This window comes from Capricornis sumatraensis, chromosome 17, assembly GCF_032405125.1.
Source record: "Capricornis sumatraensis isolate serow.1 chromosome 17, serow.2, whole genome shotgun sequence".
Lineage (NCBI taxonomy): Eukaryota > Metazoa > Chordata > Mammalia > Artiodactyla > Bovidae > Capricornis > Capricornis sumatraensis.
This window is the reverse complement of record NC_091085.1, coordinates 59157555-59229643: the sequence shown is the minus strand read 5'-3', so window position 1 is coordinate 59229643 and position 72089 is coordinate 59157555. Positions and strand designations below refer to the sequence as shown.

At 41.4% G+C, this 72089-nt stretch overlaps 2 protein-coding genes across 2 annotated transcripts in view; one reads left to right on the top strand and one right to left on the bottom strand.

Moving 5' to 3' along the window:
- Positions 1-13679: 13679 nt before the first annotated feature.
- On the bottom strand, positions 13680-66109 carry MPHOSPH9 (M-phase phosphoprotein 9). Its single transcript, XM_068990072.1, has 23 exons — positions 66003-66109; positions 63811-63964; positions 57560-57649; positions 56332-56855; positions 53230-53353; positions 49289-49379; positions 47545-47651; positions 44190-44315; positions 43567-44027; positions 43103-43258; positions 39192-39279; positions 37351-37566; positions 33784-33831; positions 32513-32577; positions 31013-31114; positions 24849-24974; positions 23561-23733; positions 22313-22459; positions 21394-21514; positions 20488-20591; positions 19569-19816; positions 19191-19259; positions 13680-14033 (listed from the first exon to the last, which is right to left on the bottom strand). Exons 1-23 carry the CDS (start codon positions 66107-66109, stop codon positions 13932-13934), a joined length of 3549 nt encoding a protein of 1182 aa, XP_068846173.1. The 3' UTR covers positions 13680-13931.
- Positions 66110-69410: 3301 nt separating this feature from the next.
- MTRFR (mitochondrial translation release factor in rescue) overlaps positions 69411-72089 on the top strand; it is a 12499-nt gene continuing 9820 nt past the window's right edge. Inside the window, exon 1 of the mRNA XM_068990208.1 lies at positions 69411-69490. The gene's annotated coding sequence lies outside the window, so the exon portion shown is untranslated. The remainder of the gene's footprint in view (positions 69491-72089) is intronic.

Here is a 72089-nt window from a genome sequence, read left to right as displayed (position 1 = left end):
GGATTTTCTTTTTTCCAACACTCCTTCCACTCTCCTATTCTCTTAAGATGCTGAATTCCTCTTTTCCCCCGCTGCTGCAAAGTCAGACAGCACATTCCTCAGGAAAGCAGACAGTCAGCCAGGAAAAATAACGAGGTAAAAAGAGACAGCAATGGGTGTGATCAGCGCTGTAAACCTTGGTACCTAAGGAGTGAAGGGCAGGCTGTGCTGGTCAGCTCTCATCACCACGAGCTCATGAAGCTCGGTGAGTCATCGAGGCTAAGACCCGAAATAAAACCAGTGGCTCGGGAGCTCAGCTGAATACTGATGGAGGGATATGTTCCCTGCCTCCCCTGGCTACTCCTGGTGGCAAAAGCTCAGGCTGCATGGCCCCCAAGTATAAAAATTAATGAGCTCCTTTGCATACTGGGTTAATGCAAATCGTGCTCTGGATCAATTAAATCGGCCACTTCAGAACTTTGCTTGGCTGTGCTGGGAAATGTCACAGGCGTGGGGGGAAAAAATGAGGTCTTAAGTTATGCATGTCCATCTGACGGCTCAACAAGGGGGAGTGCTTTCAGAACTCTGGAAGCTTTTGTTATTAATGGTGTTTTAGTGTTGGGTTCTTAAACACATCAAACAAATTTCCTTCAAACTGGTAGTTACTGACTGCCACGGGGAAGGCTGCAGGCCTCCCACCTCCCAGATGGCTCAACCACAATGAACGCGTGGCCTGTCAGATGCACAACACTGACGAACTAATTGAAATATGCTGCAGGAAGCCAACCCCAAATAAATGTGAAATAGCGGCTTCCTTACGCCAGAGCCCGCCTGCCGAACGCCCTCCCTGGCTGGCCATCCGTACCGACTGAGCGGTCCCCTGGCTCCGAGAGCACTGCTTCTGTGTGGTTTTCAATGGACTTAAATGTCTTTTATTTTTTTTTCCCATTGTGATTACCCGAGAGGGAAAAATTCTAATTGCAGAAAAGTTTGGTTTTCCTCCCTCTTATGGGAATAAAAAAAAAAAGTGCAAGTGGAAAGTCAACTCTCACGAAGTGCCCAGGAAAACAATTATTGGGCCCTCAGGCAGGACGGAGGGAAGAAATGGACCCATGGGCAATAAACAGGCCTTGACCGGCCTCTGGGCAGCCCTGTGTGGATGGACGTTGGTCCCTGTTGGAACTGGGAATGGCCACCCCAATGTCTGCCCCTGGCCCTTCAAGGTGGGTTTTCAAGGGGCTGTAAAGAGACAGCAGATGGACAGCCCATCTTCCACCTGCTTCATGCAGGGCACTGGCGCCTGGTGGGCTCTCCGTGGGGCCTGACTCCTCCATGGACCACAGCCAGCTGAGGCCAGGAGGCCACAGGGCCTGACTCGGTCTGGCAGGGCTACAGCGGGAGATAGCTCTTGCCCTGCCTCACAGCACAGCAGATGAGTCAGCCAGGCCCTACGGAGACCTGGGCGGTAGTGCCCAGCTGCTAAAGAGAAAATGCCATCCTTCAAGGGGAACCATCTCCTAAAAGGGAAAGAAAGAGCCTCGGAGAGAAGAAACAGCAATAACTCCTATGACCTGCGTACCAACTCTTCAAGGGGCGCAAGCAACAGAATGTTTTTGTAAAGGTGCCCAGCAGTAAGAAAGCCAGGACTGGAGGCGTGGGGCCCCAGGAAGCCCCATGCTGGCCCGAAATGCCTCCCTAGGAGCATCATTCCTTTGGGTGACAGGCTGCCCTCAGCTCCTCCCAGCAAAGACCAGTTCTGTTAGATGTGAGGTTGTCCGCATCTTCTGATGTACGAGAACACAGGATCTCCTGTTCGCAGGCTGTGGAAAGGGGAAATGGGCACCCTTCTGGAAGGGGTACAGGAGGGCGAGGGGGGAAACCTACACCCAGATATTTCTCCTTCTTCTGGCACCCAGGATGGAGCAAACACAAGAAGCTTCGGTCCCAGCCTTTACTCGCCAGGAATTACTGAGCGTTGACGAGGAGTCCAGGTGGCACTAGTGGTATAGAATCCACCCGCCAAAGCAGGAAACTCAGCTTCGATCCCTGGGTCGGGAAGATCCCCTGGAGGGGGCAATGGCAGCCCACGCCAGTATTCTTGCCTGGAAAATCCCAGGGACAGAGGAGCCTGGAGGGCTACAGTCCTTGCGGTGGCAAAGAATGAACTCAGCTGAGCACACGTGAGGAGCCCTGTTCTGGATGCTGCAGACACAACGACAAAGGCAGCAGATGAGGTCTGTGCATGGGAGTGGGAGCACTGTGGCCACGAAGAGGAAAGGCTCTCACAACAAATGCGATAGGAGTGGAGGGGAAAGAACCACACTTGGGATCAGCCAGGGGTGGGTGCAAGTGTTGGCCGGGCCGCAGCTACTCACACAAGCTGCATCAGGTCCTTCACCTCTCTGAGCCTGTTTCCTTTCTGTTAAATGTGGCAACAGTCCCTCCTTATCGCTCAGGAGTGTTGTGTTGTGGAACTACTTTGCATAAACAGTCGGTACCCATTATTCACGGATTCCGTAGTATTTACGGCCCCTCCTGTCTGGCTACAGTTTTACCTGTAACTCAGAAACTGAGGAGCGCGGTGCTTACTCGGTCTCTTGCAGACGTGCACAGAGCAGGGAAAAACTGAGTCACCCTGCCTGCCTGAGCCCTGCAGAGGTCAAACAAGGCGGCCCCCTGCCTTTCAGTTCAAACTGTCAACAAGTATCCTCTCCGTGGTCTGTTTAGTGCCATGGTTTTCACACTTCTGTGCTTTTTGTTCGCGATTTAACATGGCCCCGAGCATGAGGCTGAAGCGCTGTCTAGTGCTCAGAGCCGGGGAAAACCGTGATGCACCTTATGGAGAAAACATGCGTGTTAGCTGATCTTCGCTCAGGCACTGAGTGGCAGTGCTGTTGGCTGAGTTCAGTTTAATCAATCAACTGTTGTTGTTTAGTCACTAAGTCATGTTTCTTTTGCGATCCCTTGAACGATAGCCCACCAGGCTCCTCTGTCCATGGGATTTCCCAGGCAAGAATACTGAGTGCGTTGTCATTTCCTCCTCCAGGGGATCTTCCCGACCCAGGGATTGAACCTGCATCTCCTGAATTGGCTGGTAGGCGGATTCTTTTCCACTTAGCCACCAGGGAAGCCCAGTGAATCAGTAACACATATTAAGAAACACACATAAAAAGAGTTTTCTATTGGTCAGGGGACAAATGCTGTGCCCAGAGGCTGGCAGGAACCTAACTGAAATTCCCCAAAGAGCAGAACTGCCAGAACTGGACCTGGACTGTGTGCACACGTGACCTGGGATGTATTATATTACACTTGAAGACCTTCTGCCCTGATGGGCCACCGCCCCACACAGCTGAAGGCTGACATGTCCACACCCATCCGGTCAGCATTACCATGGGATGGGAATCAGCCTTGGGATCCCCAAGCCCTCGGGCTTCTTTTAATAACTCTCTGTCTTTCCCCTGCACCACCAACTCCCCACACCATCCCACAAAAGGGAAATGGAACTGTGGGTTTAGGGCTCTCGGAGGAAAAGCTTTGAGAAAGATGCCGGATTTCAGCAAAAAGAGGGTGTGAAACTGCTTTCTCTCTTTAAAAAAAAAAATCATTTTTTTTTACAATGAGGGTTTTTAAAAAAAACAAAAAACTTATTTGGCTGGGCCTGCGGCATGTGCAGCTGTGGCAGGCAGGATCTAGTTCCCTGACCAGGGATCGAACCCTGGCCCCCTGCATCGGGAGCTTGGAGTCTTAAGCCCTGGACCACCAGGGAAGTCTTGAAACTGCTTTCTCGATGCTCTTCCCCAAGGCGGCTTGCTTGGGTTTGATTTGTCTGCTGCCGGAACCCTGCCTGTTGGTTAATCTGGTTTCCCTCCTCTGGCAAGGGCAGTTGTTAATATGAGTAACTGAAGAAAATGCCAGCCCTCCTCTCCAACACAGCTCTTTCTGCCTTTGGTCATGACAATTTCGCAGGACTTTCTCTTGGTGTTCGCCAGCCTGGGAGTGAGGAAAGCAGTACCCCTGTACCCACTTTACAGGAACAAAGGACCGATGTTCAGGGCTGCTGCCCGTCGTCAACCCCCGCCAGTAACAAGAGCCCACACCGAGCTGGGAATTAGGGACCTGGGTTCCAGGTTTCGGGGCAGGCCTTGGGCAAGTCGCTTCTCTTCTCCGGGATCACTCATCCTTGATGGGGCACAGTCCTCAAGGCTCCAGTGTTCCCAGAGCATCCTGCAAGGCTGGAGGAGACCTGAAAAGGCACCACCAGCCTTGCCATTTTCTCTCCTTTTCCACAGGAACCTTTTCTGGAAGGGCCCTGGTGATAACCATAGATTTGAAATTCTAAATTCTACACACCTTTCCAGGTGCTGTGACTATCAAAACTCCGCCCATTCTTCAAGGCCTCCTTCAAATCCCACCTCTTCCAGGAAGTCAACTCTGACCGCCTTACCCAGAAAGGGCGTCTCCTCCTCTGAACCCTGCCTGCTGTTTAAGCCACAGCATGCCCCGTGTTATCCGTGGGGTGAATCTCCCTAACCACACCGTGAGTCAAAGTTTTACATTCAATGTTACTTATCGTATTCAACTCTTTGTATGTCCAGTTTTCCAGAAACCCTTTGTGATGATTTATAAAGGCAGATTTAAACATATGTATATATGTTTAAATATACTTAATATACGCACATAGACAGTAAAGTAGAAATAGTATGCTGACTACGAGGGTGAGTGAACATAGTCTCTATATGAATATGTCGGGTTGTCCGTCCAGCATCCTGGAAGCCAGGGAAGAGGAGGCGACCTGAATCAGTCAGAAATACAGTGCAGGTGCAACGAGCAGAGTCCAGCAGAATTGGGTAGAAACCCACAGAGCCTCTGGGCAAGTGGGTTGACCTCTCTGTGTCTCAGCGTCTTTCTCTGGGAGAAAGGAGGGCGAACACCACCTCACTTGCAGGGTGCACGGGCAGCCTTGGGCACGCTGTACATGCAGTACACAACCCAAACATGTTTCCTTCCCCATCTTCCTTCCCATGATCAGAGGAAGCAAACTGCTTTCCCTGCACACAGGGGAGGCAAGGCTTCTAAATTCTAAAATCAATTTTTCATACACCTTCTAAGAAGACTTGAGCAGGGAGGGAGCAATGCCCTTTGCTCATTACCCCGGGTTTTAGAGCAGAGCGGACAAGGATTTGCCGTGGCTGCCGGGGCACTACTTGGTAACATCCTGGGTACCTAGTGAAAGCCTAATGAACACTGATGGAAGGACGCAGAGAGAAGTCATTTGAAGACCACTTAGTGAGGGTTCCCTGGTGGTCTAGTGGTTAAGAATCTGCCTGCCGGTGCAGGGGACACGGGTTCAATCCCTGGTCCAGGAGGATCCCACATGCCTTGGAGCAACTAAGCCCGTGTGCCAAAACTACTGAGCCTACGTGCAGCAACTACTGAAGTGTGAAAGCCCTAGAGCCTGTGCTCGGCAACAAGAGAAACCACTGCCACAGACAGCAACTAGAGAGCAGCCCCCACTCACCACAACTAGAAAGAAGTCCACGCAGCAACGAAGACCCAGGACAGCCAAAAATAAAATAAATAATTTTTTAAACCTTCATTATTAAAAATAAATACCACTTAGCTACATCGGTGTCCATTGGCAGGGGGTCCTGGTGGGCAGGTTTCGGGAGGGCTGTCCACAAGGCTGAGAAGGGGTGGGGAAGGGGCCTGGAAGCATGTGACTGCTCACTCAGGATGGCTCACCTTTCCTGCCCATGGCTGAGGACACAGGCCTGAGATCACTGGCCTTCCGCAACAGAGCGTACACACCCCCACCCTCTACTCCACTGTCTTTTCCAAAAGCAGCCAGGCAGAGATCTCGAAGCACCAGAAGTTTCCGCTTCTAATCTCTACAGATGAACGGCACCGTTCTCCATGGCTGGCTCTTCTCAGAGACCAAGCTAGAAAGCCTGAACGGGATGGGATGGTGAGGAGAACATCTGCCTGCTTTCATTTCATGTATGTATTTTTTTCTTTGGCTGCACCTCACGGCTTGCAGAACATCCCCAAGCAGGGATCGAACCCAAGCCCCCTGCTATGGAAACACAGAGTCTTGAGCACTGGACTGCCAGGGAGGTCCCCATGTGCCTGGTTTTAAAACAGGCCTCTAGATAGGAAGGAAGGCAAAATTGGGTCCCTGTGAGAGAGAATGTACAGTCAACTGGAACAAGGGCTCTTAGCTTTCCACCTTTATCCCATAGACCTTTTCCCTAGAGCCTCCCATGTGCCAGGCACGGGAGAGGCAGAGAAATGAGATTTAGGGCCAACCCCTGCTCCCCTAGGAGCTCAGTCTAGCAGGGAGTCACAGGATAACATTCAACTGCCATTCAACTGCCATTCTTCCTGGTAAGTTGAATTAACATGGGGCACAAAGGTGGAGGTGATGGACTCCACCTGGGAAGGCCAGTGAAGACAAGCCTGGATTTCCGTAATGAACAGTCAAAAAGGCAGAGGATGCAGGGCCCAGATCCTGTAGGGCCTCATAGAAGCAGAGGAATTTTCTTTCAGATTCCATAAGGAAGGACCAACCAAGATCAAGAGAAACCTGGTAACTTAGTTACAGACGTTATGGGAGGGCCAGGCCTGGAACCTTGAATCCCAGTCTGGTTCTCTACTGCCTCCCATGCCCGACGAATGCAGAAGGCCAAAGAGAGAAGTCCATTCCACACCCAGGGCCCAGAGAGCCCACAGTCTGTGCCTGGACATCCTCATAGCAGAGCATGTATTGTCCTAGTCATTTGGCAAGTCACTCTCTACAAGAAAAACAGCCCTTCCTAACTCATGGTGTTTCTCTCTGCAAAGGAAGAGGGCTGGGAGTCTCTTCTAATCGCCAGTGTAGAATTTAACAGGGACAGTCCAGGAGTCAGATAAGCTAGGGTCCCAGAGCTAAAGCTAAAGGTAGAGTCCCCCGGGGTGGGGACTTCTACTCCATCCAGACACTAATGCTGACAGTGCCCAGGATGCAGGACCAGGGATGAATAAAACCCCAGCTCCATCCTCCAGGAGCTGACAATCCAGCAGGGGAGATAAGCCAGACACAAAAGTAACTATAAAATAAGGCAGGTGGTGATAAGAGTCACACAAGAGACCCAGATAAGGTGCAATGGGAGTTCAGAGCAGAGATGAGTCACACTGGGGGCTTGGCCATGGGGAAGACTCAAATGAAGGGGAGCATTGCCTTCAGAAAGGAGGGAGGGGTCTGGCCGGCCACCCCAACGGCTCCCCTATGGGAACTGGGGAGAGAGCTAGCAGTGGTTGGAGAAAGATGCTCAAAGGAGGTCCCCTCTGAAGAACTCTGATTCTAGAGGGGAGGAGGTGGGCAGGCCTGAGGCTTTCTGCCCTACCCCATATTTAAGAGGTAGGGACAGGAATGTAGGATGAGGAATCTAGCATTTATGTAGAGGGCAGCAAATGGGTTGAAAGGGGATAGAGCCAGAAGATTTGCCTTGAAATGACATTTGCCTAGCAAACACACTCTATTTACTCAGAACGTCCATCGGAGGTTTCCCTAAGAGAGAATTAGCTGCACGTTATGGGGGAGGGGGGACTCAAGAGTTTTGCCCTCCCCGAGTCACCCAGCGGCCCTGCACGCCCCCGGCCCCCTACCCCATAAGAAAAGCTGAGAGGGATAGGAAGACAGATGGCTGCTCAGACACAGAGCTGGCACCGCAGGTTTTACAACAGGAAAGGGCGACTCACAGGGTGGAGATTGGCTAGATTTTTCCTCCAGCGAGGGGGACACCCGGGAGCACTTCTTCCAAGTCCTGGCCCCCTCTCTCTGAGGGCCACACCCCACGCTTAGGCCCCGGGTACCCACCCAGGCAGGCCAGGGCTGGAGGAGGAGAGAAGCACAGAGGGCTGGCCCGGAGGGCTGTGGCCACCACTTCCTCGACCCCTCGGTCAGGAGCGCGGGCCGGCCGGGGCAGGCCCAGCACCGCACACACACCTGCCCCTGGGCCGCCGTGACACTTGTCACTGGGGGAGGGGAGCCCTCCGCGCCCCAGCCGGAACCGACGGAAATTCGGAAATAGCATTGGGCCCCTCACCCCCCGAATCCGGAGGGCCCTTGCTTGGGGTAGGGGGGTCGGGGGCGGATTTCCTCAGCCCCGGTCCCGGCGCGCCACACCCTCCTCCCAGCGCGGGGCTGGGGGCCCGGGCCTCCCACTTTTCCGCGCACCGACCAGGAGGGCGGGCCGGGGCCTCCGGGAGCCGCGCCTGCCCGGCCGGTGCGGGGGGGGGGTCCCCGCCCCGAGCCCGCCCCCCCTGGGGTTCGCTGCGGCCCTGAGGAGGGGGCCCAGCCGCGCCGCCTTCCGGCCGGGCAGCCGAGACACTCACCCCGCTCTGCACGGCGCTGCTCCGTCCTCTTCGGCCGCGCTGGGCCGCCGCCGCCTCACGCGGCCCGGGAGACTCCGGCCCGGTGGCCCCGGCCCGGCCGGCTGCGCCCCGCGGCTCCACGCGCCGCCGCCGCCGCCAGCTGGCCCCGGGCGAGCGGCCGGGCTCCCGCGGGCATGCTCCCCGACCGTCGGCGGGCGGGCGGCGAGCGGGCGCACGTGCGGGCCGCCTCGGGTCTGGGCGCTCGGAGCGGGGGCCGCGGGCGGGGATGGAGGCAGCGGCCGGCGGGGCGCGGGGCCGGGCGCGCCCGCGGACCGGCCTGACAGCTCTACACGGCGGCGCCGCCGTGCCCCGCGCGCCCCAGCGGCCGCTGCTGCCCGTGCGCGCCGGGCCCGCCTCGCATTCCCTCACTCGGCGGTGGGCCTGCGCCTCCGTCAGGCCACGCGCGGAGCCGCCCGCCGCCTCCGCCCGCCCGCCGCGAGGGCCAGCCTCCGCCGGGAGAAACCCCGACAAACTTGGCCCGGCCCGGGCGTCAGGTCTGCGCTCGCCCGGGCGACCCCCGCAAAGGCCTGGAGGTCACTTCCATGAGGGGAGGCCCCGGCCCACGACCTCTTGGCCCTTTTAATACTGTGAGCCTCACTTGCCAGGAAACACTCCCCCCCCCACCTCGCCCCCAACACTACCAGGGGAAAGGAATGAGCAGATTTACAGAAAAGGAAAAAAAAAAAAAAAGGAAAAATCGAGTCCTTTGGGAGAAGATAAAATCAAGGGGAACGAGCAGCGGAAAACTAAGGAAGGCATTTGCAGCGGAAAACTAAGGAAGGCATTTGGATTGTGTGGGCAAACCAAAGGTAGTCAATGGAAGTCCAGAACTTGACACCTGGTGCTTTTATCCGTTACCAACCCGATTTGCAGAAATAGAGGCAACCAGGAGTTTTCTCCTCAGGACACCAAATATGGTCTGGACCGAAAAATGAAAACGCTCTTTGGCAATCAGAAGGCGTGGCAGTAATAGTAGCCAGAGGGTAAGTTCTAGCCCCTGACCTCAAGAAGGAACTGGCAGAGGATCAGAAATAGCTTCATCCTGATATTCCGACCAGACTGGACACTCCAGTTGGACCAAGAGGGTACTGAGTGCTATTTAAATCATGAAGTATATATTTAGATTAAGCAAGGATGGCTTTATCAAGATTTGAAGTAACTGAATTAAACAGGGCACACCCCAAACCTAGGAGTAATTTACTTATCACTAAGTATCACTTTCTCAGGTTGAAAGGAGGCAGGGAGCCTTCCCCTTGGGAGGGCAAGTGTAAGGTGAAGTTAAAAGCAGCCCAAGATGAGTTCAGATCAAGTCAGAGAGGAACAACCCAGAGCAAAGGCTGTCCAATCTCCTTGGACACGGAATGGGCCAACTCCTTCCCTCCACCAAGAGGCACCCTAAGACCCAGTAAAGGTTTCCAGCCCCAGCTGCTGTTCTGAGTCGGCCAGGGATTGAGTCATCATCTGTCTCCTGCACAGGTGTCCTCCTTGCCTGAGGATCTGTGGAAGCCAAACTGGGCGACAGGTCCTTTCACTGCTACTTCTGCCTTGACCTTTACTTTTTTGATAAAGGTAAAAAAAAGAAGTTTTCAGAGCATATAGATTTCTGGAGTGAGGCTCTCTGCCTGTAGGCCAGTCAGAACAGAGGCGCTGGACGGCTGCCCTTGTAACCCTGCAGTACCTGCCCCCAAACCAGTAACTCAGAGGACTTAACACCATTAAAAACCAGAGGCCACAACTGGCCAGCAGGAATAAACACACTGATAGCACAGATGTTTGTATCCACAAATATTTATTCAGTGCCTGTATGTAAAGAGATGGTCCCTGCTCTTGCAGAGCTTACAATTTCATCACTCTAGCATCTGACTTGATTTAAAAACTGCAACAAGGACTGGTCTTTAATGTCAGCAGCACTACAGGAAGCAGATTTCTTACTGTATTGGTCATGGTTACAGTGAAATTGTGAATAAAATATTATCTTTGAAGTCTGTAGTCACAGCAATGACATGGCATATAATGTCCAGCAAATGCAAAGTTATGGCTTGATTCCTCCTATTTGAGAGGAGTCTATTGAAATAGAACACAAATCAGAAAGGGAAAGCCTAGTAACACAGGTCCTAAGAATACTGGCGTAGTTTATTATTAAACTGCCACAGAACTCTTGGCAAGGTGGGAAATTATTGCCTGCAAAATTGGTACAGTATAATTCATTTAATCAGACCTGCAAATTTCATAACCATGTACAATCACTTGTGATGGGTAAATACGATTTACCTTTGATTCCTAAAGGGCTTTAGATATGTATCGATATTTATTTTCTAAAGCTTCTTAAAGACTCACAGCACAAGTGGCACATAAAAATTTACTGAAAACTGCTTTTGAGATACCTAAAAATCAAAATGACAGAAATGTCTAACTTCTCAGAATTCAAATAGCATTCAGCCAAGCACCTGGCTTTTCCAAGTTAAAAAAAGAAACAAATTCTGGTTGCTTATCAAACTCCAAAAGCAAATCATAAACTTCATGTTAACTTTCAAACATTCAGTGGCATCCTCTTCCTTTATGTGGTCCTGCTTCACAGGCCAGCAATTTTAGAAGTCTAATTATGGAACATTCAAAGGAGCAATTATTTTTATTACATTGGCAATACTTTTTTTTTAGCAAAACAGCTTATATCAAACCACCCCCAAATCACATTTAAGATTGCAGGGTATCTGAACTTACTACAGAGCTCATCAATTACTCATGGAAAAAAACAAACAAACAAACAAACCACCAGAGGGAAGCTCATTTAAACCCCAAGAAAGCTCATTTTTTGCAAAAAGATGGAGAGAACATCTTTGACCACCTAACGTATGTCAACCAGCCCAAGGCAGTTTTTAAGTCAATTGCTAGGGACATGGTCCACTTTTCTAAGAAAGCACTGAAATCACTACTTCAAAAGCCTATTTAATAACTCAGATTGAATCTGAAATATACTACTGATTGAAAACTTAAAGAGACACCAGGCACTTTGCATATAATCTCCCACAATGGAAGGAAGCTTCTTATCTTTACATGGAGGAAAGCCTGAGCAGGGTGTGATCCAGGTCTGGCTCACCTGTCCCCTGTCCAGCTCCTACAGTCCTAGTGTGGATTAGTAGCTATATCCACTTGGCACCTTCAAGCAATCAAGCACATTCCTCCCTCAGGCGGTTCAGTGAAAGGAAGGCGGCAGGTCTGGGTGACAGGAGAGCAGTAACTCTATTTGAATTTTAAATGGCACTTCCTAGAAGTGGAAGATTCACTTAGTAAAAAAACCTAACTGCAGCCAGCAACTAAAGTATAGTTCACCTCCCTGGGATATAACAGTTGCTTTTTAAGGTTGTCACCTTTCCAGCTTTTAGGCTGTTTTTAAATAGAGTAGTTGTACATTAAGCATTACTAAAAGGAAAGACAGTTGGAAGGATTTTCCTTGGTGTCCCTCTTCACAGGTATGGAGAGAAAAGAATTTTTAAAAAATTTCTGAAGTGACTGATACTTCCAGTTTATGACATGTCACAAATCAAATCACATGTTTCCTGAGAGGCACAGAAGACACTTTAATGGGGCTTAAATACTGGAATATGACTACTAAGAAGATAACTCCCTGGTAAGATAAAACTCTAATCTCTTCTGAAAGGGCAATTTCCTATTCTTTGGAATATAACAGACTTTACAATAAAAGCAGGGAACAATGAAACAGGCTAACAATTTTCAAGTGAGTTTTTAATGTCACGTATAGGACCATACTAAAGGGAGCATCACCTGTAAAGTCAATCCCTTTAAGTTTTGACACAGCTATACTGGAGATTGATTAAAATGAATGTTTTCTTCACTAGAACTAGGAGATTAAAAAGAAAGAAAAAAAAAAAGACTAGAAAAAAATACTGGGACTAAGGCACTTGATTCTGATGAGTAACTGATTAGCCAGAGGTCTTCAACAGGTTGTAGGAGGTGGGAGCAAAGGTTTGATTCATGGACAGGAAGGAACAGGAGGGGCAGCTGTCAGTGGGTTCCCCTTGCTGAGAACCCTCCACAACACTGAGCAGGGAGCCTGAGGAGGGAGCCAGGCCTGGAGCTCAGGCAGAGGAAGCTTTGGTGAAGGGTGCTCAAAGATTCTCTGAGATCCCTGCTCAAAGGCATACATAGACCCTAGTGGAATATCGGGTGGCTTGGCTCACCAAAACTACATGCTATTAAGAGCCACAGGGAGGAGGAGAAAAAGCTCAAAAGTAAACCAAACTTTAAAACCTGAATCAGTGGGAATTAGTGTTGAAAGTGTGGAATGAGTCTTGTTTATCAACACATACTGAGCTTGAGTGGGTACTGGGTTCTGACTGGCCACCAAAAAAATGAGCAGCTGAGGAGCCCGGACCTTGACCAGCAGTCAGGCCCTCTACCTGCCATACTTCTGGTCAGATCACAGCCTCTTGCCTACGTGGAAATTCTGAGAGCAGGAGCCACTGCCAAGGCAGTGGGCTACAGCCCCCCAGCAAGGCCAATTGAAAGGCACGGCGCTCTATCTAGACACATTACCTGTGCAGTAACAAGCAGCATAAGCTGCTCTGACCTCCACCTACTGTTCTTACAGCAGCTACAATGGAAGTGTATTCTTCATTGGGAGGGTGGGGGGATGGGGGGGGGATGGTAGAGAGATGTTAAAAACATCTTCCTGACAATCTGACATCTGAGGCCATGTACACTGAGGAAACTGCTCTTACAACCTCACTGGGTGGTGGCCTGTATTTCATCAAAGCTTTTTATCATCTCACTGTCAAAGGTGGGACACAAGTTACATTCAGAAAGATGGGCAGAAAGCTACAGCTCTCCAACTGACTTTTTTCTAGAAAGTACTACATATATAACAAAATTAGAGATTTCTATCTCTAGCATTTTTCTTTCTTACAAATAAGAAAGCTTAAGGGAAACAGAATGAAATATTCTCACTTTCAGAGCTTTCCAATATTCCATTATTTCCAATGTTTCCATTATTAACTCTAATATTCACTCTTAAGACACGTTTCAAACAGGAATTATCATTTAAAAAAAACTTCAACATAGCTAAATCTAGGGTATGCTTTTTTTTTGCATTCAGCATGTATTACTCTATCACTGTGGAAGCTCTTAAGCATTTATTTAAAAAAACTTAGAATCATATTCACAATGTAGAACAAGTTTATAAAACTGGTGTGCAAAGTTCATCATAAAAGGATAACACTATGTTTAGAAACAAAGCTGCCTCCCCTGTTATATTTCTTTATTCTTGATATAAACAGGAGACATATACTATTTAAAAATAATACTTTTTAAATAGTAAAATATACAAGAGGTTCCTGAGCATAACAAAAATATCTTGAAAATATGTGGCTATCTGAAGTATAAAATAGCAAGTGTAAAGAATAGCATGATTGTAAAACTACGTTTGAAGGCTTAGAAACAGTATAAAATAGTTTGCCTTTTTTGAGTGCATAATTATACATTAGTGCAAACAAAAATGTCTCAAAATTTAATGACTACAAATCTCAAAGATTTGCAGAGGTGCGCAAAACATGGAATTTCTTTAACGTCATGCGAACAGAACCCAGCTCTCGATTAATCTTCTCCAAACGATCTTCCAAGGCTTCCTGGGCGAAAATAAAGGAAAAAACTTAATCAGAATTCTACCAAGTTCACCAATTCTATAAGTATCACCAAAATGACCTCTCTTTCAGCAAATGAGCAAGTTTAAATATCAAAAATTAAAATTATTTTGGCTTTTATACAAATCATCCTTTACATTATTTCATTTAAACTATAAACATAAATCACCTTTTCAACCATTCAAGGTAACTGCTGAACTTTAAATATTCTCAATATGTTTGATACACTATGTGGAAATTATAGCAACAGCAACCCAGTTCTCTAGAAGGAGAGAATTATTTGACTCCGCTGAACTGAAAACAGTACAAGAGGAGCCCAGAAGGTTCTTCATACATTTCCCCAGAAAAAATGGACACATGTGATTGGTGCTGTAACCCACTTATATCAGAGAACTTTCTTCTGACCAAAATTTCTAGGTTAAAAAGGAAAATTGCTGGAGGAGAGCTTTCCAAGAAACAAGAGACTGTACAATGAATCAGTATAACAACTGCTATTTTAAAATAAATACTACTACTGTTAAACAGTACCTGAAATATATATTCACCACTTTAGGTATTTTATTCAGTACTAACTCCAATGGTATCCTGAAATAAAACCTAAAAATTTTCTCTTCAACAACTTTCACTGTAAGAAATTAACAGTTCATTTTTAGAATATTCAGAAGATAGAAGAGCAAAAAGTAACAACCACGGTTCTGTTTCCTGTTTTTTATGTATATAGAAACATCATTTTTAAGAAAAAAAATCAAACACTTCTTTAGAATGTTTTTCAATTTAACTTTTCTTGTTATGGAATATCCTTTATGAGATCATTTTAAATTAAATATATATTCTGAAACATGTCTCTACACATACCTAAAATATTGCCTTAGGAATCATTCCCTCAAGTAAAAACGCTAGGTCCAAAAAAATGTATAATTTTAAAGCTTTGGATACATGTCAAGCTGAATTCCAGGAAGTCTGTGACACTTTCTCCTTACTCAGTGTTGAAGGATAAGCTTTTCCCTAGCCCAGCTATCATTTTTTTTTTCACCTGCCAATGTAAGAGCTTAAAAATGATGCATGCACACGTGTGCGTGCTCAGTTGTGTCGAAGTCTTTGCAACCCCATGGACTGTAACCCACCAGGCTCCTTCGTCCATGGGATTCTCCAGCAAGAATACTGGAGTGTGTTGTCATTTCCTTCTCCAGATTTTTCCCACCTGGGTATCAAATCCACGGCTCCTGCGGCTCCTGCACTGGCAGGCATTTTCTTTACCACTGAGCCTCCTGGAAAGCCTTAAAAATTATGCTTTTGTTTAAAAGTGTGTTTGTTTTTTTAAACTCATTAGTGAGGTGGAGCGTTTTTCATCTTTTTTTTGCCCTTTTTAAACTTACGAATCCTACACAAGCATCCTCAGCCTTTTTTGTGTGTGTGGTTGCCCTTTGTCTTCTTACTATATTGAAACAGCTTTGACATACATAACTGGAAACTAAGGCCCTTAAAAAAAGTCTTATTTTAAGAGCTTGTTGGGACTTCTCTGGTGGCTCAGTGGTAAAGAATCTGCCTGCCAATGAAGGAGACACAAGTTCGATCCCTGATCCAGGAAGATCCCACATGCTGTAAAGCAACTAAGCCAGTATGCCACAACTCTTGAGCCTGTGCTCCAGAGCCAGGGAGCCACAACTGCTGAGCCCACGTGCCACAACTACAGAAGTACGCACGCTCTACAGCCTGTCCGCAACAAGAGAAGTCACCACCACAAGAAGCCCACACACCACCACTCAAGAAAAGTCCACAGCGAAGCAGCGAAGACCCAACATAGCCAAAAATAAAAATAAATAAGATTATAAGGAGTCTGGGCCTCCCTGATAGCTCAGTTGGTAAAGAATCCAATCCCTGGGTCGGGAAGATCCGCCAGAGAAGGGATAGGCTACCCACTCCAGGATTTGTGGGCTTCCCTTGTGGCTCAGCTGGTAAAGAATCCGCCTGCAATGAGGGAGACCTGGGTTTAATCCCTGGGTTGGGAAGATCCCATGGAGAAGGGAAAGGCTACCCAATCCAGTATTCTGGCCTGGAAAATTCCATGGATCAGTCAATGGGGTTGCAAAGAGTCGGATACGACTGAGTGACTTTCACTTCACTTCATAAAGAGCTTAAAATCATCATTATGTAAACATATAAGCATATGTAAACATATATGGAACCAAATGTTTCAGATACATTTAGAATTAGAGAACCAACAAATTCTTCTTCTGCCTTCCCAATAAACTGCCTTATTTATTTTTGGCTGCACTTTGTGACTTGTGGGATCTGGGACCAGGATCAAACAAAAACATGTGCTGCCTGCAGGGGAATCACAGAGTCCTAACCACTGGACCACCAGGAAATTTCTCAGTAAACTACTGAAAAATGAGTTTCATGTGTTGAGTCTTATTAATTATTAAACAAAAACTTTCAGAGCAACGAAGACAATGAAAGAAAGTCAAAGATAAAAGAGACGTTAAAGATAATGAAGAACTCATGTGATCTTCCTGGACTGGGGATCGAACTCATATGTCTCCTTCACTGGCAGGCAGATTCTTTACCACTGAGCCACCAGGGAAGTCCCAACAAGCTCTTAAAATAAGACTTTTAAAGGGCCTTAGTTTCCGGTCATGTATGTCAAAACTGCTTCAATATAGTGAGAAGACAAAGGGCAACAAAAGAAAAGGGCTGAGAATGCTTGTGTAGGATCTATAAGTACAAACCTAGAAGAAGACCTCTTCTATGTGTCTTTCTTTCCTTCTGGTATCACAGATTGATCTGAGAATGAACTTTTCCTGAAATTAAGGCACTCAATATGCCAGCAAATTTGGAAAACTCAGCAGTGGCCACAGGACTGGAAAAGGTCAGTTTTCATTCCAATTCCAAAGAAAGGAAATGCAAAAGAATGCTCAAACTACCCCACAATTGCACTCATCTCACATGCTAGTAAAGTAATGCTCAAAATTCTCCAAGCCAGGCTTCAGCCATACGTGAACCGTGAACTCCCTGATGTTCAAGCTGGTTTTAGAAAAGGCAGAGGAACCAGAGATCAAATTGCCAACATCCGCTGGATCATGGAAAAAGCAAGAGAGTTCCAGAAAAACATCTATTTCTGCTATATTGACTATGCCAAAGCCTTTGACTGTGTGGATCACAATCAACTGTGGAAAATTCTGAAAGAGATGGGAATACCAGACCACCTAACCTGCCTCTTGAGAAATCTGGTCAGGAAGCAACAGTTGGAATTGGACATGGAACAACAGACTGGTTCCAAATAGGAAAAGGAGTACATCAAGGCTGTATATTGTCACCCTGCTTATTTAACTTATATGCAGAGTACATCATGAGAAACACTGGACTGGAAGAAACACAAGCTGGAATCAAGATTGCTGGGAGAAATATCTATAACCTCAGATATGCAGATGACACCACCCCTATGGTAGAAAGTGAAGAGGGGCTAAAAAGCCTCTTGATGAAAGTGAAAGAGGAGAGCAAAAAAGTTGACTTAAAGCTCAACATTCAGAAAACGAAGATCATGGCATCTGGTCCCATCACTTCATGGGAAATAGATGGGGAAACAGTGGAAACAGTGTCAGACTTTATTTTTTGGGGCTCCAAAATCACTGCACATGGTGACTGCAGCCATGAAATTAAAAGACGCTTACTCCTTGGAAGAAAAGTTATGACCAACCTAGATAGTATATTCAAAAGCAAAGACATTACTTTGCTGACTAAGGTCCGTCTAGTCAAGGCTATGGTTTTTCCTGTGGTCATGTATGGATGTGAGAGTTGGACTGTGAAGAAGGCTGAGCACCGAAGAATCGATGGTTTTGAACTATGGTGTTGGAGAAGACTCTTGAGAGTCCCTTGGACTGCAAGGAGATCCAACCAGTCCATTCTGAAGGAGATCAGCCCTGGGATTTCTCTGGAAGGAATGATGCTAAAGCTGAAACTCCAGTACTTTGGCCACCTCATGCGAAGAGTTGACTCATTGGAAAAGACTCTGATGCTGGGAGGAATTGGGGGCAGGAGAAGAAGGGGACGACTGAGGATGAGATGGCTGGATGGCATCACAGGCTCGATGGACGTGAGTCTGAGTGAACGCAGGGAGATGGTGATGGATAGGGAGGCCTGGCGTGCTGCGATTCATGGGGTCGCAAAGAGTCGGACACGACTGAGTGACTGAACTGACTGACTGAAGGCACTGAAAAGCCAAAGCATTCCGTTATATGAGACACAGCACTGATGTGATGTTTAAAATGTTACAAAAGGAGATTTAAAATGTCCCATGGCTTCATGCATTTTATTGGTAATTCTCTTCGAAAAGCAACTAAAAGAAAGGCACACGGGCCATTTCACCTGCACCATCTCCTGCTCAATAATGGAATCACATCTCTCTTTTTAACCTCACATCTATTCCAGCTGCAAAGTGCCACTGTTTTACACGTTTACTAAATGGAAAGAGATTCAGAAATAATTTGCAATTTGGGGAGGAAAAAACAAAACACAAAAGGAGATATTTCATGTGAGAGCCTTAACAATGCAGAAATCTGTTAACAGACATCTTGCCATTTGCTCCCAAGTTAGTTTCTTGAAAACATGATGGCATGAATGCCTTTTTCTTGGAAGTATCAAGTAAAATCACTTTGTTCCTGAAAACTAGCATCAAGTTATAAAATACGCTGTCATTACCAAACACTTCCCATAAAAGCTAAAAGTTCTGATTGACTGTTTCAGTGTGCCTAAAAACTGACATTAAAGAACCACTGTGGAGGCCGTGCGGACTTCCCTGGTGGCCCAGTGGTTAAGAATCCGCCTGCCAACGCAGGGGACACAGGTTTGATCCCTGGTCCGGGAACTTTGGATACCACATGCCTCAGGGCAACTAAACCCATGTGCCACAACTACTGAGCCCTCGCTCTAGAGCCCACGCTCTGCAGCAAGAGAGACCAGCGAAAGGAGAAGCCCACACGCCACAACTAGAGAAAGCCCGCACACAGCCAGCAGAAACCCAGCACAGCCATAAGGAAGTCAATAAACACTTTTTCTAAATTAGAAGGAAAAAAATCCTCATGGTTAAATGGAGCACTGACTAGCATCAGGCCTCCAAAGCAGATTCAAGCTAAGACACGTCACCTGATTTAATCTCGTCTGCAAAGTGACTCGTCCTCCAGTAGACGGCATTCGGCTTAGTGCTGCCTCAATCTGGTAACACACAGAAAAAAAACATTTAAATAAAAACAGGGGAATTCTAATTATTGGCAAGGATGTTTATAATAGGATGGAGAGAAAAGACTTCAGCCTAGTATTTTCTTGTCCATCTCGACTTCACCCAAGTTCCCTCTGACACAATTAGTAATGACAGCTCGGTTCACACGCGTTTCCAGCACAGCTTTGTATGGCATCAACAATACTTCCTGCGTTTGACTCAATAATTCCCTTCTGACTGTTCCTCAGACATATGTACTAAGTTCAGATAAAGATTTAAAACTTTTTTTGTTTGTTTGTTTTTACCTGGTCTTTTTCTTTTGTAAGTTCATCAAAAAACCGTTCCGTTTCAGCTAGGGTCCTTATCTTTGCTGTATACTCAAAATTGTTACCCTGTGGTGCTGTGGAGAGGGGCTGACACTGTTCATAGCTAACTGACTTGTTCTTCTCCCAGGCTGGTCTCACAGAGACTTTCTTCGCTCCATTTGGCAACGGTTCGGGGGAAGAGCTATGATTAACATGGATGTCAGTGGCTTTTTCTGAGTATTTTTTTTCTGCCAGAAAAAAAAGAAATTTCTTCCTTATCAACTCTTCTCAGACAGCATGTACATACTAAATATGCTACCCAACTTCACTTTCTGGAAATGGCTGCTACACGGTCAAAAAAATGTAATGAAAAGAAAATATGTAATAAATCATATATACTCAGTTTTTCTCCTCAGAATTCTAAAAACCTTTCCCTCAGTCTGGCAATCTTCACATCTCCCCTAAATAAATGTATGCAAACTTTCTGTAAACTTGAAGCAAAAAAAGTTTAAAAAATAAGCAACACATTTAGTGGACATATATCAACATTACAGAGTTAGCATTTTAAGGGCCTGCCCAAGCAATTTCATGTATATTATTTTACAACTTTATCTAAAACGGAAAGTACAATTGAGAAAAAGGAAAAAACATCCAAAGCCTAAGTTGTATATAAGTTATAGAACATAAAAAACTGAACAGTATGGCCCTGGTAATTAAACATTAACATCCCCTGACCTCAGTTCCCAACTTTCCAATGAGGATAACACAAACAATATGAGCATCAAAAATGCTTATTTTTAGAGACCCTTGGGTAAAAAAAATTTAAGTGCAGGCTATAATGACATCTAGAGCCTTGATACCAGACACTCACAAAATGAATTACTAAAACCATAATGAATAATTTTTTAGGAAAAGATACCTTCCGAGTCATCTAGAGAAAGAAACTGGAGTTGTTTCCTTGGATTGGAACGTTGTACAGTAGACACAGGAACAGTATCTAAATCATCCAAAAGTATATCAAATCTATTGAATGAAGCAAGTTTTACTTGTGAGAAAAAAATGTTAACCGATGTTCCCTATTCTCCACTAGACAGATGAGCTGGCATCCAAGTTAACTCACATATTTACATATTTTTTAAGAGAGAAAGGTGGTCATATATTTTTTAAAACTTAAATTTAAATAATATTTTCTAACACAAAACTATATTTACATGCTGGTGACTTAAAGCATTTACTAATACATGATCTCATCTGATCTTTGTTAACAAGCATATGAAATAAGCAGGTAGGCATTATTATCCCTGTTTTATAGAAGAGGAAACTGAGGTTCAACGTGCTTCATTAATTTTCCCCAACAGCCTGACAGAGCTGGGCCACCAGCTCTCGTGTCTTAGGCGTCAGTGGTCATTTCCCACCACAGTACACACTGCAGACCACCCTTCAGAGAGAACAGCCTTCTCAGAGCACAAACTGATGTTCAGTGCCAGGGCCACACCAGGACAGCCCACTTTCTTGTACAAACGGCCCCCAGTTTTCCTGATACCTTAAACCTTTTTAGGAAAACAAAGAATTATTCTATATCCAAAAGCTGGAAGGGGTTCTGAGGCAGTATTTAAATTTTATAGTAGCCAGTTTACATAGTTAAAAACTGTTTTCATGTATTATAGTACTTTTTTATTTTTAGTAGGGCGTTTATTTAAATGATTTAAATCCACAGAATCCCCACTGACAACTGAAAAATTAGTGATAGCTAGATGTAACAGGTGATATTAAAAAAAAAAATCAATTTTATACATATTTTATTCTACAGTTTTAGAGAACTTACCGAATCGGGCTGCTTTCATTTTTGCTAAGTAGATGACTAAATCCTGGGGACAAATTTTCTTTAGGGGATCGCTTTGGACTATACGCCACGGTCACTGGTGTTAACATAATCTCTCTTTTTGCTACAGAGGAAAATGAAGAGGGGACAGTCTTTTCCTTCTACGTATGGGCTATGTTGGCAGAACTCAGAAAAGTACTGAAAGAAAAACTAACTTTAAAAAGAATACATTTTCACTGTAAAACTTTTTGAAAGATAAACAAGAGTATACAAAATTAGAACAATTCATACTTCTAACTATCTAGAGGAAACCACTGGCCACAGTTTACTCTATCAGACTGTCGTTGCAGTGCTCCATCTCAAAACTGGTTTTTCAGGATTTTAGAAGTCGACTGGAAATAAGATGGAAACACCAGTGCACCTATGAACAGTTCTAAGAGCACAGTCATATATGAATTTCTTCAGCTGCTTACGAAAATAGAAACTAAGGATACAGAAATCCATTGCTTAACTTTAAAATCATACTTGCAACTGGCTAAAGAAAATGCTGAGTCACTTTAGGTAACTACATGAAAAAAAAAACCAAAACACAGCTTTATTTCAGGCTAGCTTAATTTGTTTGAACTAATAATTAGTCAGCCAAAAATATTTGAGTTTGACTCAAAAACTGAAGTGGTATTAGTTGCAAAACATTTATGGGACACACATAAAAATCTCACTTTGATAAACGGTGAGAATTTCTTCTGTTATGGTCATAGTAACTGTGCAATCAGACAGTGTTACTGAACAAGATAGCATTTAGAGATTCGGTGTTCAGAGCACTACTAGGTGCGAGGAAGAGCATAAGGGAGGCAGAAAACATCAATGTGTACAGCTCAGATGTCACTCTTCCAAGCCCAAGACAGAAACCTCTAACCCTTACTTGGAGTACTCGATTTACGATTTGAAGGTGGCAAAGATGATGATCTCTGTGAAGCAGAATTAAACCTCTTTTGTCTTTGCTGGGCACCTTTCTCTGGGGACCAACTTGCACTGACTGAAGAGTCAGCTGGCCGAGCATTCACCAATTCTATAACAGAAAAATGTAAAAAACAAAACTAGCTTCAGTTATCTGCCTTCATCAACAGATGGTTACACAAAGCAAGTAATTCTTCTATCTATATTATAGTGATTATTTGCAAATGCACCACATTACAATGAAAATGCTTGATGAAAAAAAAATGTGGGATTTTTCAAGAGAGTTTATTTTTAGAAAACAGGTCACTAATTTATTTACCAGGGGATACTGCTTAGGAAATGCAACGCCGAAGATCTTAATGACATGATTAGCAGGCCTGACCAAATAAGCGCCAGAGAAAGTACAAGTGCCTGAACCTGTGAAACACACTTCAAGTATTAAACACACTTCAAGTATTAAACACACTTCTTGGGCTTCCCTGGTGGCTCAGTGGTAAAGAATCTGCCTGCCAATGCAGGAGACACGGGTGCAATCCCTGATCTGGGAAGATCCCACATGCTGTGGAGCAAATAAGCTTGAGCGCCTCAACTATAGCCTGATATAGAGCCTAGGAGCCCTAACTACTGAGCCCACCTGCTGCAGCTACGGAAGCCCACACACCCTAGAGCCTGCTCTCCACAAGAGAAGCCCCTGCAGGGAGAACAGCCACAACAGAGTAACCCCTGCTGGCGGCAACTAGAAAGAAGCCCGTGTGCAACTAAGACCCAGCAGAGCCAAAAGTAAACAAAGTTATTAATAAACAGACCTCTTGTCCTACTGACAGATGCTCAGTAAGCAAGAAAGGGAGCGTAGCAAATGTTACATCTCACTTCACGAACTCCAAATGCCTGCTTTAACTTTCTGATGTGTGCAAATAAGACAAACTGAGGTAGAAAGTCTCAAATACTCTTAAGAATGTCACAGGAATCTTTAATAACAGAGACTAATATGTCATTTACTTTGTATAAAAGGTATGTATGTAACAACAATGATACATTAACAACTAGGATTCAACTGTCTGAAACAGGGCTGAAGCAGCAGGAAAACAAATTTAACTTTTTATTTCATTACTTGGGGCATTTCATTTTAAGAAGGTATATAGTTGGGGTAGAAAGGGGGAGGAGATCTATGTATGCATCTATATTTCTATCAGACAAGGAATAAAATACTTACTATTCGAGGTATCCTCCTTCTCTGTCTGTGTGCCCCAACTTTTAAACACTTTTTCTTTATCAAGTTCTTTTAAAGCTTTCATGATTGGTGTGTCTGAAGTCTCTCTCTGCTTTTTTATCAATAAACTTGGTGAACTTCCAGGTGAAAGATCCTTTTCCAGAGCAGAATGGTACCTTAAATAGTAATTACAAGACACACAGTGCTATGACCTGAATATTTCCTGTCTCCCCAAAATTATGTTGAATGAGATTCTTATGATGAATTCTTATTCTCAATGCGATGGTGTACATGTCGGGGGCGGGGAGGTAGAGTCTTGAAGGTGATTAGGTTTTGATGATAACGTGACAGTGAAGCCCCTATGCTGGGGTTAATACCTTTATAAAAAGAGGAAGAGATACCTTGATCTCTCCCTCCACATATGCACCAAGGAAAGGCCACGTGAGGACAGAATCTGGCCCAGCCATGCTGGCACCCTGATCTCAGACTGCCCACCTCCAGAGCTGTAGAAAGTAACCGTTTGTTGTTTAAGCCACCCAGTCAAGGGTAATCTGTTGTAACAGCCTGAACTAAGATGGTTTACTGGGATTATTACTAGACTAGAGGAATAAAATGAGGGTTGATAGTTATACTCCACAATGAATACGTATGCTTTTCAATACAAGTCAATAAAACTGAACCTGTTGTATAAGACCATTGTTTCTCAATCCTTTTCATAGCCTAGCGCATGCTGTTGTTTAGCTGCGAAGTCATGTCTGCCTCTCTGTGACTGCATAGACTGCAGCCCACTAGGCTCCTCTGTCCATGGGATTTCCCAGGCAAGAACACTGGAGTGCGTTGCCACGCCCTTCTCCAGGGGATCTTCCTGACCCAGGGATCGAACCAGAGTCTCCTGCATGAGCAGGTGGGTTCTTAACCACTGAGCCACCATGGAAGCACTCAGAGAAACAGAATATTTATATGGCACTCTGGAGGAAACGAATGAGGTTGCTTCTGGAGGCTCCGGTGATCCACAGGGTGAGGATCAACCTCGTGTCCTAACTGCAAGCCCATGCACAGAGCACACGGCTATGCCAGGGGCACAAGTGCAGAGGCTCTGCAGCACCTCTGAAAGGAAAATTTCCTAAAAGCACTAGCCTTTCAAAGTAAAAGAAAAATCAGATTCTCAAAATTAAGACATGAAAGGAACAAGGAGATGGCTCTTTAAACCCTCCTAAACTTTGAAAGGCAACTGAAATCTCTAAGAAAAGCTAAGAGTGCCTAAATGAGATCTTCGCTGGAGCTGGCTCACCTAGGAAGGCAGGTCTCCTCTGGCTGGCTGTCCACCTTGGTGTCCAGGGGCTGCCCAGTGAAGATGGAATGCTCCGCTCCCGGGATCAGCCACTTCCTCCGGCTGACGTCTGAGCCTGCCAGCGTGCTGCGAGAATGAGAAGTGTGCTCAGACGCTGCAAGCTCTGCGCTCTGGTTTAGACTGAGCACAGACAGCAAACAACCTGCTCTCAAATACTCTTTCCACATTTACCCAGGGATTGAAAGACTGCATAGAACAATCTTATCATTGTAGCTAGATGAACTCTATTTGAAGGTTTTCAGTTCCAACTGAATTGCTCTTCTTGGTCTCGGAAGAACAAGACGACAAATAAATCTTTGACAAATCAACGCATAGTTTAAACAAAACATTTAGCTCACACCTAGAAAATTTCATAATTTGTGAATGTCTTGAACTAAATCTAGCCTCAAGATTTGGTGCATTCACGTGCACACAGCTCTGAACACCCCCGCCCAGCCCCTCACCACACTTCACACCCTTTATGACCCATCGGAGCTCAGGGCCAGGGGATGGAAGACGGTCCTGCCTCTCCCTCCTAGACCAGGAGGGCTCACAGAATTTTCTGTAAAGACAGAAAAGGCCTTCCATCTGCACAGTCCAATACCATAGCCATCAGCCACATACACACAAACTCGTGAATGCTTGCCACACAGCTAGATTTAAACAGCTCTGTGGAGAAGGGCCCTGCTGTACTGAACAGTGCCGTTCTAGACCAGGACGGTCCTGCCTCCGTTCCTGTGAAGCACAGCCCATCCGAAGCTCATTCCACCATTCTCTGGTAGCTCCTACCCTTGTCCTGAGCACCCTCCCTATGCACATGGGAGCTGCTCCACCTCCCGCCAACCATGCAACTCTCAAGAGGATGCTCACTGGACTTTATGACCCTAAAGACGGTCCCCTCAGAAATCAAACCTCCAAGATCCTTCCGACTCCCATGCTCAAGCATCCGGATGCACAACACTCTCACCTCAAGGCCTGAGACCCTGGGCCTCCCCCTTCCCTGGGTGTCAGCCCCTTCTGGCTTTACAGCTCCTCTTTACTACCACCCATCCCCAACCCAGGACACTCTCCTGCTGATCATTACTCACTGCCTGGAACCCCTTTTCTGCTCACTTTCCTGTACACCTGACTGGCAGCAAGACCTAAGCCTGGATGACTACAATGACATCACTTTTCTTCAGTGTCTGTATCTTTACAGCTGAGCTTTGTGGGAAAGAAGCTGTCTGCCTGTGTAGACTGGGACATCAGAGAATCGCTATCTCAAGTGGATGTCCGACACTGGCTGCCAACACATCTTCCTGTAATCAAGGAGCTCTGATTCACCAAATATGACTATCTGACACCCTCTCTACTCTCCTCAAACCCCTCACCCCAGGCTTGACTGTCAGATGATAACCACCCATCACACTCCAGAGAGAAAACAGAAACCAGGAGACAGGAACTCCTGCCTTCCTCTCTCTGCGCCTTTTCACAACCAAACTTTTTTTTGAAGGGTTGTCTCGTCTATTTTCATTTCAATCCCAGTCACTCCTCTTCCCCTCAGTTTTTAAATGAAGAATCATTTCAAACATTTTTAGAAAATTACAAAGAGTACCATAACAAGCACTCGCCCATAGTTTTAACAAATGCTAACATCTTACCATATGTGTTTTTAATTTTAAGACATAAAAAGCATATTTCTGGTTGTTTACATTTTTAAAATTACATAAAGGGCATAATGTACACATCCTTTTAATGCTTTTTCTACTCAACCTTCTGTATGAGACATACCCATGTTAATACATATATAAACCTCTACCATTTTAATCATTTACCCACAGTATGACTGTATCACAAGTTATTTATCCTTTCCCCTGTTGGTGAATGTTTAGTTTTCAACGTACTCCCTTTTCAGCAATGCTATAATAAACATACACAAGAACTTCTCTAAGGTAAACATCTATTGTATGTGCGCTCAGGTGCTCAGCTGTATCTGACTCTTTGCAACCCCTTGGACTGCAGCTAACCAGGCTCCTCTGCCCGTCAATTTTCCAGGCAAGAATACTGGAGTGGGTTGCCATTTGCTACTCCAAATACCTATTAGATTAGTGAAAAAATAATTGAGATTTTGTATTGTTGAACCCTGGCTATTTGGTACTGGAATACCTTCTTAAATGTGGTTATGTTATACATAATTTTAATGCACATTTTTTTTGCTAATGACTTATTACCTGCTGTTTATATTTATTTTAGACTATAAAAATGATGTTAGATGAAAACCAAATTCAAGTGATTTTTTTAAAATTCAAATTCAAAATGGGTTGTAAAGCACCGGAGACAACTTGCAACACCAACAATGCTTTGGGCCCAGGAACTGCTAAGAAAAGTACAGTGCAGTGGTGATTCAAAAAGTTTTGCAAAGGAGACAAGAGTCTTCAAGATGAGGAGCGCAGCGACCACCACTGGAAGCTGACAACAACTGAGAGCCATCATTGAAGCTGATCCTCTTACAACTACACAAGAAGTTGCCAAAGAATCCAACATCGTAAGTGAAAGTGAAAGGGCTTCCCTGGTGGCTCAGCTGGTAAAGAATCTGCCTGCAGTGCGGGAGACCTGGGTTTGATCCCTGGGTTGGGAAGATCCCCTGGAGAAAGGAATGGCGACTCACTCCAGTATTCTGGCCTGGGAAATTCCATGGACTGTACAGTCCATGGGGTAGCAAAGAGTTGGACACGACTAAGCGATTTTCACTTTCACTGGCATTTGAAAGCAAACTGGAAAGGTGAAAAAACTCACTGAGTGCGTGCCTCATGAGCTCACTGCAAATCAAAAAAACTGTCGTTTTGCAGTACCGCTTTCTCTTATTCTACACAACAACGAACCATTTCTCATAGGACTGCGACATGCGACAAAAAGTGGATTTTATACAACCAGTGACGACCAGCTCAGTGGATGGACCACGGACCGAGAGGCAGCTCCAAAGCACTTCCCAAAGCCAAACTTGCATCAAGCAAAGGTCATGGTCGCTGTGTAGTGGTCTGCTGTGCGCTTGATCCACTGCAGCTTTCTGAATCCCAGTGACAGCATTATATCTGGGAAAATCGATGAGATGCACCAAAAACTCAAAGCCTGTAGCTGGTACTGGTCAACAGAATATGCCCAATTCTTCTCCAAGACAATGCCCAACCACGTGTAGCACAACCAACACTTCAAAAGGTGAACAAATCAGGCTACGAACTTCTGCCTCATCCACCATATCCACCTGACATCTCGCCAACCAACCATCACTTCTTCAACCATCTCCACAACTTTCTGCAAGGAAAATGCTTCCACAACCAGCAGGAGGCAGAAAATGTTTTCCGAGAGTGTGACAAATCCCAAAGCATGGATCTGTACAGTACAGGAATAAACACACTTATTTCTCATTGGCAAAAATGTGTTGGTTGGAATAGTCCCTATTTTGCTTAATAAAGATGTGTTTGAGCCTAGTTATAATGATTTATCTGGAGGAGGGCATGACAATCCACGCCAGTATCCTTGCCTAGAGAATCCTATGGACCAAGGAGTATGGTGGGCTACATTCCATAGCATCACAGTCGAACATGACTGAAGTGACTGAACACATAATGATTTAAAATTCACAGTCCAAAACTACAATTACTTTTGTACCAATCTAATAACTAGCATCCTATTTCTTTTGCAACTAGTTTTTTGTTGTTGTTCCATATTATGTTAAGATTAAACCACATTGAGTCTAGTTCAGGAGTGGGCAAATTTTTTCAGTAAACAGCCAGATAATAAATATTTTAGGTGTTATCAGCCAGATAGACTCAGTCCCAACTACTCACCTTTGCCACTGTAGCACAGACCAGCTATAGACAGCATGCAAGTGAATAAACTTGATGTAAGCCAATCAAACTTTATTTATGGACACTAAAAACTGAATTTCATATAATTTTCATGTAACATGAAATTTTTTTTCCCCGAAAAATTAAAAACAAAAACCATTCTTTGCTCACAAACCCTACAGAAACAGGCCGGAGGCCTGGATCTTGCCAGGGAGCTGTCGCTTGTCAACCCCTGATCTAGTCTGTATATGGTCACGCTGAGCAGTATCATACATAAATGTATCACAATACACTGACATTACAGCTGTTGGACATCTGGGTTTTCACTCGCTCTTCATTCAATACATTCCCAACTGGCTTCCGCTTCTATGGCTCTACATAAACGGCTCTCCAGGTCATCAGGAATCTCCAGCTTGCAAATGCAAGGGACACTCAGTCCCTATCTCACTGGTTCTCATGGTAGCTCACTGGTTCTCATGGTAGCTGCTTCAGTCTCTCTATCTCACTGGTTCTCATGGTAGCTGCCTCAGTCTTTCTCCTGTTTTTTAGCAGCTATTTCTCAGTTTCCTTTTCCAGCTCCTTCTCTACCCAAAACCACAACACTGGAGCTCTTCAGAGCTCTGACGTGGACTCACTTCTCACTAAACACACCCATCCATCCAATAAGTGCCACCTACAAAGACAAAACTCTAGTATTTATAACTCCAGTCTTCTTTCTGCACTCCAAATGTAAATTTATCATCCCCTGCTTGAGTTCCACTTGGAATTCACATGAATCTCACACTAAAATATTCAAGATGGAAATTCTGATCTTTACTCCATGTTCTACTCTTTCCATCTCTTCCCTGGTTCAATGTGACACCCTTGGCTGTTTAAGACAGAAACAAAGGTTTTACCTGGCTTTATCTGACACCTCCCTTTCTTACGCTCCATCCAACTCATAACCATGTTCTGCGGCTTCTACCTCCAGAATTTTCTCAAATCCTTCCCCTCTACCCATTTCTGTGGCCACAACCCAGCTAATACCATCTCTCTCCAAGTCCTTCAAGAGTCTAATTAGTCCGTTTCTACTCTTTTCCCTTCCTCATGGCAGGTTCACTGAACAAAATGATAAATCAGGTGACACCATTTTACTATACAAAAAGCCTTCAGAGGTGCCCCAATGGACTTAGAGTAAAACTCAAACCCTTGACCATGGCTTAGACAGTTATGTATGATGGCAACAGTAAGGCCACACAAGCCTCCTCTGGGTTCTTCAAACATAAAACTAAGCTCTCTCCTTCCTCAGGACTCAGCAAGACCACTGTCTCTGTGTGGAACACTCCCTCCCTTCCACACCTCTCTCCGGAACGACTCCACACACATCTTACCTCTCTGCTTACATGTCCCCTCCTCAGAAAGGACTCTCCCCCCCAGGCAAACCTTAGTCCTTCCTTTTATTCAATCTCAAACATCCAACTTCAGTTATTTACATATTTTTTTCTTTAAATAATCCATTATGTCCCACATAAAATAGATGAGTAAAAATTTAGAAAAAGTTTCTCCTTTGACAATTACAACTTAAAAAGGTTAACAACACAATCTAAAATTTTTCTGATAAAACGTCAATATTAAGAAGTTATAATCTACTCTTTATTACCTTTTTTACATTAAAATCATAATAAAAACCAATTCAAATTATGAAAAAACTTACTCTGTAAATGTATCATCAAGATAATGTTCTTAGCTTATAACAAAGCTAATCTGGAAAAACTAAAAAGAAAAATTCACACAGCCTAACGCAGATCCATCATCATAAGTTTTTCATTAACACAGGAATGAAATTTATGGAAGTTAAGAGCTACGGCAACTCACTCCAGTATTCTTGCCTGGACAATCCCATGGACAGAGGAGCCTGGTAGTTCATGGGATCGCAAAGAGTTAGACACGACTGAGCAATTGAGCACAAGGGCTAACAGACCCTTTGAGATGTTGTAGTCCAATGTCCTTGTTTTTACAGATAAGATTGAGCTCCAAAAAAATTAAGTGATTCGTCTGAGGTCACACAGCTGGGCAGAGTCAAAAACCAAAAACCATCCCAATTCTCCTCATTCCCAATCTGCTTTTACTATTTTCTCCTTTTGGCAAATGCCTCTGCCTAAGAGTTTTCACAATATCTAACAGTAAGATGCTTTCACACATAAGATCTGTGATGACATTTAACCCTGCCTTCTTCACCATTTAGACAGAGGAGTGTCTCAGCTCAATTATAGGATTTACCTATTACTAGTTTCACAGAGATTAAATGAAGTAACTTACTTGGCATGTGAGGGTCTCACAGGAGTTTTAGAATTATGACGAAGACTCAACATATTTTCATGCTCTACTTGCTTGACTTGAGCTTCAAGTTTTGAAATTGTCCTAATTCAAACGCAGTAAAATAAATTAAGTACATTTCAACAAGCTTAAAATACAGCTCAACTATAAATTACTTATTTAACAGACATTTCTAGGAAAGGGGTGACAAAAGAGATATAAATTCATAAAACTTTTTCATAGTAAAATGTCACATTAAACTTTAAAAAGCTGAACAAAATCAGGGAGAATATAGAAAGGCAAATAGAAAAAAATCCTACAAAGGAGTATTTCATACGCTATAACTACAGGAAAAGGGAACAACAAATGCATTTAATACAGCAAGTAGAAAAAAAGTTTAGAAATTTGACTACAGATAAAACAGTACAAATTAAATACAAATAAAATTCAAGCAGTCAAATAAATTGCAATTTGCAAATAAACTGCAAGGTGTTTAATTCTAACAGGTACATGACTTGTACAAAATATACACAGGTTAGGCTCTCACAAAAGAGGAAGCAGGCTTGCCATCCAAAGCAGACCTATTAACAAGAACTTGCTTTGTGAACAGCTCTCAACTTACAGGCAGCTCATCTAATTTGTGCTATGTTCAGAATAACAGCTTATCTTCAAGTTCACCAACAGAAAATAAGTACTATGGCCAATTAATTATTTTGAGGCTTATCTTTGCATTTTTTCTGTTCTTTTAAAACTTTTGAATATGTCTTTATCTCATCTTTCAAATTTAGATTCTTACCTACTCTGTTGCAGGGAAAGTTTGAAAAAGAAAGCTCTAACAGGGCTGACTGTGTATACCAATCTGATAACAAAACTATCCCTAGAATTGAACGCTTCACAGAAAAGACTTGAGCAGACAAGAAAGCTACACAGTACTTCTGTTCTTTTCTGAGAAGTCCTTAAGAGCATGGTAAAATCTCTAAATGAGGAACATCATTAATCTCCAAACACAAAAATATACTCTGAAGCCAATTAGAAATATCTAATCATAGCCATAGGGGCCATTTACACACTGTGCCTTACCTAATTAAGCAAATCAGATCATGAATACAGTTCCTGAACCTGGTCTTTAAGAAATATATAATCACAAAATTGGTGTGAATGCTGTTTTCTTTTTGGAGCACAAAAATAATTCAGTGAATTAGACTACTTCCTAAAATTCTTTTCAGTGACTTAATATCACTTATGCTTTAGCATGCTAAGAAAATGCATAATGTTTAAGCACACGCACACCTTGCAGGCACAGCCACCGATGTATTCTAGTTATTTTAAACTCGTCGGCTAAAATAAAATGTATTTCCAGGTGAAAGGAAGATGAGGATAAAATCTAATCTCAAAGTGCTTAAAAATCCTCAAAAAAGGGTTTCCTTTCCCATCATTTACAATTTAGACACATATTTAAGGGCTGAAAGAACAATTAAAAGCTTTTTGCTTATTAGATTTTACCTTTTCAAATCAGAAATCTGAGTATGTGCATCAAGCAATTTGTTCTCAGTTATATTTAATGTATCCTATGAAAATAAAGAAAAAATTCAGATAACTGAAGACAAATATTTAGATGTAGTCTTAGATTAGTCTTATATTATGCACCTTAAGAGGAATACACCAAAAGAGAACTATAAAGAAAATTATGCATAATCAGCAAGTCTGGCATCAACCAGAGAAAATACACATAACACAAAGGAAAAAATGAGACAGCAAATACTGGTTTAATCAAATAGCTGTGTGTAAGTTCCCTTTTTAATAATACTGAAGTAAAGTGAAGTCATTCAGTCATGTCTGACTCTTTGCAGCCCCATGGACTGTAGCCTACCAGGCTCCTCCATCCATAGGATTTTCCAGGCAAGAATACTGGAGTGGGTTGCCATTTCCTTCTCCAACAGATCTTCCCGACCCAGGGATCAAACCCAGGTCTTCTGTGTTGCAGGCAGATGCTTTACCATCTGAGCCACCAGGGAAGCCCCATCCAAGTACTAACCAGGCCCAACCCTGCTCAGCTTCTGAGATCAGACGAGATCGGTCATGTTCAAGGTGGTATGGCCCCTTTTTAATAAATAAAGCCTATTAAGCTTTGCTCGATTAGAAACAATCAGTGTCAAAATTAACATTTTTAAACACAAACTGACTGAAACCTCAGTAAATGGAAAAACTAAAACCTGTAATAATAAGATTTCAGCTGTAACGACTAGCCCCTGAAACCCCAGACATTCTGGCTACCAAGCTGTGCTGGCCTTTTCATTAACCTTGGATAATCACAACCCTGCATTTTATGCAACAGAATTACTTGAAACTCACTTACTTATTGTGGAGTTTCAGTGAATTAGAAATTGTAGATCCCAAACAGAGTTTTAATTGTAAGAATTCAAACATAGGTTACTCAACCCCACAAAAAGCTACTGTTTTGCAACACAAAACTTTATATCTAAACAGTATTAACTATGTGCATTTGTATTTTATACTCTTCTAAAAATTTCATCTCACCTCAAATGAAGCAACCACTCAATAAATGTTTTTTAAATTAACAAATTTAACAAACTTGTAAGTTCAAGGGCAGATATTTGAAAATAAGGATACTGACACAGAGAGGATAACTCTAGTTCAAATAGCCAGATGGGCACAAAGGAGGGGAGAAAAAAGGGAGACAGTCAGATCTCCTGACTTCCAAACTGATGCGTCTGCCCCACAGGAAGTTCAGAACATGAATCAGTGACCATTACCTTTACTCTTTCGTGTTCTTTTCCAAGGGACTCATACTCTCCTAAAAGCTACAAGGAAAAACAAAAGAATTGCATCGCAAGATTAAATATTATAACATCAGTGGAGACTATAAAAACCTATAAAATCACTACCCATACTCTTCAAAGATGCTAGTGTCATGAAAGAACAATGTTAACACATTGTTTCAGATTAAAGGCAACTAAAAAAACGAGAAACAAAAAAGGAAAAACAAGAGATGAGTGAGTGAATTCCCTCGTGGTTCAGTGGTTAGGCCTCCCATAAGCTGCACAGTATGGAAAATAAACAGTCACATGTGGCTAGCAGCGATCATGTTAGAAGGCACAGTCCTATAAAATAGTCTGTGATCTTCAAAGAATTCGAAGGTTATAAAAGAAAAACAAAAACTGAGGAACTGCTCCAGATTAAAGGAGATAAAAAAGATATGACAACTCAATTCAGTATGTAGTCTTGGATCAGGTCCTGAACATGGGAAAAGAGATCTGTTATCTCTTTATACCAAAAGGATAACTAACATTTATAGTATAATTCACAAAAATTGAATGGAGCGTATAAATTAGAGTACTGTACTGGGAAACACATAGCTTTTTGAGGCAGAAGCTCAGTGTGTCTCCCTTTGCCTGCCACAGCTATCCTTTCCTACTTCACCCCCTCAAAAGATTACTGTACTAACGTTATTTCCTAACTTTGCTACAGTTACATAAGACTGTCTTTATTCTTGAGAAATATACCTTGAAGTATTTAGAGATAAAGGTGCGTTATATCTCTAACTTACTCTCAAATGGTTTAGGAAAAATATTTTTTTCAATCATTTAACTACATGTGGACAGAATGATAAAACACATAAGATGTTATTCCGAATCTAGGTGAAGGGTATATGGAAATTCTTTATACAATTTTTGCAACTTTCTGTAAGTCTGATGTTATGTTAAAACAAAAAGTACAAGAAATTTTAAAAACCAGGAGCTCATGTTCTCTCACACACTAAAATTACACTACCAATACATTAAGTAAGAATAATAACCAAAACAAGATAAAGTTCTAATAAAATACAGCAGAGTGAACAGAGTGTTCATATGCATGGCCTCCTGAAACTTTACTAAAATGACTGTAAAAGAATAAAAAAACATAGTGTTTGCTGATATGACATGCTGAAAATGATACTTTACTTCTATGATTTTCCTCCTAATAACTCCCGGTCTGATGATGAGAAAAACATTAGTCAACTCTCAAGGGACATCCTGCAAAACACCTGCCCAGTCCTCAAAACTGTCAAGGTCATGAAAAAGGAGGGACATCTGAGAAATTGCCACGGCTAAGAGGAACTTATGCAGATGGGCTGGCTAAATGTAACCTGGTCTCCTGGAGGGAGTCCCGGAGCAGAAAAGGAACATTAGGAAGAAAACAAGGAAATCTAAATAAACTGTGTATTTATTAATAATGCATCAAAGTGTTCATTAATTGTGGCCAAACTGAAGTGAAGTGAAGTCACTCAGTCGTGTCCGACTCTTTGTGACCCTGTGGACTGTAGCCTACCAAGCTCCTCTGTCCATGGGATTCTCCAGGCAAGAATACTGGAGTGGGTTGCCATTTCCTTCTCCAGGGGATCTTCCCGACCCAGGGATCGAACCCGGGTTTCTTGCATTGGAGGCAGATGCTTTTAACCTCTGAGCCAAGGTATCATACAAATGCAAGATGCCAAAAACAGGGGAAATGGTGTGGGGCATATGGGGACACTCTACTGTCTCCTCAGTTTTTCTGTAATTCTAACTATTTCTAAAAAATAAAACTTTTTTTTTTAATGTAAAGTGGGGTTGTAACTATAAACGTTTTCAGATATGGAAGACCAAAATTTGTCTCATGCTTCTTTTTCTCAGGAGATGTACACTAGCAAAACAGAAGATGTAGAACCTACACAAAACGACAGATGCGGCACAGAAAAGAAGGAAAGACAGCTCCCAGGATGATGACAAGGGCAAGCCCTACAAATCTGTGCATCAAACCTCAGAGCAATCAGTTCAAACTGAAGCAAGGATACTAGGTAGGCAGGCAAGGGGAAAGGAAGTGCCATGCATGTTAAAAAAAAAAAAACTAAGCAGATTAAAAATAAAGCAATTACTAAATTAAGGAAAAATATAATGAAAGTTGGAAGAGAAAGGAAATAAAATCACTGAACACTGCAGCTTAGCTCTGAAAAATATTTACATAGACATAAGAAATACTGAATTTGAATCCACCTATAAATAATATACTGTATTTAAAATCTAAGATACCACTGATCAGAAATCATACCATTTTACCACTGATCAGAAATCATACTATTTAATATTTACTAAAATACTAAGAGGGGGGTTCCCTGGTGGTTCAGTGGTTAAGAATCTGCCTTGCAATGCAGGGAACACCAGTTCAATTCCTGGTGCGAGAAGATCCCACATGCCATGTGGCAGCTAAGCCTGAGTGCCACAGCTACGGAGGCTGAACTCTGGAGCCCGAGAGCCGCAACTATTAAACTCTGCACAATGCGAGAAGAGAAGCCACCTCAAGGAGACGCCCATGCCCCGCAAGGAGAGTAGCCCTCACTCTCCACGACTAGAGAAAGCTCACGCAGCAGTGAAGACCCAGCACAGTCTTAAAACGCTAAGAGGAAAAAAACGCTTCAATTGAAATAAGTCACTATAGTATAAAAATGTATTCCAATTTCAGAGTTGTAAAAAATAAGCTTCTTAGAATCAATTTAATCACACTGGAAAGAGGGGGACAAGTGTTTGGGAGCCAATGGTGAAAGAAAGCTAAACTGTAGTGATCTTGCACAGAAGGAAGTCAATATATAACATCTGAGACTGACAGGTTAAAGAGAAATGTAAGTTTATTACTTAGAAACAGGAAGCAAAATTTTAGAAGAAGTAACTAAAAGGGCTGAAAATAACGACCTCTAGGATAGAGGATTACAACTTAGGAAGAGGTGGAGAAGACTGCTGTTTCTCATTTGAAATTTGACCATTTAAACTATTTACATGTATTATCTTCATGAAAATAAATGTTGAAAAACAAAGCAGCAAGAATCAAATCTAAAGCTACCAGAAAGAAAATTTCAACAGCTGGAAATACTTTCAGATTTTTTATGTACTGTCACAAAAATATTAATAAAAATTTAAACTGAAAAAACCTGAAACTTTAATCCATTTTTAATGTGATACAATTCTAAATTTTAAATGAAATTAAATAAAAAATAATTATATCAAGCCTCTTCTAAATCTGGTTCATTTTACCTTCCAGACACACAGATGTTGATTTAAGACCACTCAAAAGCTGCCCTGCTAGAGACCGAAAGGCGTGGGAGTGACACCATAGTTCTGAAAGCCCTGACTTCCTGTTTCAAGATAAGACCCAACCGACTCAACCAGAAAGGTATACAGATATTTGCAGCAACAGCAAAGTCATGTAAAGCGAAAACAAACGTGAACTATGTCATAACAGCTTGTAAGGCTATAAACCCTGAATCGACTTTTAGCCAACCACAGACTGAGTTATCGTTACTTGTCACTTACATCTTGAAACATTTTGTTTTCTTGTTTTAGTCTTGCTTCTTTATCATCTGAGAGTTTGTAAGCATTCTCAAATGCCTCTTCCAAATCCTGAAGTCTAGATTTCAGTCGAATAATGGTATTGTCTTTTTCTTTATTACTTGTTCTCATTTCTTCAATTCGTTCCTGCAGAATTTTGGAGGCACTGCTGGCTGCATTGAAGCGTTCTCTGAAATCACTCTACAAAACAAAGACAAGGATAATATGTTGTTTTCAATAATAATAATTTTAAAAAAAAAGAGGTCTCAATAGCAGCAAATAAACTGTGGACACTAAGATATAAAAACATAGAAATGGAAATGAACACAATTGATATTCTGTTATATCCTAGGAATGGAGACTAGAAAGCATTACCCAACAGAATAATACACAGAAAAGCACTGAGGCATTCTGATTCCAAGACTCATCTACAGACCACTTTAAAGAGGAAAAAATCACCATGACTATCAGGAAACTGCGAGCAAAACTGGAATTTTTTGCCTCATATTAATATTTATAGGGGAAAAAAAGCATTTCTTACCATATTGTCTCATAATGAAAATAAAAGAAAATTCAAAATGCATCTGATCTGTTAATATTCATTCAATAATCATTAACTGCAAATCCACCAGGCACCAGGTTACTAGGGTGCCAGAAATGTAAAATTAACAGAAACGTCCCTGACTTCATGAGTTTATAGTTTAGGAGGTGCAGTCACTCAGTTGTGTCTGACTCTTTGTGACCGTATAGACTGTAGCCGCCAGCCTCTCTCCTCTGTCCATGGGATTTTCCAGGCAAGAATACTGAAGTGGGTTGCCACTTCCTCCTCAGGGGATCTTCCTGACCCAGGGGATCGAACCCACATCTCCTGCAGGCAAATTCCTTACCACTGAACCAAATGGGAAGCCACAGTTTAGGAGGAGACAAAGATAACTAAATAAACATCAAAGACACAGAAATAATGTCTAGAATATAACGCATTTTCCAGCAAAACTTTGTTTGTAAAATTACACACAAAAGAATAAAACTTGGCAGTACATGGGGGGAAAAACAAGTTATTTAAGAGGAAAAGGTTAAGCACTCCTACTTATATATCTAAGAAAACTGAAAATATGTCCATAGAAAATCTTGTATACACATGTTCACAGCACTATCATTTATAATAGCCAAAAAGTGAAAACAACCCACCTATCACCTGATGGACAGATAAACAAAATGTGGCAGAGCCATACCACAGAGTACTACTCAGCTATGAAAGAGTGACATACTGGCCCATGCTACCCTATGGATAAACCTTGAAAACCTGATGCTAAGGGAAAGCAGCCAGACACACAAGGTCACATATGATGTGATTCCATATACACCAAATACCCAGAATAGGTAAACTCATAGAAACAGAAAGCAGAGTAATGGCTGCTTATGGCTGAAAAGAGTGTGTATGTGAATGGCAGGGATGGCTAAAGGGGTTTGGGATTTCTTTTTAAGGCAGAAAAAACTTATAAAATTAATTATGGTCATAGGTGCATAAATTTGTAAATATACTAAAACCCACTGAATTGTACACTTTAAAAGCATGAGTTTTATAATGTCCAAATTATATCCCGATTAAAAAATACAATTTTTAAGGGGTAAAATATGTAGTTATCATATGAAGCCAGCAGCATTCAAAACGGAATCTTAACAAGAAATCCTAAAGGAGAAGACAAGCAACATGTAATGCTTTTACAAAAATATTCATTTGTCTCTAAAGTTCAGTTAATAAAAAAGCTTACATTTTTAAACATTTAGCCACTAGAACAATGACCAAAAATACCATACTTACTTACCACTTCTCTTTCCAGTAAGTTATTCTTATTTTCAAGTGTTCTCACATGACTAGTAGCTTCATTCAGAGCACTCTCTAACTGGCCACATCTAAAAAAAATATATTGAAACAAAACAATCAAAAGCAATATCCTTTCTCTTGAAAGTGTTATAAAAATCTGATTCTCTAATATATTACATAAAACAAATTTTCCAATGTTAGCCAAGACTAAGGATGCCATTTTAGTAAAATACATCCCAATGAACCTGATATTATAGCATTCAGGGAATATTAAAAATGATATGAGAAAATCTTTAAGAATTATTAGGTGAAAAAAGCAAGATATGAGCAGGTATTTGTATATTCAGATTCACAGCAGTATAATTCACAATAGCCCAAAGATGGAAGCAATTTAAGTGTCCACCAAGGGATGAATGGATATAAACAAAAGGCAGTGTGTGTGTGTGTGTGTGTGTGTGTGTGTGTGTGTACGTGTGTGTACATGCAATGGAGTATTATTCAGGCTTAAAAAGGAAGGAAAACTCTGACACATGCTAGAACATGGATGAACCTCAAGGACACAGTATGCTGAGTGAAATAAACCAGACACAAAAGGACAAATACTGGGATTCCATTTATACAAGGTACCCAGAAGCATCAAATTAATAGAGACAAAGTAGAGTGATGATTGCTGGGGCTGGAGGGAGGGGTCATGGGGAGTTATTGTTTAATGAGTAGGCTAAAACAAGTTCTGGAAATGGATACTGGGGATGGTAGCACAACAATGGGAAGGCACAAAGCCAGTGAACTGTACACTTAACGTGCAACATAGACGACTGCATAAACAGCTTGATCTTTGTCATGAAAACAATTTATACATGCATATACATTTTGATTTCTAAAAGGATGCAAAAAATTAAGTCTAGGATGTGAGAACAGAAGATGGGGTAGAAAGACTTCATATTATATCCTTCTATATTATTCAAATTGGCATGAATGTCCTTATTCTTATAATGAAGGACATTCTTTGTAAAGCTAATTATCATAGGACCTGAAAATAACAAAATACACAGAATTCGGTTAACATTTTGACTCAGTGTTTAATGATGTATTGTAAACAACAGCTAGTATTTATTGGGCACTGGCTACATACCCAGTCTGTGTTAAGCACTTTGCATTCATCCTCACAATCCTGTGAGTCAGGATTGCCATTATTCCCACTTTACAAATGTGAAGAGAGAGACAGAGAAGACAAGTTCCTCCTGAGCCACACTAGGATTACGAGCAAGGCAGTCTGGCTCCAGAGTTCAGGTTCCTATCCAATATGCATCGATAACCTCAGATATGCAGATGACACCACCCTAAATGACAGAAAGCCAAGATGAACTAAAGAGCCTCTTGATGAAGGTGAAAGAAGAGAGTGAAAAAGCTGGCTTAAAACTTAACATTCAAAAAACTAAGATCCCATCCGGTCCCATCACTTCATGGCAAATAGATGGGGAAACAATGGAAACAGTGATAAGACTTTATTTTCTTGGGCTCCAAAATCACTGCAGATGTTAACTGCAGGAATGAAGTAAAAAGATGCTTGCTCCTTGGAAGAAAAGCTATGACAAACCTAGAAAACCTATTAAAAAGCAAAGACATTACTTTGCCAACAAAGGTCCATCTAGTCAAAGCTATGGTTTTTCCAGTAGTCATGTACGGATATAAGAGTTGGACCATTAGGAAGGCTGAGGGCCAAGAATTGATGCTTTTGAACTGTGGTGCTGGATAAGACAGCAAGGAGATCAAACCAGTCAATCCTAAAGGAAATAAATCCTGAATATTCATTGGAAGGACTGATGCTAAAGCTGAAACTCCAATACTTTGGCCACCTGATACGAAGAGCTGACTCACTGGAAAAGACCTTGATGCAGGGAAAGACTGAGGCAGGAGGAGAAGGGGACGACAGAGGATGACATGGTTGGATGGCATCAATAACTCAATGGACATGAGTCTGAGCAAACTCCAGGAGATGGTGAAGGACAGGGAAGCCTGGCGTGCTGCAGTCCATAGAGTCGCAAAGAGTCACACAACTGAGTGACTGAACAACAAAAGCATCAAAGCCTTGCAGAAGTGAAATACTAATAAAACTGTTGATCAAACAGTGAAATAATAATACAGTTCACTGAATAGTCAACTGTAGGTATGCTGTTATTTTTCTGTTTTAATCACCACACTGATTCTGGTATACCAAAGATCTCACCCCCTAAGTTACAACTGCATGACAAGTGTTAATGGCCCCAACTGGAAATCCCAATTTACAATTTTAAAAGTCTGAAAAAAAACTGCTACGTATACTGCCAACATAGTTATCAGTTTTTGTCTTAGGTAAATGATTTATCTCTAAGTAACCTCAGGCCAAACCAAATCCTTTGGGGGTAGTGGAAGGGGACAAAAATGCATTGCTCTTCATTTGCATGTTACAGGCACACTGACTCCAGTGCCATGGACTGCTGTTGTTATTAACACTTTCATTTATGTAAGACACTGACTTCCAGGCTGCTCCTCCATTCCCTCATGACTTTGAGGGGTTCCAGACATAAAAATATTTTAACTAGTTCCCCTTTACTTTGTGCCTTCTTTGGCACCTTTTCTTTGACCTAATAAGGCCTACTGGTCGCTTCTGTCAGACTTCTGATTTCCAACAGGAAGTACCTGTGGTCATCTGTGCCTTCCTAAACACACACACACACACACACACACAAGAATCAACTTCCCTAGCCTGCTATCTGTTCTTTTCTTTTCATCCTAGAAAACCTAAAACTAGTTTGTTTTTTTTCCCTTGCTCTTTTCAAACTACTTCTCTCTGCCACTGGACCCCATCCCCACCACCAACAGCAAAATGGAAGCAATAGAAATGACCAGGATGGATTAAGACAGCATGTTAACACCACAGCAACCACACACTGATATAAAAGCTAGTTTTACTAGTATTCTACAAGTTAAGACTGCTAACTGGACCAAAAGACTTCAGTTCCCTCATAATTATTCTCAAGGAGCTTTGTCTTCTTTGCCCTAAAGAAGGATTATTTACTGTCATCTAGACCCTATCAATTTTCTTTCTTTTCTTTTTTTAAAAATAATTTTATTTATTTGTTCTTGGCTGTGCTGGGTCTTTGTTGCTGTGCGGGTTTTCCTCTAGTTGTGACAAGCAGGGGCTACTCTCTGGCCACTCTCCAGGCTCTACGCACAAGAGCTTCGGCACTTGCAGCTCCCCGGCTCTAGAGCACAGGATCAATAGCTGTGGCACAAGGGCTGATGGCTTAGTTGCTCCTCAGCATGTGGGATCTTTCTCGATCAAGGATTGTACCTGTTGTCTTCTGCATTGCCAGGTGGTTCTTTACCACTGAGCCACCAGGGAAGCTACCCTTCAGTTTCCAATCTGTTTAATATCATTTGTAAAGTATGGTGCAAAGTATGCTGTAATTAATACCAATATCTCTAAACTAAGCAGAAAGCTGTTCTTAATATGAGACCACACTCCTGTGTGCCTACGGTTTTTTAAAATGAGATAATTATTTCCACAGGTGCATGAGTGGCTAGGTTAAAGCTATGCATATCTGGGTAAGAAAAAAGGACATCAGTCACAGACTTAGTAGGAAATAAGTATACAGGACAAAACGACATTCCTTTACATATACAAAATCTGCTCAACTGTCTCAGTACTTTGCCCATATGAAACAAATGTCATCAATTTTCAGTATTTTGTACAAGGATGGCGCAAATCTTTAAAAATAATTACTTAGGCAAACATGTTTCTCTGAAAAATTTCAAATCGAAATTACATGCTTTCAAAGTGTTTTAACATCACAATATATTATGCTTTGGGTAAAATAATATATCCAAATTGGAGAAACACTAACTTTACAGTTAAATTACAAGTTTTACCTCTCTACAAGAATTTGATTGGTTTTCTTCCAGTCTTCAGCTGCAGAAATTTCTTTTTCCTCCAGTTTCTGTTTCAAACTATTTATTTCTGATTCATAGTAAGCTCGAAGGTCTGCTATGTGTCGAGCATGCTTTTCCTTCAGGTTCTGCCTAATCCTGTTGGTGAGAGGAAAAAGTATTTAGAAAGCATCTCCTCACTCTCTCAACAGGAAAAAACAAGAACACAATCATTCTCATAATCAAAAATACAGCCTTTTCCCTTTATACACCTATAGAAAATATGAGATTAATCTACAAGTTGACAGCTACTAATAATAAGGCAAAAAAAGATTTTTTTTAGACAGTCTACCTTAATTATTTAAATTTGTATGTATTACTGAAGTTCAATAAAAACAATTTTCATCATTTAAGCAGACATTAGAGAACATCTATTAACATTACAAGCCATTCCCAGAAGTACATACTTAGACAATACCACAGGATCCTCGAGGGAAGTCAGTGAAATGCATTCTGGGACACCATTGGCTGTACCTGGAAGCTGGGACTGACTGACTGAGACAGGCGGTCCCAGGACAGGGTTTTCTTCATCTACAGTGCTGACTGAGATGTCGTTACTACCAACGGTATATACTGAAGGAAACGTGGAACTGGTCCTACTCTCATTTCGGAATGCCTGATTTTTCCAAGAGTCCACTGGCGAAACTTTTGCATCTGTAGGATATTTTGGGAAACCAGATAACTGAGAAGTGATATGACTTGCTTGTGAAAACAAGTCTATGTCAGAGTGACTAGAGAGACTAGGTTCTAGAACAGAGTCCGGTGAAAAGGATATTCTGTCATCAAGAGCATTCAAAAAGCTATGTGGTTGAATCCCTGAAATCTGCTGATTTGGCTTCATGTGTAACGTTGGGTCCAGAGTCAGTACCTAGAAATAAGACAGAACAATAAGCTTTCTTTCTCTCCACGCAGGTCTTTTTGTTTGTTTAAAGTGAGTAGGCTTTAGATCTCCTAGGGAAAAGAAGCTCAAGATGCGAGTTAAAGTCATGAAGCATCTTTTATTTTCACCCAGCAGTGCTGACAACTTTACCTCTGGCGGATGATTTGGGTTGGAAGCAGAAGTGAGATTCCTCTCAGGTAACTGCTTGTTTTCCCTTTGTTTTTTATGATAAATATCCTTCAGTGATGGTGGCTTCATCTCATTACTAGTATTAGACTTAAAGATATGAAACAAAATTATTCAAATATTATCAATGAATCAATGATGATAAAAGTTTACTTTCCTGATATCAAAATCAGCATCATAAAAAGGTTTTTTGAAAAATTTAAAATAAACCAAGATGCTAGACCATCAGATTTATAATAAGAGTTTGGAAGTCATTCCCCATTACCTGTTACCTATAAATATTAACGGGATAATTTTAACCTAAGATATTTAAAACCATAAGAACACTTTCAAAGAATAAAATCCGTGGTAATCTCCTTACTTAAAATAAGAACCAAGTTCTAAAGAAAAGACTTCGTAATGAGTGAATGAAGCGGGACAAGAAAACTTCCAGCCAGATTTATTTCCTGTGACTTGAAGGGACAGGTGTCAAGAGTGGAGTTGCCTAGCTCTGTAGTTACATTCATGTTTAAGAGTTGGCAGTCCCTGGTGCCTCAGATGGTAAAGAATCCACCTGCAATGTGGGAAACCTGGGTTTGATCCCTGGGTTGGGAAGATCCCCTGGAGGAGGGTATGGCAACCCCCTCCAGGAGTCTTGCCTGGAAAATTTCCATGGACAGAAGAGCCTGGCGGGTTACAGTCCATGAGGTCGCAGAGTCAGACATGACTCAGTGACTAAGCACAGCACACCACAGACAACAAGAAGTGTTAAGAAAGAAGTTACCCAATGAAAATAAGACCTCCTTTAAATTAGTTATAAAAACAAGAAGATACAATCCTAACTTCCACAACTGAAATCAGGGCTTTGCTACGCTGCAAGTGTTACAAAGAGGCCTCAGCTCCAAATAGTAACACACCAGGCCTAACTTATCTCAAGATGGGTCATGACAGGGTGCCATTTAACTCTGGGCCTCAAATTTAACCTGTGGACATTCTCTCAAATGATATTACAGATTCAGTGAGAGATACATTGAAAGTACTGAAAGAACACATTCGTCATACAGCTTTAAGCTTTTAAACTGTCCCATTTCCAGATACTACAAAGACTGCCGAGCACCATGAATTAATATTTTTTAATAAACCCTTAACTAGCTTGTGAAAAAGACAATTATAATTTGTGTGTGTGCATTAAAGGCATTAATTTGTTAAATGTAAACTTTTAAAATTAATGATTTCTATAACCCCACTTTGAAATTTTACTTTTATATACCTACAAGCTAGAAGCCTTTTCAAGTGTTAAAGCCTACACTGAGCAGCAGTTCTTCCGCTCTGGCTATAGCCTGAGGAAAACTACCCCGGGGGCCTGGGTGAAGAGTTACAACTATTCTGTTTAGAGCTCATAGTAATACAAAGTGACTTTTTTCACCTTGGAATGGGTGAAGGGAAGGATGGACAGAGAGATGGGTAAATGAATGAATCAAAAACAGCATATTAGAGAAACACTCGGAAAGTAGCCCTATAGTGGGGCTTCCCTGGTGGCTCAGTGGTAAAGAATCTGCCTGTCGATGCAGGAGATGCAAGAGACATGGGTTCGATCCCTGGGTTGGAAGATCCCCTGGAGAAGGTAGGGCAACCCACTTCAGGATTCTCACCTGTAAAATCCCATGGACAGGGGAGCCTGGCAGGCTACAGTCCGCAGGGTCACAAAGAGTCAGACACGACTGAGCACACACAGCCCTATATGAGGGACTGCTTCTTTTTTTGCCATGCCACAAGGCTTGTAGGATCTTAGTTCCCCAACCAGGGACTGAACCAAGGTCCTCAGGAGTAAGAGCACGGAGTCCCAACCACTGGACCACCAGAGAACTCCCTTTGCACTACTTTTACGATTTCTCTTGTCATATTTTAACATCTCTGAACAGAGGATGCCTCTTATAATTAATGGTATCCTACAAATGCCTTTGGTCAAGTAGTAGCTGTGACACAATTGTCACTGGCTGCTCATATGCAAATAAAAAAGCCATCAAAATTGGCCAAACAGGTGTCAGCAGCTTGGAAGAAAATCCTAGTGACTTGAACCTTTGCTGAAATCCCTGAGAACCGATATTTAAGGGACAGTCAATCAGCTGCTTAAGCAACATTCCCCATCTGAGGGTCAAATACAGGTCAGTCCTACATAACTACTAAGCCAGGTAAAAACTCAGCACCAAGGCTTTTTATTCTCTTTTAAAAAAATGTAAAGTCACCAATGCTCTTGGTGGCCCAAGGGGAATGGAGTATGGAAAACACAGAAACCCTCACTGACTTAAGAGTAGGAAGAGTTAAGCCCCTGAAGGTAAAGACGTTTCAACTAATTTACTTCACTTATATTTTTCATTAAGTATGTATGAGAAATAGATGACAAAAATATGTTTAAGTCTATAAAACATAAATTTAAGTGATAAGAAAGCACTGCATCAGTCTAATTGATGAATGTTTTTTTCTTGGTAGAATAGGAAGCATGAAGTCTTAAAACTGATGGGAACTTTATATTTTGAGTCAACAAAACAGAGTGTTCATTTACAGATGCTGCAGATCAAGAAAACACACACAGTGAGCCTATGACTGCAAAGCCCACTGAGTCTCCCAGACCCCTCAGTCTCACTTCCCCAGCCCTGCCTTCTTTGTGTTTATCTGTCTCTTTTACTCTTTTCCTGAATGATAGAGTGCTGGTTTCCACCTTCTCTGGGACTCAGATGTCCACAAATCTGCTGGTCCCGTGTTGCCCTGTCCATCTACGCCTGTCACTTGTATTTACAGCTCTCCTGGTTACTTTAATCATATCTCTCCTTTCCTCCAACCTATTTTCTCATTCCCTGATCTAAGCACAGAAGAGAGAGATATATATATCGATATACATCGATATACACATACTGGATATTTTGATTTCTTTGAAGTCAATAAAATATTTACATTCCTCGCTCAAAGAAAATCAATACAGTAACTTAATTATGACAAAATGGATCAGTGGGAGGTTATAACAGAGTAGAAAATCAAAACCAGGTCTGGGAACGGGAAAAGAAGTTTATCTGTGTACTTACTACATTGAAAATAGTGGACACAAAACCATGTCATTTAATTTCATATGACACTGGGCATTTTAAATTTCATTTTTAAGTAATTTTCCTAAGATCACACAAGCAATGAATGATAGAGACCAAATTTGAAAGCAGGCGGGTATGATTTAAAGCCCATGCCTTTTTCCTGTATATCAGAAATTTAAAAATACAAAATTTATAAATTAAACAGTATACAATTGTGTAACACAAATATACATGTGTGTCACATGTTACTAAATTACCTGGCTTGGTGATATATCTGCGGAGGAGGCTGGTGCAAATGTCTTCTCTAAAGTCTCAGGCAAAGAGTGATACATGTCCTTCTCCTCCAGTTTCCAGTCAGTCAGTCCTAATGTGAAAAAATATACAGAATAGATAAAGGTGAGGAAAAAGAATAATAGTGCTTTGTAGAAAAACTTATTTCTACCTAAAGAAAATTAAATATGGGAGGTTTTGGCTACCTGGATACAGAAAATTGAATTTAGAAGGGAAAAAAATTCACTTAAATGTCTTGCCATGTAGGAGTCCTAACTTAATGATTCAAATATTTTAAACTGAACTATAAAATAAAAATTTAAGATTTTTTTTATGTGGACCATTTTTAAAGTCTTTATTGGTTATATTTTTTATGTTTCAGTTTTTTGGAATTGAGGCATGTGTGATTAGCTCCCTGACCAGGGATCGAACCTGCACTCCCTATGTTGGAAGGTGAAGTCTGAACTGCTGGATGGCCAGGGAAGTCCCTAAAATAAATATATTTTTAAAAAAGACAACAATTTCTTTATGCAAAGTACAGACTTACACAGGAGCAATGTAAAAAACTTAACGATTCAAATGCTTATTTTACTATGCCAGGTGCAGGGAGGAGGCAAAAAACTATAGTATATACACTATATCAGAAGGTGGCGAGCACTCTCCTCTGGTAAAATTTAAAAATTGGGCGTAAGGGAGGATGCAGTGTGTGTGGAAGGGAGGACAGATGCTCTTATTGAATAGGATGGTTGAGGTTGGCCGTGTTAGCCATGTATGGGGAGGTTCCCCCCAAAAGGAGTGAAGAGAACATTCCACATACAGGAAGCAGCTGAACAAAAGCCCTAAAACGAGAACTCATCTGTCATATTTGAGCAAAAAGCCTCCCTGCTAAATCAGAGAAAAGGGGAGACTAGCAGACACTGATGTCCAACAGCAGGGCTAGATGTCTGTAGGCCTGTGGGAATAAGGACAAACTCTGGGCTCTTATTCTGCACACAGCAGACCCATCGCAGGGTTTACGCAGAGGAGTCACGTGATCAGATTGGTCATCACAAAGGATCGCAATGGCTACAGTGTTGAAAACAGATGGAAGGTGCAAGGTGAAAGCAGGAAGGCTGGTCAGGAGGCTTATGGGAGCCCAGAGGGCAGGTGATGAGGTTCTGTGAAGATGAGAGCAGGGAGGTGGTGACAGTTGCTAGAGTCTGGCAACTTTCACAGGCAAAGCTGATTCATCCTGAATTGGATGTGGGATGGTGGAAAAAGGAGTTAGTGTGTAAAACCATTAAGACTAAAATAAGTTCACCATGGAGAATACAGAATGGCTCACAGGGGAGTTGAATTTCTTAATTCACTTTGGATATCTGAGAAAACGCTGAGATGATTTTTGTAGCCATTTGAAATAACTGTAAAAAAAAAAAACACTTTTATCTTTTCAAAACTTGTAGCACAAATTAAGGCAAGTGAGGAAGTTACAGATGCAGAGACATAAGACAACACACAATACGTCTTAGGAACCCCTTTAGTATACTGTACACGATTATCACCCTAGGAGAAATGCACACATTACTATTTTGAAAAAAACTCCTTAAAAATTTAAATATTGGGACTTCCCAGGTGGTTCAGTGGTTAGGACTCCATGCTTCCACTGCAGGGGGCACAGGTTCTATCCCTGATTGGGGAACAAAGATCCCTCGTGCCGAGGGGTAAGGCCAGAAAACAAAACAAGTATCATACCTGTTCCTGAATCAGACATCCAAGAATTTGGACCCTCATCTGGTTTGTTGAAGTAAAAAGCTCGAGAATGTGTATCAGCAGCGAAATCAGACTACAAATCAAGAAAGAAAGCCATCAGTTGACAGTTTAAAATTGCTAGGCACAAACTGCTGACCCAAGGAATATGAGGCAGGTGTCAAACCCAGGCACAGAGAAACTTTCAGAGGTTCACAAAGAAAGTCAGCCTGGCTTTCCCCATGGTTCCAATAATTGCAAAATGATAGGAATTAACAGTGAAGGATTTTCTACTCCTGTGTAATTTACAAACGTTTATTTTGATTCTCTGTAGAGCTGGAAGAAACCGGAAGCAGGTGTTAAAAAGTTCAGAATGAAAACGGATTCCTAATTTGCCATCGATTTCCAAAAGAAATTTCAAGTGCCTAGAATTACAGTCATTTAGTACAAAAATTAACGTAAAAGCTGTAATAATTCATTTTTATCAGTAAGACTGCAATAAATCAACTCTGAAAACTGCACATAAATAACGAACAAGAACTCTAAACAGTAGACTATATCTTATATACAGATAATTGGTTACCAGAAAAGGTTAAAAATGCTTACCTATCCTCAATTCTAATTAAAAACTCCAAGTTAAAATTTCCTTACCATATATCTGGCATTGTCACAAGAAATCTGTGTTTCCAAACAGAGATATGTGAAAAGATTATTTTCATTGGAATTTTTCTTATCAGTTCCACCTCCAAACTTTCAATTCCTGTTAATAAGTACATGGCTCTATTTGCTTACAAGCACCCGTGGACCCACTGCCAAAGTAAAAGCATGCTAAAGCTGCTGACATTCTCCCTACCAAGAAGGGGATCTCTGCTCAGCCTTCTTTTTCTATCCTCCTCAGATTCCCAGGTAAAGCCAATGGTAAAGAATCTGCCTGTCAATGCAGGAGACATAAGAGACAAGGGTTCGATACCTGGGTTGGAAGATCCCCTGGAGGAGGGCACGGCAACCCACTCCAGTATTCTTGCCTAGAGACTCCCACGGACAGAGGAGCCTGGTGAGTTAGAGTCCATGGAGTCACGAGGAGTCAGACACAACTGAGTATGCATGCACAGCTTTCTAAGGCACCACTTTTAACCTCTTTTTCATCAAATGTCTCTTCTACAACTCCTATCTGTTCGAATTTCTGTTGCATATCCGAACTTAACTGACCAGAAAGAGCTGACTGCAGAAGACTAAATGAAAAATTCCCAGTGAAATATTTTGTTTTGCACCAGTTCTGAGGTGCAAATCCTAAAGCGATAAGCCAACACACACTGCGTTGGCTGGAGGGGGCTTACCTCACATAATCATCTGCTGCTCGTCCACCCCATAAGGCATCGGCTGAAGAAAACAGCCCATTTTTAAAGAGAAGGGAAAGTATGGTGCAAGGAAAGCCCTTCCCAAGAAACCAGCCTCAGCCTAGCACAGGACCTTCATCAGTAACCGTCTAAAGCACCTGAAAAACCACCACGGAGGCCACAGCTGGGAAAATGGTAACAGCCAGTCTGTCCCAAAGGACCAAGGAAACAAAGACCGGCTGGAGCTTTAGAAAACCCCTGCGCTAAACACTATCCAATTTCAAGATGTGCTTCAGAATAGCTAGACCCCCAGATAAACTATATTGTATTAGAAGAAAATTGGATCCCAAGAAAATTCTGATCATAAAGATTCCCTGGATTTAGGCTGAAAATGAAAAAAAACAATGAGAGACATGAGAAAGGATGAAATAAAGAGCAAAGTTCCAACTTTTGTGAATCCACGGAATTTGAGAATTAGGCACGTAAAAAGTACGTGTCAGGTGTGGTGTCTTTGTTTCACCAACCCCCAGTACCTGAAAGCTGTTTAAAACAGACATACCAAAGAAACTTGATTTCCCCTAATGATTTAATATCAAAAATATCGAATTCACCTTTAAAAAAATAGGGAAATGAAACTTGTTTAGGAGATGATCAAAGAAAAGGAAAAGTTTAAAGAACATCATGCCCTCATCACAGCTTTACCCTCTGCCCTACTGAGATCCCCAGAGGCAGAACAGACTAGGAAGACCTAACCCCAAACGGCATCTCTCAGACAGTGCCTTCGGCTGATCCTTCGGCTGCTCATCAGATCCTCCACTGAATGGAGGAAGAAAACTTGGCCAGTTCACTGGTTTCAAGCTTTACAGCCCAGAAGACTCACCGGAGGAGCTTTTAAACCACCTGGTAACAGGTCACAAAAACATCAATGAGGGCAGACCATCTGGGGCTGGTGGCCAGGTGTAAGTAGATTTTTAAAAATTTGTTTATTTGGCTGCACCAGTTGCAGCATATGGAACCTAGTTTCCCAATCAGAGATCAAACCCAGGCCCCTACATTGGGAGCACGGAGTCTTAGCTACTGGACCACCAGGGCAGTCCCAGATTTCGGAAGCTCCTAATGACTCTGCTGCTAAGTCACTTCAGTCGTGTCCGACTTTGTGCGACCCCATAGACGGCAGCCTACCAGGCTCCCCCGTCCCTGGGATTCTACAGGCGAGAACACTGGAGTGGGTTGCCATTTCCTTCTCCAATGCACGAAAGTGAAAAGTGAAAGTGAAGTCTCTCAGTCGTGTCTGACTCTTCACGGCCCCATGGACTGCAGCCTACCAAGGCTCCTCTGCCCATGGGATTTTCCAGGCAAGAGTACTGGAGTGGGATGCCATTGCCTTCTCTGCCTAATGACTCCAACGTGCAGCAAATTCTGGGAACCACAGGGCTACATTGAACAAATACTGATTCACAGTAGCAAAAGACAGTGAATCCAGTGAGATACACACCACAAATATGTAGTTTATCAGAAGTGAAAAAGTCTCCACTGAATTTCAGTTAACGCTGAAACAAACAAAAAAGAAACTAGTATGTATGAAAACATTTTCCTTTTCTGCCAACCTATTCCAATGAAAAAAGCAACTTTCAGTACAGTCTCCAAATGCTTTTATGCCATTACACCAAACAAGGATATACTGTGCTGGTTCAAAAGAACAGAGCTACCAATATCGCACCAGGCCCAGAGGCTTGATGGTTCATGTAGCTTCTTCACTTTCACTTCCCTCCTCAACACAAATCTGATTACGTTCAACACCTGATATTAAGAAGCCTAAGTTATCATGGATTGAAGAAAGAAAATTTACCAAAAGATAAGTAAATAATGCCTTATGGAGGCTGAGTTCTTATGATTTCTATTGTTTAATAGATCTTTTTCAAAGAATGACAGAAAGACTGTTCACAATAATCAAGACATGACCTGTTTCTAAAGGAATCAAGTTTGTAGAGAGACTTGATTTTGTGATTTCAATGTATTAGACAATGTTATTCAATGACAATTTAGGCCAAAGGGGCTTTAAAGATATTTAAAACTTACTCAGTATCCGTAACTCTTTAACAAAAGCAGCTGCTATATGAGCAAAAGGGTCACATAAAATGTAAACATTTAATCTCTTGCAATTTGGATTATAAATTCAAGTTGTCCAAGCTTCAACTGTTTTTATAGAGGCATCTAAAGAATTCACACATATATTACTACTTATTACAACTTAATAGTAATAAAAATTACTTGAGGGTTTTTCAAAAAATAATAGATTACTCTCAGGCTAATTGCAAAGATTTGCAGCACAAAGGGAATTAGGACATTTACAAAATAAATGTTTCTTTTTTTTTTTTTTTCCTAGTACTTTCATTCCTCACTAGCTTTGGTTTCTGGCCTATTAAAGAACCACTACTTGGACTACTGTTTCCCATTCTCAGAGACACCATAAAAGATAGGGAACAAATTAACAATACAAAAGAAAAGGCAAAAAAAAAATTTATGTTAATGAACAGGTGGTAAACACAACATAATTATCCTGATTATCCGCAGCTAAAGCACACCAGAGTCAAGTGACTTATCACGTACTTTCTCAATTGGTGATTTCTTGGTTTGCTCATCTCCTTGCATAGATTTTGAGTAGCCCTCTTCTTTATGTGCTCTCTTTGGTTGGTTCTGCTTCAGCCTTTGAGCCCATGATGTTATCGATTTACTATTTAAAAAGAAAAAAACAAAATACCTCTCTTTAAATGCTGTCTTCAAATAAAACTAAACACTGATAGAGACTATGCTTCAAATTGCTTTTCTAATAGCAGAGAGGGGATAGATTTTTATTGAGTTGCATGAATTTATTTTTACAATATCTTATTATTAAAGGCAAAATGAAGAAAAGGACTGACTAGCAGTGATTAACAGTATGTATAGTCTGTAGCCATGGGATAGAACAAAAACCACCATAGTGGCACCTACAAATACTAAGTATATCTCCATAGTGAAAACATACTTACTTAGATGGACTTATGAGTACCCAAGATATGAGTTGCTATAGTTAAATACCTTACATTAGATGACATACTTCAGAGACATAAAACTGAACATAATTTTAAGTGATTATTTGCCTTACAAATTCAGCCTAAGTTTCTTTTACTGAAAAGTCCCCTGGATGAATTAAAATGTCATTGAACTTACAAAATCTCTTCTAATATATAACAAACATAAAATTGATCATGCTTGCATATAGTATTTGGTTTTAAATTACATGAACGTGTGTGACAAAATTTCAGTTAATTCAGTCCTATACTCTTAATTTTCAGCAAATCAATGCTGCTGCTGCTAAGTCGCTTCAGTCTCTGTGCAACCCCATAGACGGTAGCCACCAGAATCCCCCGTCCCTGGGATTCTCCAGGCAAAAACACTGGAATGGGTTGCCATTTCCTCCTCCAATGCATGAAAGTGAAAAGTGAAAGTGAAGTCGCTCAGTCATGTCAGACTCTTAGCGACCCTACGAACTGCAGCCCACCAGGCTCCTCCGTCCATGGCATTTTCCAGGCCAGAGTACTGGAGTGGGGTGCCACTGCCTTCTCCTAAATTATTCCTGCTGCTGCTGCTAAGTCACTTCAGTCGTGTCTGACTCTGTGCGACCCCATAGACAGCAGCCCATCAGGCTCCATTGTCCCTGGGATTCTCCAGGCAAGAACACTGGAGTGGGTTGCCATTTCCTTCTCCAATGCATGCAAGAGAAAAGTGAAAGTGAAGTTGCTCAGTCGTGTCCGACTCTTAGTGACCCCATGGACTGCAGCCTAGCAGGCTCCTCCGGAGTGGGCTGCCACTGCCTTCTCCTAAATTATTCCTGAGTAAACTATAAATAGAAAATAACTACAATGTACAACAATTTATAATGACTTAAAAGGGCTATTTACATTTAGAGTATGTATTTTAAATATTATCAAAACAGAACTTAATGTATCAACTTTATTAATTATATGTACATAATTTATACAAAAATGTTAAGGATTTTTCCCCCCCATGGTTATAAGGACACCTCTGATCAACTTTTTTATAATTAGCTGACACATATTCATATAATACTAATTAATTTTATTAGCCTAAAAAACTAAGTGAAATATAACCCCAAATAATCACCATCGACTTAGAAAAACAATTAAAATACTATCTGCTGCGTGGTCAATTATTTATTGAGCACGTCCTATTTTTCAGCACCAAAACACATTTATTACCTTACAGAAATCAAAAAACCATCCTTCCTTTCTTAGTTGCCTCCCTAAGGTCATTACCATGTGCGCGTGCTCAGTCGTGTCCAGCTGTTTGCAACCCCATGGGCTGTAGCCTATCAGGCTACTCTGTCCAAGGAATTTTTTAGGCAATACTGGAGTGGGTTGTCATTTCCTACTACAGGGAATCTTTCCAACCCAGGGATCAACCTCCATCTCCTGCACTGGCAGGCAGATTCTTCATCATTGCACCACCTGGAAAGCCATGGTCATCACCACCTATCTATAATCTCTTTTAATAAAATACATGTTAAGTTGCAAGGTATAAGAATTAATCTATTATTCTGGAATTTTAAAATGACACATGCACACATTTAAAGGTTATACATTTTAAATAGATACAAACTGTTAATTCCTAAAAAATATTTAAAAAATTAACCTCACTGAAATTTTTGGTTTATAAAAATAACTTTAATTGCAGGGTGTCAAGTTTAAATAACTGTGTATTATGATGGTCAGCTACATATAAGATACAGATAAGATTCTTTCAAGTTTAAAGTACCTCCCCTAAAAATTAGGCCAATGGTTGATTCCTTATTTTAGTTTAACTGGAATAAAATCTAACAGGAGTCTTTTCCAGTAAAATACAAAAACTATTAGTCGCTCAGTCATGTCCAACTCTTTGTGACCCCATGGACTGCAAACCTCCAGGCTCCTCTGTTCATGGGATTCTCTAGGCAAGAATACTGGAGTGGGTTGCCATTCCCTTCTCCAGGGGATCTTCACGACCCAGGGATCAAACCTGGCTCTCCTGCATTGCAGGTGGATTCTTTACTGCTTGAGCCATCAGGGAAGCTGTATAATACAAATAATTATAGCCCAAAGGTCAAGCAACACAGAATTTAATACATATTGAGAAGAATTTAACAGGTAATAGTAGAAAATTCTAGCCAGCATCTACTTTTGTGTAAGATTATCATACAGAAAACTTTTTCTATTAAAAGTATCTTCTAGAAAGGAAAGAAACTATAAAGAAACAGACTATGTAAGATCTAGTTAAGTGCCTTCCTTCTACAAATTAAGAGACTGGGACTAAATCTTAATAAGTAACTTGTCCAAGATACACCTCAGTGGTACAATCAGGACTGATTCTGGAACCTGACTTCTATTCTGGGCTCTTGACTACAAAATATAAAAGGTATTTTTCTGGCAAGCCTCCCACCCTAAGAGTTTTCATAGTCTTATTATCAATGGGAAGGCAGTCAGATGTTATTAACATATAGTGTGCTTTGTTACTTTCAATTTTCCACAGGCAATAAAGAAAAAATTTGATAAAACTGGTATGTTCAAATACATCTCATTCCAACTAAAAAGAGCTGTATTAACTAAACATTTTAGCTTATTATAAATGTATTTAACAAGTAAAATTCCCTTCAAGTGATGGAGAAATTCAACTTACTTGTTTGTTTTTCCACTGTATACTTCTGAAATCTTACTTTCACCAAGAAAACTGTGTTCAAATTCACTGGGAAAAATGGGAGTATCTTCCTTTAAAGAAGCACAAAAGTCTTCATTTGGATGTATATAAAAACTCTGGTTTTTCACACCATCTCCAAGTGGCTCCGCTGGCACCACCGGTGCTCCAAAATGTCCTTCAGAAGCCTCTATGTGCTCCATGAAATCTTGAGCGTCCTTTGATTTGTAGGTGTTTAGTTCTGAGATGCAAAAGGTTCCATACCCACTGCTCACTGAGCTACTATCCACATTGCAGTCTGGTTGCGACAAGGATGCTTCTTGCTGCATTTCAGACTCTTCAGACTTGGGATAACTGATAACATATTCATTTTTCTCACCGTTTTCAGAAAAAAAACCCATTTGACTTTCTGAAGATCTTTGTTTGCTTAAAGAACTTCTACCATAGGAAGCCCAGGAAGCATTATTAGTCTGTAACTTGACTAAATTTTTTATTTCCTCCTGTATATGCTAAAAATAAAAAAGAGATTTGGGGAAAAAAAAAAAGAGAGATTTGGCTAAGAATGTATATTAAATATCACATTTTCACAAATGTCTTAAATATACTGTATTTAAAAATAAGAGCTACTACTCTAAAGATGACACCTGTGCCTTATATTTAATTTATAAGCAAAACTGATATAAAGAATTAACTCACTGCGGGCTTCTCATCTTCTGAGATGCCCCACACTCTGCCTGTAGAGTGTGTTTCTCCCAGGACCACTCTTGCCTTTTGAGACAGACCGCATTCTGTCTGTGGAATGTGTGCCTCTCTAAGTAAATCCACTTAACTATTACCTTAGCTTTCACTGAGTTCTGTCTTCAATGAGACATAAAGAACCTGAGCTTCAATAAGCCCTGACACTAGGAATAAAGCCCTACCCAGGTGGAGGACGGAACTATGATGCTGACCCTCCTGACTTCAGTCTATTAAAGCGTGGACTCTGTAGATCTCTGCCCCAATTCTATGCTGAATTCTCCTCTGCTCAAGGCCCCTCATGAATATGCATGTGCCCTTAGATTAAAACTTTCTCAGTTTTACAGTTCAGGGAGACATTGCTTTGGGTGCAAGTAATTAATCCTTCCTTCTCAAAAAAAAAAAAAAAGAATTAACTAATTGGTTCTTCTAAAAATTTTACAATGTAAAACAAGAATCAATATAAAGAACAACTTACTTGAATTTGGTTGTGAAATTGCTCCTGCTGAGCCACTATCTGCTCTTGGCAATGTTTTTCCACCAAACTGAATAGTTGTAACCACCTGGTCTATTAAATTATAAAATATTTTGGTTAAAAATAATTTTTTAACCTAGTATTTCACAGAAATATTCCTCCAATGGGAAAGGGCGTTTTAAAAATGTATTTTTAATGTAAAAATTATAAGCTAAATTAGTTATAAAACTATAAAATTAGTTATAAAAATGCAAAAATAAAAGGACATAGGCTTGGGCACCCCTTTATGTTACCTGTGGTCTGGGTAAACTTGAAGGTCTCAGTAAATCTGATTAACTTGATGTCATCTGCTGCCTTTCTAATTAATCTACAACTGCCGGTAGATGTGCTTCAAATTTGTCTTAAGCCCCTCTTCCTTTCCTCATAACAGCCAATAGTATTCTTAAACATTAACTTGGACCCAGAAAAAGAATCCCACATCTTAAAACAACAGTTTGGTTTATAAGAATTTGACCCCAAATTAATTTGTTTTTCAAGTTTAAAAAAATCCAAACATTTTAGAGTAAGATATTAAAGTGTTTTAAACACTGCAGCAGCTAAAAAAGAAAAGAAAAGAAAAGAAAGACTTCTGAAAACCTATGGAAGTGGCCTAAGATTCCCTTCAGAGCCCCTTTTAGGTCCTGAACCATCCTGACCAACCAAGAGTAGTTAGTGCTCTTGTAACTAGATGAGGCCAAAACACAAGAGGGGAGTATGAATTCTCTAGAGGCTGAATTCAAACTAAAGGCTGGTCTACTGTCAGTTAACAGGTCAGTTCAGTTGCTCAGTCGTGTCCAACTCTTTGTGACCCCCATGGACTGAGCCAGGCTTCCCTGTCCATCACCAACTCCCAGAGCCTATTCAAACTCATGTCCATTGTGTCAGTGATGCCATCCAACCATCTCATCCTCTGTTGGTCCCTTCTCCTCCCGCCTTCAATCTTTCCCAGCAACAGAGTCTTTTCAAATGAGTCAGTTCTCCACATCAGGTGGCCCAAAGTATCGGAGTTTCAGCTTCAACATCAGTCCTTCCAATGAATATTCAGGACTGATCTCTAGGATGATCTTTAGGATGGACTGGTTGGATCTCCTTGCAATCCAAGGGACTCGCAAGAGCCTTCTCCAACACCACAGTTCAAAAGCACCAATTCTTTGGTGCTCAGCTTTCTTTGACAGTCCAACTCTCACATCCATACATGACTACTGGGAAAACCATAGTTTTGACTAGACGGACCTTTGTTGGTAAAGTAATGTTTCTGCTTGTTAATATGCTGTTTAGGTTGGTCATAGCTTTTCTTCCAAGGAGCAAGTGTCTTAATTTCATGGCTGCGGTCACCATCTGCAGTGATTTTGGAGCCCAAAATATAAAATAAACAAACAGTATGCAACAATATATAATGTCAAAAAGTAGCTACTGCGACAACTGGCTTCCTTGTTTAGAACCGTCCAGTGTCTTTCCATTCCATTTCCATTCCATTCTATTCCCTACAGGGCCCTGTGTGATCTGGGTTGCACACACCTCCCAGCTTCCTCTCAAATCCCTCTGTCCCTTTCATGACACACACTGCCCTCGCTGGCCTCTCTCTGTTCCCTGGACATGCCCAAACTGTCTTTAGCCTCAGAAGTCTTGTACTGACACTTGCTGTACCCTCTACCGGGAAAGCTCTCTCCCCAGCTTTCAACGTGGCTGGCTACTTCCCATCCCGCAATTTCAGCTTAATTAAGTTTTCCAAACCATCCTCACAGGCACTCTTTCTTGGCATCCTGTTTAGTTCCTTCAGAGCATTTACCACAATCAGCAAATATCTCATTGGTTCACTTGGGTTTACCAGTCTCCCTCCCATCCCTGCCTGCACTCCAGCACCTAGGATACAAGACCAAGTTAAGAGTGGGTACTCAGATATATAGTCTAAACAAACATATAACAATGGATATTGAAAGCTGAAGGAAATCAACCCTGAATATCTGGAAGGACTGAGGCTGAAACTGAAGCTCCAATACTCTGGCCACCTGATGTGAAGAGCCGACTCAATGGAAAAGACTGAGGCTGGGAAAGACTGGGGGCAAAAGGAGGAGGCGACAGAGGATGAAATGGTTGGATGGCATCACTGACTCAATGGACGTGAGTCTGAACAAGCTCAGGGAGATAGTGAACAACAGGGAAGCCTGGCATGCTTGGAGTCACAAAGAGTTGAACATGATTCAGCGATGGAAAAAAACAACCGCAAGCTGAACTTTTCTTGGTATTATAGACCACACAATCCAGTGATCCTCCCCATTAATGGTGAAAGCCATTTATACAACATAACAGAATTAAGCTGAAATCTGTATAATGGTATTAAGGTAAAGGGGAGGAAACCTCAAGACTGGAAAAGAAAGCCTTAAATGAAATATGAGGGCACTGACAGGAAGTGAGAATTCTAAATCAACTGACTTTAGGACAAAGAGGACTAGAGCAAATCAAGTCCCTTACTCTCTCAGCTTACAAAGTACCTTATAGATTAATGAAAACAGAAAAGAAACAATCAAGCAACAGTTTTCTTAAGTTATACCCCTGCGCCCTTTAGGTGTTATTTTTAATCTGATACAGTTATTATTCACATAAAGCTTAACTATAATAATGATAGAATAACCACTTAATAAAAATAATGGCTTCATAGTTTATGAGACAAGATATTAATCACATCCTTATCATCTTCTTATTTAGGATACAAATGAAGAGTTCATTCAGGCTATAAATTAGTGGAGATTTTTGTTTTTCTGAGACAGATTTTATTGTTTACCCTTTAATTTTAAATAAAGTAACTTAAAGAATATTATTAATACAGTGATAACATTATACACTTAACTGTTAAGTGGGCTTAATTGTTAAGAAGGGCTATTATTCATTTCAAACTAAAGTGATTTGTACTACCTGCATTTTATATGTTGTTGGAGGATATGGGCACCTGACTGAAGTTTTCCTGTGAACGCAGTTTTCTGATGCTATCAGCCTGCATGGGATTGCTATAGTCTGGTTCCCTAGTCTGACCCGGTAAATACGTTGTGGGCTTTCCCGTAGTTCTGACTCCCACCTCTTCCACCAACAACTTGTATGATTCTGAACAAGTAAATTTAATTTCTTTATACTTCAGTTTCCTAGTTAAAAAAAAAAAAATTACTAAGGAGATATTTTACATTCCTTTACTATCTTTAAAATCCAGTATGCATTTTTTTGGAGTGGGGGTGGGGGATGTGCCAGGTCTTTGCTGCTGTGCAGGGACTTTTCTCTAGTTGCAGCGAGCAGGAGCTACTCTTTAGCTGAGGTGCACAGGCTTCTTACTGCAATGGCTTCTCTTGTTGCAGAGCACAGGCTTAGCTGCTCTGTGGCATGTGGAATCTTCCCAGATCAGGGATCAAACCTGGGTCTCCTGCATTGGCAGGCAGATTCTTTACCACTGAGCCACCAGGGAAGCCCTCAGTTTCCTAATTTATAAAATGGCAATAACAACACATTATTTGTGGCTGTGAGGACTAAATTTTAAATCTGATGCCTGCAAGGCAAGGATCTCAATGGGAGAACTATATGTTGAAATCTATGAGGTCATGGTTGTCACAAAGATAATGGGAGCACCACTAGCATTTAGGGGGCATGGTCCAGGGATACAAAACACAGGACAGTCTCCACAATAAAGAACTATCCTATGTCTATTTTATATTGTATCTTGCACAGTTTTCAAGTCACCAGATTGTCCAGGAGTGCAACTACCAAGATGTTTCAGTACTTGCTCAGAAATTACATGCTGTTTCAGAAAATCGCGTCACCAGCTACAGTGCTGGTGCATCAATGCAAGGCAGCTGTCCCATTCTGTGCTGATAGCTGCTGCGTTCATGGAGAGTCTCCACAGAGGTAAATGCTGGACCGCTTCATTATGTTCTCTAATGTAGATACATCTGAGCATTTATATATTTACATATTAGCTTATAAATAAGCATTGTTACTCCTTTATATCACAGGACATTACACTGACTTTTTTTTTAAAGCAGATATAAGCAGGTTATATTGTTTGTGAATTTCATTTCAGGACAATATAAGTTGGTGTTATTTTAAAAGCTGTTATAAAAAGAGAGCTTCAGGTCTAATAAGGTTGAGGGCCACTGACAGAAAGTATCTCATATACTGCCCGGCAAATAGGTAAGCAATAATCATCAGATAATTGTTATTATTATAATCAGTACTGCTAAATAGTTAAAATGCTACAGATAATGATATGCTTTAAAATTTTCTTACAATCATAGAAATATTAGCAAGTACTTTAAAATGCATTAGAGGAATTCCCCGGGGGTCGAGTGATTAGGACTCAGTGCTTTCACTGCCGTGGACTCAGTATCAATCCCTGGTCGGGGAACTAAGATTCCACAAGCCACACAGTGCAGCCAAAAGCAAACAAAAAGAATAGCTTAAAGTATTTCTACAGAAATGCGTTAATAGATTCTTTCCTGATAGAATAAAAATATATAACCTTCCCAAGTTTAAGCAGTGATAAACTTTGAGAATTCCAAAGAGTTTTAATGAAAGAATTCTAAAGAATCAGGTCATCACCAGATCTCTTCCAGAGCTCTGTAGAAAGTTTAGTTCTTTAATAATGTACGTTAGCTTCTTATAACTGGTAGAAATCAGACAACTGTTACTATTCCAAAAGAAAGGTATAAACATGAAATTCAGGGAAGAATCAGGAATAAGACTTAGACAATATTTACCCTCCCATTCTTTCTAAATCACTACCCTAAAGCATCAGAGGCCTTTATTTTCATATGTTACAAAAGCACACAAAACAAATTCAAGAAGTTTTACTGAAATGGCCAAAATAGCATTTCATGTTCCGTCAAAGTACGAAATAGCTTACAAAGCTCTTCAGTGAATAATCAACTGTATGCCTACATTATGAAAATTAAAGTCAATTAATACAAAACATAATTTTAAAAATCTGTTAGATCACAGAAGAAAGGGTAGAAAGAAACCAGTTCAAATGTTAGGAGGTTTAAGTGGCTAGATGGTATCCTGGCATGTAATAATCTATGTCTTAAATTCACAAATATACTCTGACTCTGATTGAAGATGTTGATTTCGAAGATTTCACAAAAAACTTTCTAGTTAAAAATGAATTTACCAGACGTCAAGCCACATTCAGGCAGTTTGCCTCATTTTTTTTTTAAAGTACTATGGGAAACATTTCATAGAACATTCCATTATTATTTACATCGTTTTACAAGGACATTTTATAGGTCTTTTGCATTAGCACACACTGATCACTATGTGGAAAAAAAAGTATAAAAAGTTAAAACAGTTTTCTTTTAAGTTTGCCATAACAGTCATTTTTATAACTCTAACGATTATGGATAATGAATATAAGTAGTTATTACTGATTTCTTAAACCAGATAATCTTTCATTCTATTTATTCCACACTCTGAAAATTAACACAAATTATAGTCTTAGAACTATAATTAACATTTAAAACAAAATTTACTGCTCTCTAAATAAAGAATTTAATAATAATGTTTTATACATTTCTACAAGGCATTACCAACTCTAGCCTTGGAAAAGTGTATCGTGGGCATTACTGCATGACACAAAACTTACATATAAATATTCTTTCAACTGTTAAATTTTTATATAGAAATTTAACCTATAGACAAAAGAAAAAACCACTTGACCTGAATAATCAATTTAAGTCAATGAAGCACAGCTAAATGCAATAACGTATGAAACAGAAGCCTTATTTATAAACAGAGCATTCAAAATATTTCAAAGTGAATTTATGTTTGACAAAATCATGACAATTCTGTTTAAGTTACTTAAAAGATTAGGATTAGTAACAAATATCAACAATTTGGTTGGCAATTCTCATTTTTCTGAAAAAAGACATTTTAGTTTATAAAAACTAACAAAAAACCTAACAAAGTATAACAAAGTATTTTAGTTCACATTCACAATATATAAATTAGAATATCTAACATATATTAGTAAATATATTGTTAAAATGTACTTTTGATCATCGTGTTCACATTTGTTCTATATTGTTCCTTAATTAATATACTTGACCGCTTTATTCTGGCAATAACTTAAGTATCATGCTCTTTAGAATATAAATTGCTAATAATTTAGAGTTTAGTAGAGGCATATTCATAAACAGAAATTGTTTTTTTAATTCCAAAAATAAAACAAAACTAGATACCTCACAGTTTTTCCAAAGTTCCGAATCAGTCTTTCCACTGTTTTGTAGCTCTTGCATTAAAGAGGTGAGGACTTCAACTGTACCTTGAATTACAGATGGTCTGGTCTTCCCTGAGAAAGAGGATACCCCATTTGTACTAAGGTGGGGACTACTTCTGTTGAAACATAAATAATTCACATGGTTTTCTTCATTCTACCAAAGTGTTGAATAATTCAGCAGTTCAAGATTTAACAGAACAGTACAAAACTACTGATACTTAATCCTACTTAAGAGCACCTTATTTGCTGAAAATCTGATCACAAGTTTGTCTATGAAAGGAAAATAGCAGTGAAAAGACAGATAGCGCTTAATTATATTTTTAAGAACAAAACAGAAAGAACTTCAGAAGGGAGATAATACTCCAAAATAGAGCAGAAGATAAAAGTGTATGCTAAATAATAAGGAAGATTCTCAGCGACTCCGATCTAAATTATTCCAGAGGAGTATTTCACTCCACTTTAAGAGCAGTCCTTTATTGTAATGGAGATCCTTTCTCCACTGCCCAGAATTACAGTCATGTCTTGTTAACTGGATCCCCGTAATTTGGCATGATAAGCTCGTGCTTATCTTTGCACTGTCTTTGAATAAAAGCAGTGCCAAGCAAATTAGTAGCAGATATTCAGGATTTATTTAGCCTATTCAATGTATAAAATAGCACTAATTTTTCCCAGGAGGACTGCTTTTCCAAATCTGAGAAGAGTTTATTTCAGATTTGCTTTATAAAAACACAAGGGATAATTAGGGACATTAAAATTTATTTAAATTCCAACCACTGAAAGGTCATTTTTCTTTTTTTATTGATACTCTGCTTTGTTTTTACAAACAATTTGTGAAAAAGAGGACACTAATGAAAATAACAGTAATATAATAAAGAGTTAGGATCAGAAAAATACTAATAAAAATTCAAGGGAAAGAACATAATATGGTATCCATTAAGGGTTTAATACACAATTACAGTTGTATAATAATCAAGTTTAAATTTGGCCAATTTAACTGCCAGTCACAATAAAAGGGAGACAGTTCAGTGACATAATTTTCATTAGAAAGGCACATTTAAGTTCCTCCAGGCAAATCAAACACTATGTTCTAAAAAGGGTTTCTTCTAGAAGTGGATTTCAAAAGGGCTGCCAAATGATGACACAGGAAACAAAAAGCGTGGCCAGCACTGAGGAAGTAGGTACAGATTACGATGGCAAGTGTTTCTGGACCATATCCCATGCTTTTTTTTTGTTTCCTCCCTTTCTACCCTACTTTATGCTTTCTCATTTTATATTTTCTTGTAAACTGCCTTAAATTCCTCCTGAGGAGGGCAAAGAATAAACAAGTCTTTTAAGGGATTTATTTAAAATACACAATTTCTTCAAGATCTATTACTGTGTGCAAGTTTGCTCCTTTACAGTAGGCACCAGACTGCTATGTTTCTGCTTTACTGTACTTGCTTTTTATAGGTGATAAATGGCCTCTGCCTCTGCTGTTTGTAAGCTAATGCAAATTTTGAAGCTGGCATGCTGTAGTTCATGGGGTCTCAAAGAACTGGACATGACTTAATGACTGAATAACAACAAGAAGTTTAGAAACCAAATAATCAACTTGTCTGACTATGTATAAAATGAGAGTAAACAGGCCCTGATTCAAACAAACCAAACGTGGGATAATTTAAAAAGAAAATGCATAAAATGCATCATTTGATAGCATCTATTTTGTCAACTCAGCCTGCTTTTTTGCTAACTTCCTAGTATTCAATTTTTTTTCAGTCTTGAAATTGCTACTTTCAAGATTGGTGAGGTATTTCTGCAACATGAAACATTATTTTTCCTCTTAATTTCAAAATGGAGAAGCAATATTTAGGCAATTAAATTTTAAAGATATGCTTGTAATTTACCAAAAAAAAAAAAGTAAAGAGAACTGCATCTAGCAAAACAAGTTCTTTTTCACAGCGCTCCCCATATAAAAGAGTATCTCTGGAAGAAATGAAGAACATGAAAGTACTGATATTATTCTTAAACAACTGTCCTTGAATGGTTCCTGATCTCAGTTTTGGGGTTTTAAAAATGCAAACAGTAATTATGACAGTATTTGGATAAACTGGTAAATTATGCAAATAAAGTTATTTTTATTTGTCATTACATTAAAAAATCTATTCCCATTCTTACCTATTAGTATTTAAGTTCAGTCCAAGAGAATGAGGAGAATTTTTTATATCAGATTCTATAGAAGATGAAGCTTTCTGTGAGGGTTTCCCCAAGTCAAAATCTTCCATAGTGTACAGAAATTGCTACACGCTCTCATTTGAAAATTCAGGTTCTTGCACTGTTTGAAGAAACTGAATCTGAGTCATCTTCAGATGCTTCATCGTCTACAGGCATTTTCAGTTGCTGACATTCAGAAGTGAAATATCCAAAGGTCCCAGGAGAGTCTGAAAATGAATGAGGAACAAAATACTATTATAAAAGACTTTGTCAAAACTTTAGAAACCTTGATTCTTTTATAGAAATCTACATTAAGGATAGCAACACTTTTCATAATAGCCAAAATTCAGAAACAACTCAAAAGTCCATCTACTGCTGGATAAATAAATGTGGTGTATCCATATGACGTGAAGAGCTGATTCACTGGAAAAGACCCTGATGCTGGGAAAGACTGAAAGCAAAACGAGAAGGGGGCGGCAAGAGGATGAAATGGTTAGACAGCATCACTGACTCAATGGACATGAATCTGAACAAACTCCAAGAGATAATGGAGGACAGAAAAGGCTGGCATGCTGCAGTCCACTGGGTCACAGAGTCAGACAAGGCTTAGTGACTGAACAACAACAATCCATATAATATTTCGCAGTCATAGAAAATAATAAAGTGTGGAATTATGCTACACTGTGGATAAACATTTAAAACATTATGCTAAAGGGAATTATCCGGCGGTTCAGGGGTTAGGGCTCAGGCCTGTCACTGCCGTGGGCCCAGGTTCAATCCCTGGTGGAGGAACTAAGACGCTGCAAGCAGCACAAGGTGCAGCCAAAAATAAAAAAATACACACACACCAAGTAAAAGAAGCCCAACAAAAGACCTTATTATATGTTTCCATTTATACAAAGTATCTAGAGTAGGCAAATCTATAGAGAAAGAAAGGAGACAAATGGTTGCCAGAAGCTGGGAGGAGAGAATGAGAGTGACCAAAACGGGCACAGGGCGTCTTTCTGGGGAGATGGAAAGTTCTAGAATTAGACAGTGGTGATGAATGCACAACCCTGTGACTCTACTAAAAAAATCACTGAATTGTACACTTTAAAAGGATAAATTTTATGGTGACTTGTATCTCAATAAAAAATCTACAATAACAGTGATTTACGGAAGTAGCAGTAGTAGTTGAAGGCAGGAGAAGGGGACAACCGAGGATGAGACGGTTGGATGGCATCACTGACTCGATGGACATGAGTTTGAGTAAGCTCCAGGAACTGGTGATGGACAGGGAAGACTGGCGTGGTGCAGTCCATGGGGTCGAACAGAGTAGTACATGACTGAGCGACTGAACTGAACTAGTATTTTTTCAGGTAACATTTCAAAACTTTACGTGCTTAATAAGCAAGGTTCCAGACACAATTCTGTGTAATAATTGGAAAACTTACATGCCTTGTTCATTCCTTTAATACATTCTATCAAGCATGCTTGTTGATTTATATCATAAATAGATGAATGGGAACTACTTACTATTTAACTTGGTATTGAAAACAGCCAGTTAAACTGTTAACAATGCTTGTTTCCCCACTGAAGGTGGGGGTGGAAGGAATGCATTTTGCACTATATACTATATACACAGAGTACTTTTAATTACTTCTGAAAAAATAAACTATTTGCCAGGTCTGCTAAAATTTAACTGAAGCTAGATGTACAGAGGTAAACTGGCTATAACAAGTCAATTGCCTCCTTTTTAAAGAATTCATGTACTTAAAAAAAAAAAAAAAACAAGCCAAGGAATAACAGGGGGAAAAAAGAATAAAAGAAAACCTATGCTGCTGACAAGATGGAAGCTTTAGGGGACGCAATAGAGGAAAATAATTCTGGTTCCTCTATGTTCCCACTTTCTACAGCCTGGTTTTACAAAGCACAACGTTGAAAGAAAGCATCAGCTCACAAAGGAACCGTTTCCTTCAGGGGCAGGTGTGAAGGCCAAGGGTAACCCGACCTAGCTAAATAGATTTCTCCCCAGTGACTCAGCCCATCACCAACGACAAAGGGTACTGACAAACTCAGGGGCCGCACCTTCCATCTGGCAACGAAAATACCTGAATTCAAATCACCTTGCTCTTCCACCAGGAAAACGCAAGCTCTCTGGGGACATGGATCTGCATGCAACCCCATCTATTATTTCCCCCGTTGAGTTAATCCGGACGCAGGAGACCCAGATGAATCTTGAAATGTGATAATGCCTCCCCAGCAGAGCGTGAGGGTGGAGACAGGGATGCGGGGGGGGGGGGGGGAATGAGTTTTTTTAAAAAGATATAAAATGCAGAATTTTAAGAACCTGACGGACATGGATATAAGAACAGAGACGTTTTTGTATCTCCCACAAACAAAATATGACGCTTTGGATGCTCCCAGTTCCAAAAAAGGAAAAAGGGAGTTAGGGGGAAAAGGGAACGATTGATACGGGGTCTGCTGAGAATATGAAAGTTAACTAGGCGTTCTGCTTTGTTGGGAACCCGAGAAGGGAAAAGAAGGGATGATTTCAGGTTTTGAGGCCAGATTCTGACATTTTCGCGCTGACAGCCAGACCGCCGCTGCTGGTTCTCGCCTAAATTGTAGCCAGCAGGGAGGCCGGAGTTAAAACTGTCGGTGCAACAACTACATTACTGATTCTCAAAGGAAGCCCAGGAACCTGGTCAAAAAAAAAAAGAAAAGCCAAATCCCTCAAGCCCCCCGCCCCTGGGGAAGAGGCGCTCGCGATTGGGCCGCGCGGGTGTCACTCAAGGGCACAGAGTCTAGAAAAGGCGTACGGACCGGGAGAAAGCCTCCACACGCCCGCGGGCTCCGGCGGGGTCGTGTCGCCTGACTGTTGTCTTCCCCCGCTCTAACCCATCAGCACACTCAGGGGTCCGCTGGCTCGGTGTCCTCGACGTCGCGTCCCCTGTCCCTTGCGACTGGCAGCTCCCCGCAGGCCGGCGGCCACTTACCTGGCCGCCGCTCCCACTGCCGGTGTCAGGGTCGGGCGCTCGGCCTGGCGCTCGGCCTCTCGCGACCGTTAAACTCGAGGGAGCGTGCGCGCGCCCGGCGTCTTGGTCACGATTGGTTACTTGGAAGGGGGCGGAGACGGCCGTGCAGCGGCGCGCGCTTCGGCGTCCCCCTTCCTGTCCCCCAGCTCCCACCAGAGACGGAGGTCAGCCGCCGGGGAAACGAGAGGGGCGGGGCTGCTGTCAAGTCCTCTCCTCTGATTGGCTCTCTGGGAACCTACGGCAGCTACGCGGGAAAGACTACTTAGCTTCCCGCATGCGCAATAGGTAAGACGGGGGGCTGGCTCTCAGGCCTGAGGGCAGCTGCGGCTGGAGAGCCGCGCGTGCGCAGACCCGGAAGCGAGTTAGAGATCCCGCTCCTGAGGTGATTACGGTTCCTCCAGAACTTTGGGGGCGGAAGGCCATTCCTGAGGTCAGGTAAGCGTCTGTGGAGAAGCTCGGCATCCACATCGTTGCCCACGATCATCAGGGGCTCTGGAGAGAGGACTGGGAGCTGGAATCCCTGAATTTCCCTGTTTTGCGACCCTGAGTCGCGCCGCCCATTGACCTGGAGGCCCCACTGGCGGTGAGATGAAGCCGGCCCCGACACCTGAACTAAATTGTCCCTGGATCTGATTTACTTTAGGCTGGTGGGGGGTCAGCACTGGGCTCTTAACGGACTTGGGGGGGCAGGCGAGGACGAGAGCCCACCGTTATGGAGAAAACAGTTCCACCGAAGCCGGAGGGCAAATGGATTGATGCTCATTTACTTGTTCGGCAGAGCCTTGGGTAGCTGTGATCATGCAGCTGGGCCTGTTTTAGGCATTGTGAGGGTTTTGCTCCTGTCAAGCCTTTCGAAGGACCACAGAGAACCCACGTCCCTTCCCGTGGGCCCACCAGCCCATCTCATACGCACTGTTCAGTCTGCGTTTTTCAGACGAAAGTACTTTACTTCCAGCTCTTAGATTTACCTCTACGTGTCCTGAACCCCCAGTAAAGGCACATCGCTAGCCCTGTCCTTAGGTGTGCCTGAGAAGCCAGGATGCAGGCAGAAGGATGCAGGATGCAGAAGCCAGGAGCAGATGTTATTTGCCTTTGGAATAACAAGTGTGCCAAGAGGCGTTTCATCTGATCAGAGCCTTGTAAAAACACCTAACAATTTTGTCTCAACAGTAAAAATTCATTCTCTCCAAAATCTTATCCGTGTATGGAAGATCTCAAACGTAAATAAATCAAATCCTCCTCCCAATTGTGTTAATCCACCAATCAGTGCTGTGTTTAATACTTACACTAAATCAAATTACTTTTAAGCACAGGGCTCTATTTTCAATGTCTATATTTTCAATGTCTATTTCAAGTCCATCAAAAAAAAAACCAAAAAGCAGTTTTACCACTAATTTCAGTTGGTTAAAAATCTATAATTGAGATACTGTAGAATCTTGCACTCACACAAGAATGGGAGAGTGGATTCCTGGGACAGCTCCAGGCAAAGGGAGGTGTGTTTCCTTCAAGAAAAATGTTAACCCCAACATCGGGAGTACTGGGTATTAGTTCCTAATCATGCACTAGGCAGGAGAGCATGGCTTTTCGATACAGAATCAGATGGATTTTGTTTAGTTTCAGTGCGTTTGTTTTTTTGGCAGTGTGATTTTAGGTAACTTTCAAAGAACCTATTAATCTGTTACTAATTAATAAGCCAACATGTTCAGGAGCTAGTATTCTGATTAATCAAGTTATCTTGTTAACTAACTGATATGAAATATTTTGGTAAAGGTACACCTTATTTCTTAATTTAAGCTCTTTGAAGGGGTCTAAATTTTTACAAATTCAGAGTGGAAATTGCTTTTGACTGATTGGACTAAAAAGCAGCTTTATGAAAATAACTAGGGAAGAGAAGGCTTTAGAAATACAAGTATGTGCTGTGTGTGCTGTGCTTAGTGACTCAGTCGTGTCCCACTCTTTTCGATCCCATAGACTGTAGCCCGCCAGGCTCCTCTGTCCGTGGGGATTCTCCAGGTAAGAATCCTGGAGTGGGTTGCCATGCCCTCCTCCAGGGGATCTTCCCAACCCAGGAACAGAACCCAGGTCTCCTGCATCGCAGGCGGATTCTTTACCATCTGAGACACCAGAGAAGCCCAGTAACTATTCATCTAATTTAACCTCCCTCTTCTCATACTGGAGATTTTGCATTACTTATGTGCAAGCTTATACATAATATTTTATGGCTTTATAAGAGTGTGATTACCATATGACTTTATTATAACATCATATTGCTCAAGTGGGGCTTCCCAGGTAGCATAGTGGTAAAGAATCCACCTGCCTATGCAGGAGCCCCAGGAAATGTGGGTTCAATCCTTGGGTTGGGAAGATCCCCTGGAAGAGGAAATGGCAACCCACTCCAGTATTCTTGCTGGGATAATCCCATGGACAGAGAAGCGTGGTGGGCTACAGTCCATGGGGTCACAAAGAGTCAGACACAACGGAGCGACTGAGCATGCATTGCTGAAGTATTCCTCTTTTGCCATGAAGGCTTCAAATGACAATTTTGAGTGGAGCTCCTTGATTCGGATAAGATTAGGCTATTCAGTAATACTGGCTATTAGCGGCTTGAGACATTTAATGTCTGTTAACCAGGGTGTTAACTTGGTGTCAGTAATTCTTACATCCAAACAGCTTGTCATTGATGGGGGTTGGGGGTGGGCTGGCCCCCACAGGAAAAATGAGGAACTCTAAAACTAAATTGGACTATGAAAATGAATGGAACATGAAAATGAATGATGAGGTATACATTTAAATATGTTGTATTTAATATCAGGTGTACATTTTTTTTTTACCTTTCCTACCCCTCATAATTTTTCTTACTATATCAGATAATTCCTAAAGATCTGTATGTTTAAAGCAGGACTTGCTTTGATGAAGGTAGTTTTTATCTTTCAATTTGAAACCAGCTGGGAAGTCAAGCTATATTCTCAGCATCATAATTACCTCTCTGGCACTTGATTTCATAGACCACAATTATGACCTCATCAAACAGCGA

Excerpts from the sequence above, each read along its gene's own strand:
- MPHOSPH9 (XM_068990072.1), bottom strand. The coding sequence starts at position 66,109 with ATGGAAGATTTTGACTTGGGGAAACCCTCACAGAAAGCTTCATCTTCT. Across the intron at positions 44,316-47,544 it reads CAGATATATCACCAAGCCAG|TCTAATACTAGTAATGAGAT; the intron begins GTAATTTAGTAA and ends CATATCTTTAAG. Across the intron at positions 31,115-32,512 it reads CAGATTTCTGATTTGAAAAG|GACAATTTCAAAACTTGAAG; the intron begins GTAAAATCTAAT and ends CGTTTGAATTAG.